The 66,613-nt window shown below is 40.0% G+C and overlaps 1 long non-coding RNA gene and 3 pseudogenes across 3 annotated transcripts; 2 read left to right on the forward strand and 2 right to left on the reverse strand.

The window, feature by feature from the left end:
• The first annotated feature begins 1,793 nt into the window (after positions 1-1,793).
• LOC145524695 (T-cell receptor gamma chain C region DFL12-like) lies at positions 1,794-19,569 on the forward strand (annotated as a pseudogene). The gene is made up of 7 exons (XR_014067765.1): positions 1,794-2,210; positions 2,348-2,653; positions 7,932-7,994; positions 11,442-11,770; positions 14,570-14,626; positions 15,434-15,481; positions 19,428-19,569. The product of XR_014067765.1 is annotated as a T-cell receptor gamma chain C region DFL12-like (transcript).
• Positions 19,570-37,105: 17,536 nt separating this feature from the next.
• On the reverse strand, positions 37,106-42,727 carry LOC145522482 (protein CFDP2 pseudogene; annotated as a pseudogene). Its single transcript, XR_014066005.1, has 2 exons — positions 42,434-42,727; positions 37,106-38,711 (listed from the first exon to the last, which is right to left on the reverse strand). The product of XR_014066005.1 is annotated as a protein CFDP2 pseudogene (transcript).
• Positions 42,728-44,104: 1,377 nt separating this feature from the next.
• On the forward strand, positions 44,105-44,281 carry LOC145524699 (T-cell receptor gamma alternate reading frame protein-like; annotated as a pseudogene).
• A 461-nt stretch (positions 44,282-44,742) lies between these two features.
• Positions 44,743-58,026, reverse strand: LOC145524705 (uncharacterized). The gene is made up of 3 exons (XR_014067773.1): positions 57,874-58,026; positions 56,758-56,832; positions 44,743-45,471 (listed from the first exon to the last, which is right to left on the reverse strand). It is a non-coding gene; the product is annotated as an uncharacterized LOC145524705 (long non-coding RNA).
• Positions 58,027-66,613: the final 8,587 nt, after the last annotated feature.

A 66,613-nucleotide genomic window follows, 5' to 3' on the forward strand; every position in this document is an offset into this window, starting at 1 on the left:
TGTCCCTGTCAGCTGTGGGACCCTGGACCCGTCACTCACCCTGTCTCACCTGTCTCCATGTAAGTGGAGACAAGGACGGTACCATCCTCCCAGGATTGCTGTCCTCACTGCCTGCAGAAGTTTGGGTTTGTAGTTAATGTCTGGCACAGAGATATTCTGGTTCAGTCAACAACATGAATTAAGTCATCATTATTTAGGTTATTGGGACTCTGAGGTATTTTTCAATATTCACAAATTTATACCTCTAAGGAAAACGTTTATAAAAATCTACATTATGAAAGGTATGGTTATAGACTAATCACAACCATATTCTATAGATTTTACTTTGAAACTACTCTCGGTGGTACAGACAATGCAGTGTGAATAGCACTGCAAAGTCCTCAAAAACTGCAGTATTTGGACCTGCCCTTCAAGAGCATGTAGGAACTTACATTCCATAACTAGGTCAATTCTTGGCTAACAGAAAAACTCAGCACTTGCCATAGTATTTAAAAATACTACCTAGAGTCCATAACCTAATATTCAAAATGTGCAGGATACAATCCCCAATTACTCAACTTTCAGGGGACTCAGAAAACCTCAGCATCTTAATATGGAAAGGTAAATCAACAGATGCCAATCCTGAGATATTGCAAAGTTGGATTAACAGAGAAATTAAAGTTGTTACGGTGACCATGGGAGGAAATGGAAAGAGAGGTAGAGACAGAGAAGTAAAATCCCTAAGAGTTATAAATGGAGAAATAGAAAAGGAAAGATAGGTGTTAGAGACAGACAAGTAGAGAGAGAGAAAGTGACAGAAATAGAGATGAGGTAGGAAATTGTAAAACAGAGGCGAGATAAAGAGAAAGAGGGAAAGGGAAGAAGTCAGATCTGGAAAAAAACAGACAGAGAAGGAGCCATGGTGGAGTTGCAATAGGAAAGGGAAAAGCCCTGTGGACAAAGAGGTGGACCGACAGAGGGGTGTGAAGAGCGGTGCAATGGGAGAGAAGAGAAACAGAACAGTAGAGAGAAAAAGAGCAAGTCAAGAGATAGAGCTGGAAAGCAGTCAGGAAATTAGGGGCCACATACTGGTAATTATATATATATACATACCACAGCAACTTTATTCATCCATTGATAGGTACCTAACTTGTTTCTAAGTCTTGGCTGTTATAAACAACGAACATAGGTATTTAGATATATTTTAGTGTTTTTGTTTTCTAAGGATAAACACTCAGAAGTAGAATTGCAGGATCATGTGGTAGTTCCACTTTTAACTTATGGAGGAAGCTCCATACTGGTTTCCATAGTGACTACACTGGTTTACATTCCCACCAACAGTGCACAAGGGTTCTCTTTTCTCCACATGTTCAACACTTGTTATTTCCAGCCTTGTTAATAATAGCCATTCTGACAGGGATGAGGTGATACCTCATTGATTCTTTGAGTTGCATTTCCCTGAATTTAAAATAAATGAAAACTGGTTTTTTTTAGTTTCAGTTTGTTCAAAATACTGCGAAGCTCCTTTTTTTAAAAAATGAAATCTGGAAACTCTATATGAGGCAGCCTTTTACTTGAGAAGGAACATAAATCCTCCATCAAATTGATTTATAAGACATGCACACAAGCACACATCCATTTACTTTTAAGGAGAGTCAAATGTAGACCAACATAACTGATCTTAATTTCTTATAACAAGGCAGATTCAATCCTTATTAGGTTTGCTAGTTGTTGCATCAGAGTTTGCTTACAGGTGTAAAAGGAATGATAGTTCAGGGAAAGAATATAAAGACATTGAATCACCGGATAAGACCGTGGCATCTACATTAACACTGAAACACTGAACTGATGGGAACTTAGCCCAGTTCAGCTCTGCTCACTCCACTAGGCCACAGGCAAGCTTTGTCCGCGTTTCTCTGCCTGCCCCTCCATCTGATCCCTCTGCTTGCAGTTTTGAGCTCTCAGAGCTCAGGCTTCCCTTCTCCTGCGGGGGAGGTAGCTGCTCTCAGCCTGCCACAGGGGGCTCTCCAGAGGGCATTGATTCAGAGAGGCGGGGCTCCTCCCCAAGTCTCAACCAGCCCCCACCCCCTCTGGGCTCAGCCTGGTTGGTGGTCTTTAAGAGAGATATTCGCTGACTGACCTGCCTGTCACTTATCCTGGGAACCCAGTCTAGCTCACTGTCCCAGGCATGATGCGGGGCCCAGCTCTGCTTCTGGTTTTCCTGGCTCCTGGTAAGTGTGTTGCCTGAATGTTGGGGGGATTGTTCTGTGTTTTGTGCCAATGGTGTACGTGTGTTGCGGGCGGGTGGTCATACTAAGAAATGATCTTTCCTCCTCCTCATTATTTTTTGTTGCTTTTCCAATTTCAGTCACGCAGGTATCTTCCAACACAGAAGGGGAGAAGATGTCAATCACTAAGGCGACTGGGTCTGGGTCATCTGTTGAAATCATTTGTAATCTTATTACCCAAACCCTCAAATATATCCACTGGTACAAGTACCAGGAGGGCACAGCTCCCCAACGCCTTCTTTACTACGACATCTCCTACTCAAAGGTCGTGTTGGAGTCAGGAGTCAGTGAAGGGAAGTACCACGTTTATAAAGAGAAGAGCTATACTTTTGCAATCTCAAACCTGCAAGAAAGTGATTCTGGAATGTACTACTGTGCTGCCTGGGAGAAGCACGTTGGTTGAGGCTTCCTTTACACTGCACTGGAAATTTTGCTTGTCACGGCCAAGCACAGCCATGGTATACAGTATAGACCAGCCCTTGCCTCACTTACTACCCCCAATTCTCTTTACTCTGAAGGAAGAGAAATCCTGAGTTCAATGCCCATTCCGCAACATTTATATTCAATTGCTACTCACCTCTCCTCCCAGAAAACACATTTTTTTCTAAAAATAGGTCCCCACTTTTAGGCCTCAGGCAAGCAGCTGCCAGGCAACATATTCTTTTAGCTCCCCTAGGAGCTAGGGAAGTCTATTTCACCTTCTCTTTAGGACAGACAGGGCACCTAGGATTGATCTGTTCCCGGAGATATTTAGGAGAATAGAATGAAATGATTAGCTATACTGAATCATTTATCCAGTCATTATCCAGAGCAGATGGCAGGGAATGAAGCACCTTCATTATTCAGGATTATGAAGAATGAGAAAAGATGGAATGAAAACTTGGACTTTCTGAACCTCAAGCTGGTATCTGATTTATATTTTGAACAAACTGATATTTTCCTTACATCACCAACCAGGGAAAGTGTAGGAAAAATGTGATTTCTGTAGTTGGGCTAACTGTTGTATTCTACTTACAACTTCTGTTCAACCCACAGCCAGAACCGTTCTGTTTTAAACAAGCAAAGCCAGAGATTCTTTCTACCCCTCCTCCTTCTTTGATATGACCAAATCCCAAACTGGAATGAGACTTACCAGATTATATTTTTCTCAATAATTCATCTGAAAAAAAAATTTGGGTCAACAACCAGACAATGAGTGGTATCTATTTCAACTGAAAGGTCAATTAAGAAAGGGGTGAGGCTTTCTTATTGGGTTAGGTTTAAGAACATAAATTAATACTGAAGTACAGAAATGCCAGATTCGTATGTATATGTTTCTTTTGCACTGGATCCTTCAAATTTCTATCAGAACAGTGTTTCTTAAACTGTGGTCCATGGACCACCTGCATCAGAAATATCTGGATTTGAGTAAAAGTGCACGTTCTGGGTGGCATTCAACACCATGAACACAAATCTTGGACTGACAGCTGGAAATGCAGCTTCAATAAGCTCCATGTGAAAGTGAAAGTTGCTCAGTCGTGTCTGACTCTTTGAGACCCCATGGACTATACAGTCCATGGAATTCTCCAGGTCAGAATATTGGAGTGGGTAGCCTTTCCCTTCTCCAAGGGATCTTCTCAACCCAGGGATCCAATCCAGGTCTCCCGCATTGTAGGTGGATTCTTAAACTCCATAGCTGATTCTTATTCAAGTTGATGTATAAGAACTGCTGTGCTAGCAGTAACAGATAAAGTGACATGTCTCCCTCTGAAATGGGCTGATTCCCAGCCTGACACAGGAAAGCATTCTAGAATATTGCTCATGGGCTTGTCCCCAACCCCAAATCCCTCCTGTTCTGTTGCACCTTGGATGCTCTCCCTGGTCACCACACTTCTCTGTGAGAATCCCACAACCACAAGTCAAGGTTTCAGGTCCTTCTCACTTCTGTGACTGCAGAGAAGAAGGGATTGGATAATAAAGGGACCAATTTGAACTTGCTTCTCTGGACCAGGGACCATGTATTTTAACTATTTTACAACTTCAGAAAACCTGAAGCAAAAATTTACTGTCATGTATATTTTTCCAGTGTTGTTTAGGTTCTGTTCTGCATATTTATTTCTTTGATTTGCTTTGAATTCAAATTTTGGGTATGGGAGTAATGTAGATAAGCAGAGAATATTTTATACAAAATTTTTTTCTGACATCTGAGTTCGAAGAATTTTTTATGAGAAAAAAATAGGCATAACAACTCTATCTAGTCAAAGAAGAGTATCAGGATGAAACACAAAGACATGCCCCTTAGTTATCACTTTTGGTGCTGCACCACTCCATTTCACCATGCTGGGAAGGACAGAAATATTCTCCATAGGTGGCAGGAAAAGAGAGTAGAGGACTTCCAGCTCAGTCATGGGCACTGAATTGATAGGTTGGTTTGACCACTTTCTTTGCTGGAATTCTTCGCTGAAATTCTTTTGGACACACTCCCGATCTCACTGGTAACAGCCTGAGAGCAGCTCAGAGATGGAAAATCCTTTGCGATAAAAACTTGAGTATTAGGGTGTATGATGTGACTAAGAGGTCATTGTGCCTGAGCTGGGAGAGGACAAGTTCATGGAGGAAGTGGCCACAACGTTGGAAAAATTCAAAAGTGAATTAAGGATTTTTGGAAGCAGCTGTACAGAGTGTTAATTGACTTTCTGTGTGCAGTTCAAAAACTGTGTTGAAGCATGTCCCTTTCCACCTATGACCCCCCCTTTTTTCTAATATGTGTAGGTACCCACATAAGACATACAGCAACCTTGTTCAATGTTATCAGCTTCAGTCTCTCCATTAATTAAAAGGATGTAATAAGTGTTCCCATGTTGTAGGATTGCTGGAAGATTTATTGGATCAATACATATAGAGAACTTAGACCTGTGCCTGTCACACACTAATAACCATTAGTGCTTGTTGTTGTTATATGTGGCCTCAGCCCTGAGTAAAGAGGGTATTAGTGAGACAGACAGGAGTCCTCCACGATGAGCTTCCTTCCCAGGAGCCACTTGGAGCCCAGACAGTTGAAAGACAAAACCACAGCCTTGGCTGAGATAGGCCCATTACTCTCTGCTTCCTCTCTGCTGCCAAAAGCATTCAGCAAGGGCTGAGCCCCAAGGAGGTGCCAGAAGTCTTAGTGGAGCTAGAAGATTTAAATTAATATGTAGCTGAATAAGAAAGGGCTTCCCTGGTAGATCAGCTGGTAAAGAATCTACTTGCAATGTGGGAGACTTGGGTTAGATCCTTGGGTTGGGAAGATCCCCCAAAGAAGGAAAAGGCTACCCACTGCAGTATTCTGGTCTGGAGAAGCCCATGGACTACAGTCCATGGGGGTCACAAAAAGTCGGACACAACTGAACGACTTTCACTTCACTAAATAAGAAAATGAGAGGGTCTACTTTTGTCACACTTGGCATGGTTGAACCAGTAAGAGGGGTCAGTAAAACAGCTTCTGTAATCATTTTCTATACTGAAAGAATAGGTCTTTGGAGAAGAGCATCCCAAAATTTCAAACTTCCTGTACCTCCTTGGCTCCCTCTTTACCCTGGTTTGCTGTGAGGTGATTGAAATCTTCCTGAAGGACTTGGATAGGATGGTTCCCTACAACCTTGACCGTGAAGCTCCACCACACAGAGTGTGTATTGGGATGTTAAAACATCTTTTTCTTCACTTTCAGCATTGTTAACAATTTGAATTTTCCCATGTGAATACCTTAGAAATTCTGACAAACATGTTAATATTTATTGTACCAGCCCTTCTGTCCATCCTCACTGTCACTACAGTAACCTGGGTCCTCAGATGCCTCTCAGTGGTTTATGACGACCATCTCTGAAACATGTCTGCGTCCCTGGGATTGCTCCCCTGACCAACTTACCTTCCTGCACTTTATCTTCCTAGTAACCAATAGTTCAAGTCTAGTTTTAAAATAAACCATCATTTCTCCAAAATTTAAACATGCTTTTGTAGTAGTTTTATTTCAGTATATACTTGGAGTATTGGCTGGAAGATCTTTGTTTCATTTATGTCTCAATATTCTTATACCATTATCAAATTATTTGCAATAGCAGATGAGGTCTGCTATGCCAAATGCCTATTCATTATTATTCTAAAGAAATAATTTTTTAATTATTTCATATTTATATAACTTAACTAGCTTATTCTCCAACACTTATACCATAGAACAAAAACAAAATATTTTCTTAATTCTGATTGGAATTATAGTCACTTCATATACGTGAATTTAGGAAAGATTAGCATCTTTATGATTTTGAGTTTTTCTTTCACAACTGTGATATGTCTTTCATTTATTCAGGTTTAATTTTAGTGCCCTTTACTAAAATCTGATACTCTTTCTTCTTATAGTTCTTGTATTTCCTTAAAAGTTAATAAATAAATGATTACATAAACGATTTTATAACTCCGTACTTATATTTTGCATTTTATTATTCAAAACTTTTATAAATTTTGAAACATATACAACCCCTAAAGCGCCTGACAATTCAGCTCATGATCTTAGAATAAGGAAAAACAGATCACAAAGTATCAGAGAGGTACCGAGTAGGTATCATTCAAATCTGCATAGGTGCAAAGAGTATTTGACAACTGAAAGCACTAACAACTTAATTTTTAATTGCAAAAAAAATGTTTTACACAAAATATTCACCCAGGTCTCTCTTCTTCTTCTGTTATGTCGAGGGATGTGAGCTGCTGTGAATGAGCAGTTGCCCATCATGTCCTCTTCTTTCTTTCACCCTCAGGGCAGAAGCGATGACTGCTCCCCGGACTAAAGATGGGGCCAGGTGGATCTAGCGAGGACATGGGAGTAGTCCGCGCCTATCCTCTCTCGGGCCTGGCAGATGGTCAGCTCATCTGTGCTCAAAGGAGCTCTCAGCTGCTTCTGGCAACTTCTTTTTCCCATGATCTAGGATGAATGGTTTAAGGTTACACAACAGCCTCCAAGAGACTACTTTCAACATATCAGAGAAATGGATATTACTTTCAAGTTTTAGTTTCAATATAGAATTTATTTTTCAAAGGAGAAAGAATTCTGCAAATTTCTTTCTTTATCCTAGGAAAAACAAGTTATCACAGGACTTATTTTCTTACCTTGTGTTGGCATGATAAAGAATCTTGTTGCACAATAAATGGAGAACTTTGCTCACATTTCACAATACACTTGTGATGGTATTTGCATTTTCAATTACTGAAGAGATTCCTCCTCTCAGAAATACATTCCCAAATTGCTAACAGACTGGCCCTGGTCATTGTAAGGACAGAAGAGACTTTATCTGATGCATTTTCTGAGCAGTTTCAACAGAGTTGAACATCTGGAAATTTAAAAAAAAGTTTTAATTCTTTGAATCCTTTTCCTGGAAATGTAGAAAAGTAGGTGACTAACCAGTTGGTGCCAAACTTGTCTTTTTCTCTTTTTATTTCTTTCATCTATTATCAGCATTTTCAATGATTTCTCCTCCAAGGAAAACAAACATTTGGGTCCATTTAGGTGAGGAAAACTTGTAAAACAACAAATGCTGTAAAACCTATGTTCAAGGACTTCCAAAACAATCCAGAAGACGAAATTGCCAGGACAAACTGCTGTCACTGCCTGAAGCTTAGGAGAAGGCTGAGATTTTTGTAGGAGCTTTAATCAGTGTGACAGTTCAGGAAAGAAGAAAATATTTGGAAAAGTGATTGAGCTCATAGTAGTTCCCCCTTGTAAGTAACTTTTTTTCTAGTTTTACCTTGGTTATAAAAGACTGACAGATTTTTTTTTAAAAATTAATATTCCTTTTATCTGACTGTCACATTCTTGGCCTCAACATAAGAATAGCAATTCTGTAGCTACTGGTCATTGTGTAGGGAAACTAAATTACTTTGCAACTAATTTATTCTCTGCTTAGATGTAGACTGAAATTGTCCTTTTAAAATACACACACACACACACACACACACACACACTAGACTAAAATTAGGTAGAAAAACATTTTTCTTTATTGTTTCATCTATGTTTCAATATTCTTACACCTTTAATATACTATATAATTATGTTGGTAAAAGTTATTGGTTCAAGTTTCTTTTCTTATAGACAGTATATTAACTGACAAATACTTTTCTTAATTATTTGTCTTCTAGAGTTTGAATAAAGCACAGTGCTCCTATCTCACAATAATCTTTAAAACCTATATTATTGGTTTTCATCTCATCCCTAAAATCAGTGCATAAAAATTCCTACAGCAAATGACTAAAGATATTGATAAATTCCACTTAACTTCTTGGAGAGAGCCTGAGATCAGTTGAAATTCCTGCAGTCACATATCTGGTTACATTGCCTGGATATGGACCAGTTTCATGGAATTTGTGAGCTCAATGAGCCATCTCATCTCCAAAGTCCATGAAAAGGGTCTGCATGGTTGGGCATCCTCATTTGCTTATTCTCTCAGCATATATTTATTGAGGACATTTTCTGTGCTGGATGTTGAGATAAAAGGGTAAACAAGACACAGATAGAACAAGTCCTAATGCTCAAACAGCTTCTATTCCAGGAAAGCATTCTAGATTCTGGCTTGGTTGGGACCCATGTTCTATGGTGTGTAGCTCAGAGGCAGGAGTTCTTGAACTGACTAGCTTGTTTCTCTTCCTAATTGGAGTAATAATTATTATGTTTGATGGAAGCATTTGATGAAACCTTCCTAAACCATCCTGTTAAGCATTTTAATATTAGCTACTATTTTCTGAGGTCCAGACACCATGATAAGTAGTTTCAGTGCCTTATCTCTTTCTTCAACAGGAATCTTCTTATTCCCACTTTGTTGGTAAGGAAATAGATTTAGAGAAGTTCTGGTACTTGCTTAAAATTATATGACAGGTTACATTGCAAAGTTTATGATCCAATAGAGACTTGTCTATTCTAAAGTGCATGGTCTGGACAATTAAGTCATGTGAGAAATATTTAAGTCATATTTTTAAATTCTGAGTATTAACTGTTCCTAACAGTAGGAACCACTGTTTTCCAATTAGCTCATAAGTTGTTTTACTACTCATGTGTGAAAACAATGCGTCTACTTCTAATCATGGCACTAAAATGACTTCTCTTCCCCCTAAAAAGTTTACAGAAGTCATATTGAATATAGACTTAATAAATATGCAAAATAGGATTCTTAGCGTATCTCAACAGAATGACACCGTTGCATTGAATTTTCTTTCTGTTTTGGCATCATATTTGTCAGAAATATTGAAGAAATGGAGCATTTGTACTAAACTTCATTGTACTGAATTTCATATCCCACGGCTGCTTTCAATCATGATGGAAGTGGAAAACACCCAGCCAAATACTGCAGAAAATACCAAACTCAATAAAAACCTCTTTTGAGTAAGATATGATATTCATTCAATGCCCTAGAAAATATCAGTCAATTTTCAAGTCAAAAGGAGCAGTCTTTCAGCAATGAATAGCTTACAAGCTCATCATTCAGAATTCAAAGTCTGTTACCTATGGTCTGTCATATCGAGTGAAATAAGTCAAAAAGAGAAAAACAAGTATTGTATATTAATGCATATATATGAAATCCAGAAAAGCGGTACAGATGAACCTATTTGTAGGGCGGGAATAGAGACACAGATGTAGAGGACCAACTTGTGGACCCATGGGGATGGGGAGGGTTGGACATATATCCACTACCCATGGGGATTGAAAGAGTACCATGGACATATATTCACTACCATGTGTAAAATAGATGGCTAGTGGAAAGCTGCTGTATAACACAGGTTGCTCAGCTTGGAGCTTTGTGATGACATAGGTGTGTGGGATGAGGGATGGGAAGGAGGTTCAAGAGGAAGAGGATATATTTATACATGGGGCTTCCTGGGTGGTCCTAGTGGTAAAGAACACACCTGCCAATGCAGGAAGGTGGTTTTGATCCCTGGGTTGGGAAGATCCCCTGGATGAGGTCATGGCAACTCACTCCAGTATTCTTGCCTGGAGAAACCCATGAATAGAGGAGCCTGGCAGGCTACTGTTCATGGATTCCCAGAGTCAGACATGACTGAAGCGACTTAGCATGCAGGCACATAGCTACTATGTTGCACAGCAAAAATGAACACAATATTGTAAAACAATTATACTGCAAAAAAAAGTCCATAACAACTCATGTGGTATCCTAAATGAGGATTGGATTCCGCAATGAAGCTACTTTGGAATCATTTTAGATGCTTACACCTCAACACACACAAATCACAAAAATACGTGGAAAACATATTGAACATACATTTATTAAATGCTCAAGTATATTATTCCTATAAATATTCCTCATTGATAAGTAGAGACACATTAACTCTGCATCACACTCTCAGCAAAGAACTGACTTTATACATGAAAGCTTTCGAAAAGAGATTTAAAACATTCAGGCAAAATGGTGAGAAAAGGTGAAACCCTACTCCCAATTGATGTGAGACAGAAACAGATGTAAGCCAAGCAGCCCAGGCCGAGAAGGGACAGTTCTTCAATTCTTGACATATTCATACTGTATGTCGTTTGCTGGGAGTCACCTCTCCCTACCGTGATGTGTCATGGTAGCAGGGCCAATTTCTCTCTACATTTCTGTAAGTATTGAAACTGTGTGGACACAATTTTAAAACAGGCACAATTCTTTTTTAATTCTGTATATTTTGTATCTTTATTGAAGAATTAGGATTTGCAAACATATTATCTGATTCCTCCTGCCATATTGGAGTTAGAACTTACTAAATTATCAACCCCCAGGGCAGAAAAGGAAACAAGCTATTAATGCACAAACTATTATTTTATTTAAACTGCTAGTTTCTGAAATCTATTTAAGAAGACCTAAGATAAAAAACTTATGGCACCCCACTCCAGTCCTCTTGCCTGGAGAATCCCATGGACGGAGGAGCCTGGTGGGCTACAGTCCATGGGGTCGCCAAGAGTCGGACACAACTGAGCGACTTCACTTTCCCTTTTCCCTTTCATGCATTAGAGAAGGAAATGGCAACCTACTCCAGTATTCTTGCCTGGAGAATCCCAGGGACGGCGGAGCCTGGTGGGCTGCCATCTATGGGGTCGCACAGAGTCGGACACGACTGAAGCGACTTAGCAGCAGCAGCAGCAGCAGCAACTCTTTTTAATGACTACTTTATTTTCCCCTACAGATAGAGACCTTGATGTAGACATGTCCTTCAAGCCCACTCTGTTTCTTCCTTCAACTACTGAAATCAACCGCAATAATGCTGGAACATACCTTTGTCTTCTGGAGAATTTTCCCCTCATGTTATTAAGGTTTATTGGAGAGAAAAGAATGGCAACAGAGTTCTGCCATCCCAACAGGGAAATACCAGGAAGACCACTGACACATACTTGAAGTTCAGCTGGTTGACCCTGACTGAAAAATGCATGGAGAACGCACACATACGAATCGTTAAACACGAGAAAAATAAAACAGGAAAAGATCAGGAGATCTTTTTTCCTTCAGTTAATCAAGGTATGTGTATGTACCGAATGTAGTCTCCCAGCACATTTTTTTCAAAGGGAATACCCTTTATCTTCTGTCCGTTAGTGAAAAACAAATATAAATCTTTTTTTTAAATGTTGAGCTATTTCCTTACAGAATGGAAAAAGTAGAGTTTGAAGCTTAAGAGATAAATGTGCTTAACTATTACCCATCTTGATTTCATCAGCCAAAATATTAAGTTTATAATGATACCTTTTAGGATTGCTATATGGTTTAAACAAAACAATGTATATGGAAGCACCTATAGTGTTCATATTATACTTGTTCAGTCTGTCAGTCATGTCTGACTCTTTGCAACACCATGGACTGCAGCTTGCCAGCATAGCATACAAAGAGAAATTCCACTGTTGTTGATCTTACGTGATCGGGAAGTAAGAATAATTATGTCTTATATGCTGCTGCTGCTGCTAAGGCGCTTCAGTCATGTCCGACTCTGTGACCCCATAGACGGCAGCCCACCAGGCTCCGCCGTCCCTGGGATTCTCTGACAAGAACACTGTAGTGGGTTGCCATTTCCTTCTCCAATGCATGAAAGTGAAAAGTAAAAGTGAAGTCGCTCAGTCGTGTCCAACTCCTAGTGACCCCATAGACTGCAGCCTACCAGGCTCCTCAGTCCATGGGGTTTTCCAGGCAAGAATCCTGGAGTGGGTTGCCATTGCCTTCTCTGATGTCTTATATGAATATTCTGCTTATCAAGCAAAGTCACCTCATTTCAATCTTGCTTACTCAAACTATAATCCAGAAATGAATATTATTGACAAAATGGTGTTTGTATGAGAGAGTCAGATTGCAGCTCAATAGGAAGTGGAATAATTCGACTACTGTCCTTTTATTATGGTCCACGGTCTTACGTTTTCAAGATTTGTGTTTCATATACCACCATAAGGTAAAATTTTGTAAACAAAAATGGGGTGAGGCTAAAGTGTAGAGACTTACATTCTATATAATGAATGTATTTCTTGCTAATGGAAAATTCCTCCCACAACTCTCACTGCAGCCCTAGCACACACCAGGCCTAAAGGGATGTGTGGATGAACACACCGGGGTGGATTACTCTTTTAGGAGAATGCCCTACAGCAATGAGTATCTGGCCTTTCTGTAATCACTCAAAAGTTCTGAATCACTTTAAATCCTTCATATGAACACAACTGCTCAAAGGTCCCAGAGGGCCCATAAGAAGGAATCAGTTTGGACTTTTCCCTCTGGCTAAAAACCCTTTTTAAACAGTGGGAAACATGCCCAAAATAGAATAAAATGTACAGAGACTTTTGCACTGAGCCATCCATACTTCTGAAGTAAGTTTCTCTGACCCTTAGTTTGTCCAGTGATCAAATTAGGTTCAAACACTTGCTTTGAACATTTTGTCCTGGGACTGCAATGAAGAGTAAATGAAGTAATGACAGTGGAAATGCTTGCTTTCAAAAATGTAACACAGGTGTATTTATTCATATATTCATTGTGGGTTTTTTGTATCTTTTATAAGACTCTTTAAGATTATAAAGTAGCCCTGAATCTTTTCTTCTGTGGCTAAGAAATAAAGGGGAAGCAAACAGACAAAGTGCTGGTTTAATATAACTACGGACTTAATCGTCCTTAGATTTTAAGTTTTCTAGTGATCAGAAAAAAATAAGAATTCAAGTAACTTTCATGGTGATGATTATCATAAAGGAGAGAAGTTTTGGGTTATAATGTGTTACACTTGGCACTTAATTGATCAGACAAATGTTTCCCACAGGCTACTCATGGCAACCAAGTTAATGAGGGCATTTCAGTTAACTTCATTCTGCAGCAAATTTCTAAGGAGGAACCCAGTTGACTATTGTGACTCTGTTTTCCTCTATCCAACGAACCATTACCTATACAAAAACTGTTTTACTTATATGTATGCCTTTTTAAAATTGCAAATAAATACAATTCTTGCCTCAGGTTTTCAATTGTCAGGGGGTTATAAATGTGATTCGACCTATTTTCCTGTCCTTTAAAAAGTTCCACTGAAATGCAGAGCCCCCAGATAAAATTGTCATTGTTAAGAATACTTGAGATATATAGAAGAGAAAGTTTTTGTGTCCACAGTGGTGGAATACTGTTTTCTTTCTATAGATTAATTTTTTGCATTTCTATGTTATTTTTACAAAGTACCTTCCATATGTTTTGTCTCATTTAATCCCCCACCATGATCCTTGGAATGCTGGCTCTGCCATCACTGGTATGACTCTCAGCAAGTAACCCTCTAATTCTTATTCCTGTTTTGTATCATGAAATCTTCCAAACTACAGTTCACTCCAGTGTCACTGGGACAAGATATTGCATGTGAAGTATTTAAATTAGTGCCAGGCACAGTAATAATCACTCAATGACTATTAGACTCTCAATATTGTTTTCTTTATTCCCACCCACACCACATCTGTAGAATCTTGTGCAAGAGTAGCTGATAATGGGAATATGAGTGATATAGAAAAGTGTGGGCTGGTTGTTTATTTTTCCCAGGTTGGAAATTTGCTTGAGCCATACTCCTTCAAACATGAGGTTCTATGTTAGTTTCTGGGATCAGATGAGCTCATTTTGATGCTGAATTGATCTACTGAATTGCATAGAATCAGACCAACTATTCCTGGATTATGGGGCTCCTATTTTTAATGAATGTTTCTTTGTCAGCAGAGTAAATACTTATATGTGTGTGTGTTACAATAACACATGTATAAACACATATGCACACTATCAAATAACAGGCATGAAAAGTTGATTAATAACTGTTCTCATTTCTTGTAGTTGTCACTTCAATTGTCATTACTGCTGAACTTCCAAATGATGGTTTGATGGATGAAAGTGGTAAGTTTTTGTATATGTTTGCCTGTAAGTCAGGCTTCTGTCATTTTTCCCTTCTGATTATTTTCCCTTTTGAAGTTTTCCTGGCTTAAAAGGCAACCCACCCCAGTATTCTTGCCTGAAAAATTCCATGGACAGAGGAGCCTGGCGGGCTACAGTCCATGGGGCCTCAAAGAGTCGGACAGGACTGAGCAACTGAACAAAGTAAAAAAGACCAATTACTTGAAATTGTGGGGTTCATCGTTGTCAAACTTTTAATGATTCCTTTTTAGTCAGGAGAATATATATATGTGTGTGTGTGTGTGTGTGTGTGTGTGTACAAATATATGCACACAGACACACATATATATGTACAGACATATGGATAGACTAAAATAATAGGCAAGGTTGACTGATAATATTTGATTTCATTTCTTCTAGAAGGCACTGATATTTATTCTACAAAAGCTGTTCAACACAGGAAAATGGTAAGTTTTTGAATATATCTGCATTCATTTCATCCTCTAGCTTTTCCCCCTCCTAATCAAATTATCTTTTTAACTTCCCTGGTCTATAGTGGGAAAGACCAATTATTTGTGGATTTGTGGGGCTGATATTTTTAATCAGTATCTCTCCTGACTCTTTATTGGCGAAGTGTATATATATATATATACATACATACACATATATATAATTTTTTAAATACATAGATTATACATGATAAAATATGTAGATTATGAGTGTGTATATAGACACACACACATTCATATCACAGTGTCAAAAACTAGATATAAACAATAAACTAATACTTACTCTCCTTTCTTCTAGAAGTCACTGATGTTCATTCTACAAAAGCATGTCTGAATGATGAAAACAGTAAGTTTTGTCTATGTTTGCCTTTATGTCAGGCTACAGCACATTTTTTTTTTCCTCTGGATAAACTTGAGTTTTAAACTTTCTTGGTTTAAGGTAGAAAAATCAGACTGTTTGGATTTGCAGAAATAGACTGAGTGAAATTTTAATTCAATATACTATCATTTCCTAGGACCCATCTTAATACAGTAAATTCTGGTTTTGGTGTGAGTGGACTGTAAATTAGAGGGTATAGTGATAGGCCCTGAATTATCTAAACAATGGGCTTCATTCATTAGTGTGGCTTTGTTTCTTTTTTAAAATTATTTTTAAATTTTTCTCTTTCTTTTTAATTTTTTAAATTATGAAAGTACAATAACACATTAACAGGAGACTTGGAAAATACAGAACAAAGTTACATATAGTTCCACTATATATTACAGTTATTTTTTAAGTAGATAAATTAAGATTTTAGTTGGAATTTCGATATCAAACTCTGAAAAATTAATAGAATGAATATACAGAAAAGTAGGAGGCTATAGTAGATATGAAAATCACTGTGAACCAACTCAACATAATTAAGATTTATATAATTTTCAAACAGCAGCAGGATACAAATTCTATTTAAGTTCCCCTAGACTATAAACCAGGAGATAAAAAACTGCAACATATCTGAGGACATAAAGCAAGGTGCAAAAATTTCATAGTTTTGTACTAAAATCATACAGAGTCTGTTCTCTTATCACTGTGGAATTATGTTATAAATCAATATCAAAAGATATTTGAAAATAGCCCACATATTTTCTAGTGCATACTAAGTTGTGTTCAACTCTTTGTGACCCTGTGGACTCACCAGGTTCTTTTGTCCATGGGCTTTTCCAGGCAAGAACACTGGAGTGGGTTGCCATGCCCTTTGCCAGGGTATTTTCCTGACCCAGTGATTGAATCGCATCTCTTTTGTCTTCTGCATTGGCAGGTGGATTCTTTACCACTAGCACCACTTGGGAAGCCTCATTTTCAAGGGCAACATGAAGTTTACCAAGAGAGATCTTTGGTTAAGCCATTGAATGCCTTAATAAAGTTGAAAGACTAAGAAAACATAGAAAGTGATTGTAGAGAAAGTGAAAGAAAGAAAGTGAAATCACTCAGTCACGTCCGACTCTTTGTGACCCATGGACCGTAGCCCACCAGGCTCCTCCATCCATGGAATTTTCTAGACAAGAATATTGGAGTGGGTTGCCATTTCCTTCTCCAGGGGATCTTCCTGATCCAGGGATTGAACCGGGGTCTCCCGCATTGTGGGCAGACATTTTTACCACCTGAGCCACCAGAGAAGAAAGCATTTAAATGAGAAATTAATATCAAAATGAGAGATTAATATCCAAGATACTTTTAAAACCTCATGGGTTTGGAAATTAAATGTTTACTTTTAAATTATGAATGTATCTAAGAAAAGTGTGACTCTGCTTCTAATGACAGGGGAGACCTGATTTCTCTTTGCTTCTAGATATTTTTTTATCTGTATTCAATGCTAGTAGCTAATACATGAAATCTGACACTAATTGAAAGCTTCTTATACACCAGGAGTTGTGCTGTCTCTTGCTTGAGTGTATTTTCTGCTTATTCCTTATTAAGCTCCCAGGAGGTGGTATAATATTTCCCCTGTCCCCACTTTACTGATGGGAGCAAGATGTTAAAATTAAGCCCCTTGAACGAAGCCATACAGCTAGATCTAGGGACTCATCCCAGGCCATCTGAATCAATGGTTTACACACTTACTCAATTCTCTGTTCCTCCTCTAGGATATAGATATAGAGCAAGTATCCCAAAGCCCAGGCCCTGAGACAGGATGGCCCGTGGGCAAGGGTGTAAGCGCACAGGCTTCTGGGTATCACAGCCTGAAATTTAAACACCAGTTCTTTTCTTTATTAGCTATATGAAAAATGGGTAAATCCCTTACGTTTTCTGAGCAATATGTTCCTTTTTGCTAATAGGGAACAGATTCCTTGGGGATTCTCAATCCCTTTGCCAGATCCCCAGGTTGGGAAGTCTGATGTGGGGCCTAGAACCTTTGCAACAGTGTGAGAACTTCTTTGATATTATTGTTCTCCAGTTTGTGGGTCACCTACCCAGTGGGTATGGGATTTGATTTTAACGTGATTGCACCCCTCCTACCATCTCATTGCAGCATCTCCTTTGTCCTTGGACCTGGAGTATGTTTTTTTGTGCATTCCAACATCCTTCTCTCTGTGGTTGTTCAGCAGTTAGTTGTGATTTTTGTGTTATTTCAGGAGAAGACAAATGCATGTCCTTCTTCTCTGTCATTTTGGGATAGTCAGTTCATTGGAAAAGTCCCTGACGCTGGGAAAGATTGAGGGCAGGAGGAGAAGGGGGTGACAGAGGAAGAGATGGTTGGATAGCATCACCAACTCAACGACATGAGTTTGAGCAAACTCCAAGAAACAGTGAAGGACAGGGCATGAGTTTGAGCAAACTCCAAGAAACAGTGAAGGACAGGGAAGCCTGGCATGCTGCGGTCCATGGGGTTGCAAAGAGTCGGTCATGACTTAGCACCTGAACAACAGTAGGGAACAATCACACCAAGTTATTAGAGAGATAAAATCACATATGTGGAAAGTCTTCCATAAGGTATCTATTTAGCTAGCACAGAATCAGAACTTGTTGGTGGCCCTTTCTCCCTACATGAAGGTTCTTAGTGAATTTAGATGCTCAGGCTCTGGTCCTGCTGACCCCTCCTCCATTCCCAGTATCAGGGGGCCTGGAACTCAGCTAACACCTGACCTGACCAAGGGCAGTGAGTTACGAGCGCTTCACCTCCTGAGATCCTTTCCATACCAAATGCTAGTGATTCTGGAGTTCTGACTCTATTGAAATAAAGTATGGAAAAGGAGGATTTCCACAGGAAGAAACTCAGCCTTATAGTTAATTGAGTAGACAAGTCAGGTCCATCATCATTGCGGTTAATTAGTTTTTGACATTATATATTTCTTGCAAAACTTCAAAGAAGAGTAAGTGCAATTTTCCTATAACATGACAGCTGTGATGTTATACACTGAAGAAAAACAGGTGAGTGAGGCTTGAGCCCCTAAAGTTTCAGGGACCTGGGACCAAGACTGATCCAATATTTACAGTATCCTCTTTACTAAAAGCCCCTGCCCACATGACTATGAACTCCACCTGATTTCCATGGTTTGTATTCTTCTTAGGAATCTCATTGATGCACAATATGTAATGGCTCAGATGCCAAATCATCAATTTAACTTCATATTTATACTTAACTCTGATGTCAGGGGTATTTATTGCACATGGAGATGCAGGATTACAGAGCAGCCAAGACTGTGTTTTTCAACGTCATGTTGCTGCAATTGAAATGTGGTTTCTGGTACTTTTTAAATGCAAGGCATCTGGCAAATTATTTCTCTATGTGTTCAGTTTACTGGTAAAACGGGATTGAAACTAATAACCTCATTGGTTATTTTAATTTATTAAATAAGCTACTTTAATAAGTAAATTTATTTACTTAAATAAGAGTAGGATTTTGCATATGAAGCTCACAGAATAGGTGTTTGACATTGAATTAGTGGTTAATGAATATGACCTATTATTATCACTCAGAGATGTTGTGGGGTCAAAAACAGGCTAAATGCTATTTATCAAAAATACTTTTTTCTATTGAACTCATTCATTAAAAACACAACCTTGCTTTTTAATATTTTGGGAGGATCTAGTGAATTTAGCTGAGGTTGTTGATTGACTTGAATTGTCAAGTGGGTTCTGCGTTGTCCTGGTGCTGACAGTGCTCATGGTGGTTGTACTTGTTTTCCTTAGGGTTTGATGGTGCAGGGGGGTCACTTCATTGTAGGTCACTAGAAATAAATAGTTGTGACCACTGCTTCCATTAATATATCCTAGTCTCTCAAAAGAACACTTGAAACTGAACTTCTCCTAGATACACAGCAGCTACATCTCGTGAACACCTCTGCCTATTACACCTACCTCCTCCTCCTCCTCACGAGTGTGATCTACTTTGTCATTATCACCTTCTCTGTGTGTTTAGAACAGGCATCTGCTGTGATGGGAAAAGCTCGTGATGGAGGGGACCTCAAAAGGGTCAACTTTCCTTCATCATCTATCCCTAAAATTCTCTACTTTCTTGCTGGCTTTGGGTTGTCTCAGTTCATAGGTGTATTTATCTATTATGTCATTTTTAGGTAACAATTTTTCAAGCCATTGGGCAAACAGAGAGTTTGACTCTGTAACAAGGAATTCTGCCGTTGCTCGGGGCAGGGCCCAGGGCTGGCCCTGGGAGTCTCTCCCACTACGGCCTCCACAACCTCATCAGCTCCTCTCACCCCCAAATCCACAGGCCTCCTGAGCACAGACAGCAGGCAGCTCCCTGTCTCCACCCTCAGCGCATCCACCCAGATCATGACCCTGACCCTCCCTGCCCCACACCCTGGAGCCTCCAGCTTTGCTGCTTGAACTCTGAACTTTAATTTTCATAATAGGCATAAAATTTAAATATATAGCAAACGTCCATTTTTGTCTGTGTGTACTTTAATTTCATGACATCTAATCAAGATAAGAAATAGCATGACAACTGAGCTATCAAATTCAGCGTGGTTGTAATAATGGTGAATACCATGTTTCTATGTTTAAATGATTATGATCTTTCTTTGGGGCACTGGTTCCAAGAGGAGCCACAGCTAAAGGAAGGTGCCCATCTGGTGACTTCTCTTTCAAAGTCACCAGATGCAGACTCATTGGTTTTGGACATTCGTATGGTGATACTGTGACACCCAGCATACTTTGCACTGTATGCGCTCAGATTGTACTAGAGTCTCACAAACACTGCCTCCTGATCCTCACATTAACCCCATGAGCACTCCTCCAGCAGCAGAGGAGCATCAGGTGGAGGGTAAAGCATGCAGACTATGACCTTCAAAGGCCTGCTTTTGAACCCTGGGCCTGTATTAGGATCCGTGTGATCTCAGCAGCAATTTGAACTCTCTGTGCCATCATTTCCTCATCTGTGTAATGTACTGTAGAATCAGTAGGTTCCACACAAACACGGAACCACTAAGAATCATCTGTAATTTCAATTCCTTCACACACAGGTTAGATGTGGATAAAACAGGGATTCAGTTACTATCTTTCACCAGGTAATTTCATTAATCCTCTAAGAGCCCTTGAAGGAAGGTACAGTTATAGTCCACAGTTTAAAGATGGAAGAGGTGGAGTTATCTGCTCACTACAACCATTTTGTAAGTAATAATTATTTAGAGCCGGGTTTCTCTGATCTCTGTGCCTGTATTTTGTTACCTCATATCTCTAATTAATTCATAAGAAGGAGGTCCCAGACAGGCTAGGAAATACCCAAGGTTAAACACAGAGCAGTGGCAGAGTCCACATGGGCCAGGTCTGCCTGACTTAAATCCTGAAGCTTTTTTCAGTGCATCAGTGGCACTCTTATTATAACTGTAAATAAATGATTACATTGATAAATAAATAAATAATACATGCCTACATGCTCAGTTGCTAAGTCATGTTCAACTCTTTGCAACCACATGGCCTGTAACCTGCCAGGCTCCTCTGTCCATGAGATTCTCCAGGCAAGAATACTGGAGTGGGTTGCCATTTCCTTCTCCAAGGGGTCTTCCTGACCCAGGGATCAAACCCACGTCTCCTGCATTGGCAGGCGGACTCTTAACCACTGAACCACCAGGGAGGCTGAAGTAATACATAGATAATAATAGTAAATAGATAAATAAATAAAAAGTAATCAATCATATAAGGAAAAAAAGTTACCAGGGTCAGAGTTCATCACAGCCCAGATATCAGACTTTTAAAATCTCTTTCAATATTAAATAACTCTAATGTACATCCAGGTTGAGGTATCAAGTGACTGAAACAGTTCCATCATTGCCAGCTTAGATCTCAGGCAGCGAGGAGCCATCACAAAACTCATTACCCAAGTGTACAATGTGCTTTACTCTGAAAGTGACTTACTATCCACTTATCAATTTCACAAGGAAACAAAATGTACGTACTAAATTTATGTGCCTGGATGTTCATTCATTGTAGTACCATTTACTGCAGCCCCTAGTGAACCATAATCCACAGTAAGAAACTGAAAATAAATGATGTCATGTGACAGACTACTTTGCATCTTTTAAAAATGTAGGTTATTTTTAGAAATGGAACATCAATCAGGAAGTGTCATTGAAAAAATAATCTGCATTATGAAAGTGAAAGTCACTCAGTCGTGTCTGACTCTTTGTGACCCCATTGATTATACAGTCCATGGAATTCTCCAGGCCAGAATACCGGAGTGGGTAGCCTTTCCCTTCTCCAGTGGATCATCCCAATCGAGGAATTGAACTGGGCTCTCCTGCGTTGTAGGCGGATTCTTTACCAACTGAGCTGTCAGGGAAGCCAATCTTCATTATAGTATCCTTCAAAAATTTTGGATAATATCTTTGCATGGATCTAAAATCAATCAAAACGCTAAAAATACCACAAGCAACCTTGCTTGAACCATTGTATTTACCTTTCTTCCTCTTTAATGTTATGCTTTTGTTTTCTCTGCATCTTTTATAGCAAATATGAGTGTACATATAAATATATATGCATGTACATATATTCTAACTTCCCTCTTTATACTCAGAGGTAGTATACAGCATATATTGTTTTGAACTTCTCTGTACTTACACAACCTAGAGATCTTTTTCTGCAAATGTACAGAGATGCTTGAATAGCTAGGTTAATGTACAATAATTTATAAAATAATTTCCCCTCATAATACACTATTATCTTACACATTTTTCTATTATTTTTAAAATGCTGAAATCATAATAGTGTTTTATACCATTAAGACTGTGTGTATTTGTCATTTTGATGGGAAAAAAGTGAAAGTGAAAGTTCAGTGGTAAAGAATCCACCTGCCAATGCAGGAGACTCAAGTTCAATCCCTGGATAGGGAGGAGAAGGATGTGGCAGCCCACTCCAGTATTCTTGCCTGGGAAATCCCATGGTCAGAGGAGTCTGGTGGACTACAGTCCATGGGGTCGCAAAGAGTCAGCCATGACTTAGTGAGCAACTTTCACTTCACCTTTTTTTTTTCCCAGTCACATAGTAGGTGAATGTCAGGAGATTGTTGTGAAATGTAGGATTTTGCCAATTGGACAAGTGAAAATAGATAAATAGATAAAATAGAAAATAGATAAAACCTACTCAACTCCTTGTTGTTTAGTCGCTGAGTTGGGTCTGACACTTTTGGGACCCCACAGACTGTAGCCCGCCAGGCTCCTCTGTCCATGGAATTATCCTGGCAAAAATATTGGAGCGGGTTGCTATTTCCTTCTCCGGGGGATCTTTCCAACCCAAGGATCGAACCTGGGGTCTCCTGCATTGGCAGATGGATTCTTTATGGCTAAGCCACTTGGGAAGTCCAGATCAACTCCTTGGTTCTAACGAATTTGATCAGACCTCTTTAGACAAAATATGTGTGGCCCTGGTCTTAGAGATTTGGAGCTATTTCTTCACTGTGAAAAAACAGTGTATTTAAGTGTAGAAGGCAAGAAAGGGAAACGTGCAAATCACTGAAAGTTTTATGCAGCTGATGTCACAGTCAGGGCCCTGCTGGGCATGTCTCCTATGGTTTCCAACTTCTCAGCAACCTCCTGCCCCAACTTGCCCTGGACTGCCCTGGCCTGGGAGGGGCAGAGAGGGGAGGGCAGTGGGGCTAGGGGCGACAGTCTGCGTGGCAGCAGGAGGCGGTTGATGTGCTGATGTGTCGGGTTTCATTTTCTCAGGCTTCTTTGTTCACCTGCTCTGTTGAATGTGGTTGATTCATGGAAAATGCTCAAACTGGCCTCTACTGGTTGGGACTGTGCAAGGGATAGGTGGGGTGTCACAAGGAAATGAGAACAGTTAAACCATAGCCAACTTTGCTCACTTTTAAAGGGTCACAGCTAATGGAAGAAAAGATCCTTCTGCAAGCACATGTGATTGTTTTCAAACATAGACTGTGTGACCTGAATTCCTGATTATATCTTTGTATAGTTCCTCTGACGAGCTCCTATGTGAGTTGGAAATTTTATACTCAGAATGTTCATATCTGCATCTTTGTCTATGTTCATGACCCTGAAGAAAGGAGCAGACAGGACTCCTTGTAGCACTTAAATCATTCCTGACTTTCCACCAGCCACCTAGGATCTTCCATAATCTGTGACTTTCTGAGGCTGCTACTTCTTGGTTTCATTTTTCTCTGTGTAGACCAGGTGACACAAGACCCGATCTTTGAACCAAGCTTCATGGACGTCTGTGACATGATTTGTTCCTCACAAGAACAGAGATTTGGAGGCATGATCTCACCTGTGCAATTGAGTCTGTCATATACTAAGTCATATAAGTTCTCTAAAAGGGAAAAAATGATTTCATAGTCAATCTGAGCAAGGCCTACTAGGGGCACTAACATCAGATGACAATGTGACAGGTGAATAGCAGAGGGCTGCTCAGACCCATGAGCATGAAGAGCAGGTGTCCCACCTCCTCCCCACCCAGCAGGCTCAGGATGGGGGTCAATGTCCTGGATTCCATCTGTCCAGTCCCGGAGGGAAGCAGGACTCCACTGCTGAGGTCAGGGTTGCAGCTCTCACATTCTGACCTCAGGACACATTCAAGTCACATCCTTCATTCCTCTTGGTCTCTGCTCTGAGAGTCAACATCTAGGGGGCCTTGCCCTCCTAGGAGGACTGGCTGCATCTAACTGGTGCAGCCAGTGTGTTGGGGTGGAGTCCCTTCTCAGGTTAAAGCCACACCCTGCTGTCCAGCTCAGGCCCCATCTGTGGTCATGCTGTAGACACGAGTCCACTCCTGACACAGGATAAATCATTGTGATGACACTACTGAATTCTCGAGGTTTTAGTCCAAGGCCAGACCCAGGTGCTCCCTGCTACCACGTTCTCCATGTAAGGAGCTCTCCCTGCTTAGGCCCCAGCCTCCCAGGGAGCCTCCATCTACGCTTCTGTCCTGTGGTCCATTCTTAGACCAAGCGTGGATGGAGTTGATTAGATCCACATAAATGACCAGTTTCTGCCCAAGCCAGACCATTTCCTTCATGCCGTTGGATTTTACTTGAATGACGGTACATAATGAAAGAAAACTGACAGACACGCCGCCTTCCCATGAAGCATTGCATTGAATATTTCTGTTTTACAAAAGAAACTCACAACATAATTGAGTTTATTTGAATTCAAACTAGCTAAACTCAAGGGAAGTGATTTCATAGAGTGGGTTCAAAATAAGAGTACTCAGGCTATTTTAGGGGCTATATCTGTAAGAAAGCTATTATTTCATGATACATAATACAAAATGTCTGGTACTTTTTATATGTATTCACAATCCATCGTGTCTTCTTGTTGTGATTCCAGTACTTCAGGCCAAATACATAATGCAAAATAAGAAAGCAAAACTAATCATTTTGATATGTTCAGTATTATTACTTTTTACAATAGTACAAATAGTGCATGTGCATGAGCTAAAAACCAGAAAAGAAATGTAAGGTGTTGAAAAACAAGAAGAAATCTGAGACATGAAATAAGAGTTACCTTCTGCAAATCAAAACAGAAAGAGATTTTGCTTACAAAGGAATGCTACTCCAATTCATTAAGAGTTTTTTTGATCAGGAACATAACACAAGACTTTTCTCCAACTTTTCATTAAGAGATCACTTAGTCTCATTGTGTTAGACTTGACATTATCTTACCAGCCACAGTCAGGTGTATATATGTGTGGATATGATACCAAGTCTATGAATCAATAAATTCTTTACTAGCCATTCACTAACATCAGCAATGGGTGTCCTCATTTCAGCTTTCAAAAAGGAGACACCATCTTCAGTTTTTTCCCTTCTGGTGACTTTCAATTATGTTTTTTTTTAATTAATTTATTTTTTATTGAAGGATAATTGCTTTACAGAATTTTGCTATTTTCTGTCAAACCTCAACATGAATCAGCCATAGATATACATATATCCCCTCCCTTTTGTAACTCCCTCAATTATGGTTTTTTTCAGGCTGAAAAAGAACACAAAAAAAGTTTGAGATGCAACCTAAAAAGCAAAAAGCTACATTTTATTCTGTATTTTTATAGCAGTGTATGTATCAAACATGAGCCATGAGATAGACACTGAAAAGACCAGGGATGAGGTCACCCAAGAATTTACTTTAAAGAATTTTACAAAAGGATCATACTCTTCACATGCCTACATTTTTGCCTTATGTCTGAACACTGTTGTGGAAAAGAGAGGCCGAAGTGTGTTGGGGACCATGCATTCAGGGCAAGGCTTCTGTTTGCTGCAACCAGCTGCTTCTGCTGGCTCGCTTGCCCCTATGCCTGCTGCCCAGATACTCCATTCAGTCCACTACTTTTCTCTCTTTTTAAAAAAATATTTTAAAAATAAAATTGACATAAATTATCACATTGTTCTCAGTTATACAGCATAGAAATTTGATATTTGTATATATTGAAATGGTCTCCACACTAAGTCAGTATCCCTCACTATATATAGTTATAGATTTTTTTTTCTTATAAGATGAAATTGTAAGATCTACTTTTTCCCTTTTTGGCTAAATATTTAAGCAGAGTTACTGCTTTTATAATTGACTGTATGTTTATATGCTCATATTTGTGACATTGAAATATTTCCTTTGATGTTTGGAAGGGACTGAACAATATTATCTGATCTGGACACACATGGATTCTGTCTTCTGTAGCTGGAACACATCTGTCATTTCAGAAGCTCCAGAACACTCCAGTAGAGCTCTCTAAATCCACCACATAATTAGGACACAAAATGGTAATTCTCTCTCTCTCTATATATATATATATATACACACCACATATATATATACATATATACCATGCCTAGTTTATCTGTCCATCTGGTTTTGGGCATTTAGGTTGTTTTGTGTCTTGGTTGTTATAAACAATGAACATAGAGGTGCTGGTATCTCTTAGTGTTTTTGTCTTCTATGGGTAAACACTCAGAAGTGAAACTGCTGGATAATTGGTAGTTCCATTTCTAACTTATGGAGGAAGCTCCATACTGTTTTCCATAGTGACTACACCAGTTTACATTTCCACCAACAGTACACAAGCCTTCTCTTTTCTCCACATCTTTAACACTTGTTATTTCCAGCCTTGTTGATATTAGCCATACTGACAGGAGTGAGGTGAAATCTCATTGTTGTTTAGATTTGCATTTCCCTGAATTTCAGATAAACAAAATATTATTTTTAGTTTAAGTTTGTTCCAAATACTGCAAAGTTCCTTGCTTTATTTATTTTTGTGTTTTGAGAAATCTGGACACCCAGTGTGAGGTGGCTTTTTACTTGGGGATGAACATACACTCTCTATCAAAATGATTCGTAACGCAGACACACACACACACATCCCTTTACTATTAAGGAGACTCAAATGCAGGCCAACATTATAATCTTAATTTTAATAAAGCAGGTTCAGTTCTTATTGGATTCGCTGTTTGCTGTCTCAAAGTTTGCTTACAGGTATAGAAGGAAAGGTAGATCGGGGGAAGAATATAGACGTTTCATCACCGGACAAGACCATGGCAGCAGCATTAACACTGAAAGACTGAACTGCAGGGAACTTAGCGGGATTCAGGTCTGCTCACTCCACTAGGCCACAGGCAAGCTTTGTCCATGTTTCTCTGTCCACCCTCCATCTGATCCCTCTGCTTGCAGTTCTGAGCTCTTGGAGCTCAGGCTTCTCTTCTCCTGTGGGGGAGGTGGCTGCTCCCAGCCTGCCACAGGGGGCCCTCAAGAAAGGGGTTGGTGTAGAGAGGCGGGGCTCCTCCGCAGGCCTCCCCCAGCACCCCGCCTTCTGGGCTCAGCCTGGTGGTCTTTAAGAGAGATCCTCACTAACTCCCCTGCCTGTCACATCTGCTGGGAACCCCAGTCTAGCTATTGTCCCAGCCATGCTGCGGGCCCCAGTACTGCTTCTGGTGTTCCTGGCTCTTGGTGAGTGTGTTGCCTGGATGCTCCTGGGATTTTTCTGTATTTTTTGGCAATGGTGTGTATGCGTGTTGTGTGCATGGAGGGGGTCATACTAAGAAATTCTGTTTCCTCTTCCTTATGATTTTTTGGTTGCTTTTCCCATTGCAGTCACTTGCGTATCTTCCAACATGGAAGAAGACAGGATGTCAATCACCAGGGCTACTGGGTCCTCTGCTGTAATCCCTTGTGATCTTCCTACACAAAACATCCAGTATATCCACTGGTACACATTCCAGGAGGGAACTATACCCCGACGCCTTCTCTACTATGATGTCTCCTCTTCAAAGGTCGTGTTGGAACCAGGAATCAGTCCAGGGAAATACCATGGCTATGAAGGCACAGACAAGATGTATAAATTTGTAATCTCAAATCTTCAAGAAAGTGATTCTGGCGTGTACCGCTGCGCTGTCTGGGAGAAGCACATTGGTTCAGCCTTCCTTTACACAGCACTGAAATTTTGCTTGTCACTGCCAAAAAACAGCCCAGATGCACAGGATAGACCAACCCCTGCCTCACTTCCTGCTATCAATGCTAATTCTGTTTACTCTGAACAAAGTGAAATCCTGAGCTAATCGCCCATCCCCCAACATTTATATTCAATTTTTACTCACCCCTCCCTACCAAAGCCACAGTTTTTTCTAAAAGCAGGCTTCCATCTTCACACCTCAGGCAAGCAGCTGTCGAGCCTCATCTTCTTTTAACTCCCCTAGGAGCTGGTGGAGTCTATTCAACCTCCTCTTTAGGAGACAGGGCACCTAGGATTGATCTGTTAAAGGAAATATTTAGGAGAGCATGGAAAGGTTGGGAACCTCACTGTGGTTCAGTGTTTAAGAATCTGCCTTGGAATGCAGGGTACTTGTGTTCTGCAGCAACTACACCTGCGTGTTTTGAAGACCCTGTTCCACAACTAGAAGCTCCGGTGCCACAAGGGAAGACACCACACGATGCAACAGAGATCCTGCATGTTGGAACTAAGACCTGATGCAGAAAGTAAATAAATTTTTAAAAAATAATAAAATAAAAATCACAAACATAAAAAAGAATGAAAAGGTTAGCTGTACTGAACCATTTATCTGATTATTATCCAGAGAAAATGGCTGGGAATGAAGCATCTTCAATATTCAGGAGTATGAAGAGTAAGAAAAGATGAAAATGAAAACTTGGACTTCCTGAACCTCAAGCTGGTATCATATTTCTCTTGGACAAACTGATATTTTCCTCGCATGGCTGAAGTAGTTGAAGTGTAGGAAAACAGTGATTTCTGTAACAATGTCAACCATTGTATTCTTCTTCCACTTTCTTTTGAACTCAGCCCACAGCCAGAGCTGTTCTGTATTAAACAAGTCAAGCCAGGGGTTCTTTCCACCCCTACCCTCTACACTGATGTGGCCAAGTCCCAAACTGGAATGAGATTTATCAGATTATTTTTTTCTCAGTAATTCATCTTAAAGAACGCCTTGGGTGAACAATTAGACAATGAATAGTATCTCTTTCAGCTGAAAAGTCATATGTGAAAGGAGTATGGCTTTCTTATTGGGCTAGATTTAAGGATGTGAAATTCCTGGTGGCTCACCTATGAAGAATCCACCTGTAATTCAGGAGCTGCAGGAGACCCGGGTTCAATCCCTGGGTCAGGAGGATCCCCTGGAGGAGGGCATGGCAACCCACTCCAGTATTCTTGCCTGGAGAATTCCACGGACAGAGAAGCTTGGCAGGTTTCAGTCTGTAGGGTCGCAAAGAGTTGGACATGACTGAAGCAACTTAGCATGAACAGAAATGCTAGATTCACATGTATGTGATCTCCTGTGTACTGGATTCTCCAACTTTCTATCAGAGCAGTGTTTCTTAAACTGTGGTCCACTGACTACTTGCATCAGAAGCACCTGAGTTGGAATAAAATTGCTAATTCTAGGTGGCACCCAATACCATGAATACAAACATTGGAATGAAGGCTGCAAATGTGTATTTTTCAATAAACCCCATAACTGATTCTTATTCAAGTTGATTTTTAAGAACTGCTGCCCTGGTGGTAACAGATAAAGTGACACATTGCTCTCTGAAATTTCCAGCCTGACACAGAAATGCATTCCAGAATGGTACTCATGGGCTTGTTCCTAACCCAAAACCCTTCCTGCCTTGTTGCACCCTGGATACTCCTGCTTTCCCAGGTTGTCATATTTTTGCATGAGAATCCCACAACCGAAGGTCAAGTTTCAGATTCCTCTTATTTCTGTAATTGCAGGCAAGAAGGAATTGATAGTAAACAAACCAACTTTAACTTGGTCCCCTGTACCAGGGACCATGTGTTTTAACTATTTTACAACTTTAAAAAAGACTGAAGCATAAACTTATTGGCATTTATATTTTTCTAATATTGTTTAGGTTTTGTTCTGCATATTTATTTCCCTGATCTGCTTTACATTGAAATTTTGTGTATTGGGAAAATGTTGAGAATTCTCTGCAGAGAGATTTTTTTTATGCAATGAATTTTTCCTGACTTCTGTGTTATACGAATTTTTTTTCAAGGCAAAAAGACATGACAAATCTCTTGAGCAACATAAAATCATCAAGATGAAACACTAAGATGCCCTTTGATTACTGCATTTGGTGTTGCAATACCCCATCTACCCTGCTGGGAAAGACAGAAATATTCTTCACAGTTCATGGAAAAGAGTAAACGATTTTCTGCTCAATCATGGGGACTGAATTGAGAGGTTGGTTTGACTGGAGTTCTTCACTGGAACTCTTTTGGACACATTCCAGATCTCACTGCTAGCAGCCAGAGAGCTGCTCAGAAATGAAAAACGTTTAGTTATGAGAACCTGAAGTTTAGGGTGTATGGTGGCAAGGAGGTCATTGTACAGAGCTGGGAGAGGACAGGTTCATGGAGGAGGTGGCTGCCATATGGAAAAAAAAATCAAAAGTGAATCAAGGATTTTGGGAGGCATCTGTACAAAGTCTTATGGACTTATTGTGTACAGTTCAAAAATTGTGATGAAGCATGTCCCTTTCCATCTCAAATACCCATTTTTTTTCTAATATGCATAGGTGCCCCCACACAGGACACACAAATACCCTGTTCAACATTCTCAGATTCAATCTCTCCCTCAGTTAAAGGGTTGTAATAAGTGTTCCCACCTTGGAGGGTTTCTGGACAATTCACTGGGTCAATCCATGTAAAGAACTTAGACCCATGCTTGTCACACAGTACGAGTTCAATAACTGTTAGTGCTTGTAACTGTTATCTGTGTCCTGGCCTCTATGAAAAGAATATGCAGATGAAACAGACAGGAGTCTGACTCCCAAGAGCCACTTGCAGCCCAGACAGTTGAAGACAAAACTGCAGCCTTGGCTGAGATGGCCCCGTTACCCCGTGCTTCCTCTGTGGCTGCTGGGAACAATTGGCAATGGCTGAGCACCAAGTAGTTTCTAGACCTGAAATTGACATCATATTTCTGACTTAGGTACTATCATATCCTCCCCCACCCCTAATGCATGATGAACTTGGGATTCAGAGAAACTCTGTAGCATCCAAGATCACAAAGGCATTGATATCAGAAGAGATGCAGTTTGAAGCCAAGTATAAACGTCGTTTCAACTTATGCTTTTCCCTGCACTCTACCCAGAACCAACAAGAAGTAACGAAAGGATAAAGAAGAGAAGCGGGGGAGTCAGGGTGATCTGTATATTCACAGAGATGCTGCATATGTTCTTGCAAATGTATCCTCTGATGAAAATGGTTGGAACAGAAAGAATTCCTATCTTTTGGATAAAACGTGATTAAGCAATATAACAGCTCACATATTTAGAAAATAATGATAGGAGTTGCACTGTGCTATTTATTATGTACCTCAAAGGAAATATCAAATTAAACTAATGATTTGTTCATTTCCTATAGTCAGAAATTAATGGACCATTGAGAATGCTTTGTGGAGCCAGAAGATCCCAGTCAATATGTAGCCGAAAAATGAGAGGGTCTACATGTGTCACACTTGGCATGGTCGAACCAATAAGAAGGATCATAAATAGCTTCTGTAATTAAGTTTTCTATACTAAAGTGACAAATATTTGGAAAATAGCAACCTGAATTTTTGATCATCTTATATCTGGTTGGCACAGGAAAAATAGAATATTTACACCCAGCTCCTTCCTTGCCCCTGATTGCTGTGAGATGGGTAGGAATTTCCCTGAAGGACAAGGATGTGTGTGGCTGCCCCACAACCTTGACTATGAAGCTTCACCACACAGAATGTGTCCCAGGATGTTAAAATATTTTTTTCTTTACTTTCAACCTTGCTAATTGTCATTTTATTCATCTCTTGTTAATTCCTTAGAAACTGACAAACCTGTTAATATTTATTGCACCAGCCCTTCTATGCATCCCCACTGTCATTACAGTACCCTGTGTCCTCAGAGACCTCTCAGTAGCTCATGGCGATCATCTTTGAAATATGTCTGCTTCCCCAGGATTGCTCCCCTGACAACCAACCTTCCTGCTCTTTTTCTTCCTAAAGTACAGATCTGATCATATCACTTTCCTCCCTACCACTTTCAGTATCTCCTCATCATTCATTCTTTTCTAAAAATATATATTTGAAAATACTGTAAAAATTGCTCACATTCCTACTTCTTAAAAAATAACTATTAAGTAAGAATGTCTCCTGTTCTCTTTCTATTTGAAGTTTCTCTACCCAAGGAGTCAATTAGTTTCCTACTTGTTCCTTTTGACTCACATCTCTCAGTTCAGTTCAGTTGTTCAGTGACCCCATAGACTGCAGCATACCAGGCTTTCCTGTCCATCACCAACTTCTGGAGCTTTCTCAAACTCGTGTCCATAGAGTTGGTGATGCCATCCAACTATCTTATCCTCTGTCATCCCCTTCTCCTCCTGCCTTCAATCTTTCCCAGCATCAGGATCTTTTCCAGTGAGTCAGTTCTTCACAGCTAGTGGCCAAAGTATTGGAGCTTCATATCTCTAGACGTTTTTTAATATGAACTTCACTTATATTGTGTTTGGTAGAAAACAATTTCTGTTTTCCCAACAGATAATCAATTGTCCTAATCTACTCCAGAAAGCAGGAATAGAAGGAACATACCTCACCATAATAAAAGCTATATATGACAAACCCACAGCAAACATTATCCTCAATGGTGAAAAATTGAAAACATTTCCCCTAAAGTCAGGAACAAGACAAGGGTGCCCACCCTCACCACTACTATTCAACACAGTTTTGGAAGGTTTAGCCACAGCAATCAGAGAAGAAAAAGAAATAAAAGGAATCCAGATTGGAAAAGAAGAAGTAAAACTCTCACTGTTTGCAGATGACATGATCCTCTACATAGAAAACCCTGAAGACTCCACCAGGAAATTACTAGAGCTGATCAATGAATACAGTAAAGTTGCAGGATATAAAATTAACACACAGAAATCCCTTGCATTCCTATACACTAACAATGAGAAAACAGAAAGAGAAATTAAGGAAGCAATTCCATTCACCATTCAACAACAAAAATAATAAAATACTTAGGAATAAATCTACCTAAAGAAACAAAATACCTATATATAGAAAACTATAAAACACTGATGAAAGAAATCAAAGATGACACAAATAGATGGAGAAATATACCATGTTCATGGATTGGAAGAATTAATATAGTGAAAATCAGTATACTACCCAAAGCAATCTATAGATTCAATGCAATCCCTATCAAGCTACCAATGGTATTTTTCACAGAACTAGAACAAATAATTTCACAATTTGTATGGAAATACAAAAAACCTTGAATAGCCAAAACAATCTTGAGAAAGAAGAATGGAACTGGAGGAATCAACCTGCCTGACTTCAGGCTCTACTACAAAGCTACAGTCATCAAGAGAGCATGGTACTGGCACAAAGACAGAAATATAGATCAATGGAACAAAATAGAAAGCCCAGAGATAAGTCCACGCACCTATGGACACCTTATCTTTGACAAAGGAGGCAAGAATATACAATGGAGAAAAGATAATCTCTCTAACAAGTGGTGCTGGGAAAACTGGTCAACCACTTGTAAAAGAATGAAACTAGAACACTTTCTAATACCATACACAAAAATAAACTTAAAATGGATTAAAGATCTAAATATAAGACCAGAAACTATAAAACTCCTAGAGGAGCACATAGGCAAAACACTCTCTGACATAAATCACAGCAGGATCCTCTATGACCCACCTCCCAGAGTAATAGTTTTAAGATAATCTCTACGTTTCCCTACAATTTAAAAATGACTTACTATATATTTATATCAATATGTACTTGGAGTATTTGCTAGAAGATTTCTGTTTCATTTATATCTCAGTATTCATACACAATTATCATTTTATGTCAGTAACTTTACAATAAGAGTTTAGATCTGTTAGGCCAAATGTCTATTCAATATTATTCTTAAAAATAATTTTTAATAATTTCATATTTAATGTTATTTAACTAGCTAACCCTGAACCCTTCTACCATAGAACAAAAAATGAAATGTTTTCTTAATTCTCATAAGAATTATAGTAACTTCATAAATGTGACTTTAGGAAACATCAGTATCTTTATGATATTTAGTTTTTCTTACACAAATATGATATGTCTCTTTATTTTTTCAGGTTTAATTTTATGCCCTTTATAAAACCTTATACTCTTTCTTCTTATAGCTCTGGAATTTTCTTATAAATTTGACAAACGATTTTATAACTCTTTACTTACTCTTTTGCATTTTAATGGTAAAGCTTTCATGGATTTTGAAAAATAGGCAACTCCTAAAGTGAAGTGAAGTCGCTTAGTCGTGTCCAACTTTTTGTGACCCCATGGACTGTAGCCCAACAGGCTCCTCAGTCCATGGGATTTTCCAGGCAAGAGTACTGGAGTGGGTTGCCATTTCCTTCTCCAGAGGATCTTCCCGACCCAGGGAACGAACCTGGGGCTCCTGCATTGTAGGCAGATGCTTTACCGTCTGAGCCATCAGGGAAGTCAACTCCTAAAGCTCCTGATAATTTGATTCATGGTCTAGAATGAGGAAAAACAGAGTACAAGGTACCAGAGAGGTACTGACTAGTACCTCAAATACCACTGAGATCTCAACAGGTCCAAATGGTATTTGACAACTCAAAGTATTAATATTAATAATTTTCAATGAAAAAAAAGCTTTCCAAACAAAATATTCATCCAGATCTCTCGTCTTCTCCTGTGTATTAGGGGCTCAGCTACTATGAACAGACAGTTGTCACTGTGACCTTCTATTTTCATTCTCAGGGCAAAGGCACTGCTTGGTGATAGGACTTAGGCTAGGACCAACCAGGTGGATCTGGCATGGACAGAGGGATACTTGACCTGTCTTGTGTGGGTCCTGGAGGATGGACAGCTCATCTGTGCTCAGAGGAGCACCCAGATGCCTCTGACAATCTTTTTTTACCCTGATCCAAGACGAGTATCTTCAGATTACACAACAGTCTCCAAGAGTCTTCTTACAACATGTCAGAGAAATGGATATTGTTTTCAAGTTTTAGTTACAATAAGGAATCTATTATTTCAAAGGAGAGAAAATTCCACAAATTTCTTCTTTTATCCCAGGAAAAAAATTAACTTATCACAGAACTTATTTCCTCATCTTGTGTTGCCATGGTAAAGAATGTTACCCAGTGAATGGAGAACTTTGTTCACATTTTACAAATACACTTGTGATGGAATATTTGCATTTTTAGTGACTGAAGAGTTTCCTCCTTTCAACAGTTCAGTTTAGTTCAGTTCAGTCGCTCAGTCATGTCCGACTCTTTGTGACCCCATGAATTGCAGCACGCCAGGCCTCTCTGTCCATCACCAACTCCCAGAGTCTACCCAAACCCATGTCCATCGAGTCGGTGATGCCATCCAACCATCTCATCCTCTGTCGTCCCCTTCTCCTCCCGCCCCCAATCCTGCTCAGCATTAGGGTCTTTTCCAATGAGTCAACACTTTGCATGAGGTAGCCAAAGTATTGGAGTTTCAGCTTCAACATCAGACCTTCCAATGAACACCCAGGATTGATCTCCTTTAGGATGGATTGACTGGATCTCCTTGCAGTCCAAAAGATTCTCAAGAGTCTTCTCCAACACCACAGTTCAAAAGCATCAATTCTTCGGTGCTCAGCTTTCTTCACCGTCCAACTCTCACATCCATACACGACCACTGGAAAAACCATAGCCTTGACTAGACGGACCTTTGTTGGCAAAGTAATGTCTCTGCTTTTAAATATGCTATCTAGGTTGGTCATAACCTTCCTTCCAAGGAGTAAGCGTCTTTTAAATTCATGGCTGCAGTCACCATCTGCAGTGATTCTGGAGCCCAAAAAAGTAAAGTCTGACATTGTTTCCACTGTTTCCCCATCTATTTCCCATGGAGTGATGGGACCAGATGCCATGATCTTAGTTTTCTGAATGTTGAGCTTTAAGCCAACTTTTTCACTCTCCTCTTTCACCTTCATTAAGAGGCTCTTTAGTTCTTCTTCACTTTCTGCCATAAGGGTGGTGTCATCCGCATATCTGAGGTTATTGATATTTCTCCCGGCAATCTTGATTCCAGCTTGTGTTTCTTCCAGCCCAGCGTTTCTCATGATGTACTCTGCATATAAGTTAAATAAGCAGGGTGACAATATACAGCCTTGACATACTCCTTTTCCTATTTGGAACCAGTCTGTTGTTCCATGTCCAGTTCTAACTGCGGCTTCCTGACCTGTATACAGGTTTCTCAAGAGACAGGTCAGATGGTCTGGTATTCCCATCTCTTTCAGAATTTGCCACAGTTTATTGTGATCCACACAGTCAAAGGCTTTGGCATAGTCAATAAAGCAGAAATAGATGTTTTTCTGGAACTCTCTTGCTTTTTCAATGATCCAGCGGATGTTGGCAATTTGATCTCTGGTTCCTCTGCCTTTTCTAAAACCAGCTTGAACACCTGGAAGTTCGCGGTTCACGTATTGCTGAAGCCTGACTTGGAGAATTTTGAGCATTACTTTACTAGCATGTAAGATGAGTGCAATTGTGTGATAGTTTAAGCATTCTTTGGCATTGCCTTTCTTTGGGGTTGGAAGGAAAACTGACCTTTTCCAGTCCTTTGGCCACTGCTGAGTTTTCCAAATTTGCTGGCATATCGAGTGCAGAACTTTCACAGCTCACCTTTGAGGATTTGAAATAGTTCAACTGGAATTCCATCACCTCCACTAGCTTTGTTCATAGTGATGCTTTCTAAGGCCCACTTGACTTCACATTCCAGGATGTCTGGCTCTAGGTGAGTGATCACACCATCGTGATTATCTGGGTCGTGAAGATCCTTTTTGTACAGTTCTTCTGTGTATTCTTGCCACCTCTTCTTAATATCTTCTACTTCTGTTAGGTCCATACCATTTCTGTCCTTTATCGAGCCTATCTTTGCATGAAATGTTCCTTTGATATCTTTAATTTTCTTGAAGAGATCTCTAGTCTTTCCCAATCTGTTGTTTTCCTCTATTTCTTTGCACTGATCACTGAGGAAGGCGTTCTTATCTCTCCTTGCTATTCTTTGGAACTCGCATTCAGATGGGAATATCTTTCCTTTTCTCCTTTGCTTTTAGCTTCTCTTCTTTTCCCAGCTATCTGTAAGGCCTCCTCAGACAGCCATTTTGCTTTTTTGCATTTCTTTTCCATGGGGATTTTCTTGATCCCTGTCTCCTGTATAATGTCACAAACCTCTGTCCATAGTTCATCAGGCACTCTGTCTATCAGGTCTAGTCCCTTAAATCTATTTGTCACTTCCACTGTATACTCATAAGGGATTTGATCTAGGTCATACCTGAATGGACTAGTGGTTTTCCCTACTTTCTTCAATTTAAGTCTGAATTTGGCAATAAGCAGTTTATGATCTGAGCCACAGTCTGCTCTTGGTCTTGTTTTTGCTGACTGTATAGAGCTTCTCCATCTTTGGCTGCAAAGAATATAATTAATCTGATTTTGGTGTTGACCATCTGGTGATGTCCACGTGTAGAGTCTTCTCTTGTGTTGTTGGAATAGGGTGTTTGCTATTACCAGTGCGTTCTCGTCGCAAAACTCTATTAGCCTTTGTCTTGCTTCATTCTGTACTCCAAGGCCAAACTTGCCTGTTAGGCCAGGTGTTTCTTGACTTCCTACTTTTGCATTCCAGTCCCCTATAATGAAAAGGACATCTTTTTTGGGTGTTAGTTCTAGAAGGTCTTGTAGGTCTTCATAGAACCGTTCAACTTCAGCTTCTTCGGCGTTACTGGTTGGGGCATTGACTTGGATTACCATGATACTGAATGGTTTGCCTTGGAAACGAACAGAGATCATCCTATCGTTTTTGAGATTGCATCCAAGTACTGCATTTTGGACTCTTTTGTTGACCATGATGGCTACTCCATTTCTTCTAAGGGATTCTTGCCCACAGTAGTAGGTATAACGGTCATCTGAGTTAAATTCAGCCATTCCAGTCCATCTTAGTTCACTGATTCCTAGAATGTCGACGTTCACTCTTGCCATCTCTTGTTTGACCACTTCCAATTTGCCTTGATTCATGGACCTAACATTCCAGGTTCCTATGCAATATTGCTCTTTACAGCATTGGATCTTGCGTCTATCACCAGTCACATCCACAACTGCGTGTTGTTTTTGCTTTGGCTCCATCCCTTCATTCTTTCTGGAGTTATTTCTCCACTGATCTCCAGTAGCATAGTGGGCACCTACTGACCTGGGGAGTTCATTTTTCAGTGTCCAATCTTTTTGCCTTTTCATATTGTTCATGGGGTTCTCAAGGCAAGAATACTGAAGTGGTTTGCCATTCCCTTCTCCAGTGGACCACATTCTGTCAATATTATCATTTCAATTATATAGCTCCAAATCCCTAAGGGAGAAGTTCTGGTGTTTGTGAGAAGAGAAGGGTCTTTCTTTGATGCAAACTCTGAGCAGTTTCAACAGAGTTAAACACCTGGAAATTAAAAAAAAAAAAAAAAGGCTTAATTCTTTGAATACTATTACTGGAAATTTAGGAAGGCAGGTGGTTTACCCGTTGGTGGTGAACTCTTCTTTTCCTGTTTTTATTCCTTTCATCTTTCATCAGCGTCTTCAATGATTTCTCCTCCATGGAGAGCAGATATTTGGGTCCATTTGTCTGAGGAAAATTAGTAAAACATCAGATACCATGAAACCCATGTTTAAGGACTTTCAAAAGAATCCAGATCAAATTTCCAGCACAAAATTTATAACTGCCAGTCATGATATGAAGTTAGGAGAAGGCTAAGATTATTGTAGGAGCTTCAACCAGTGTGACAGTGGAGGCTGGAAGAAGATATTTGGAAAAGCAACTGAGCTCATAGTAGCTTCCCCTGGTAAGTAATGTTTTTCTCTTTTTTGCCTTAGTTATGGGAAAGTGACAGGTGTTTTTTTAGAGAAAACAATCTGTGTTGTGTGTTAAGTCACTTCAGTCATGTCCGCCTCTTTGCGACCCTATGGACTGTAGCCTGCCAGGCTCCTCTGTCCATGGGGTTCCGCAGGCAAAAATTCTGAAGTGGGTTGACGTTTCCCTCTCCAGGGTATCTTCTTGATCCAAAGATCTAAAGTATTCACTTTATCTAACTGCCACATGCTTGGTCTTAGCAAATGAACAACAATTCTTCAGGTACTGGTCACTGCGTATGGAAACTCAACTACTTTGTAAATGGTTTATTCTCTCCTTCAAAAAAGAATGGAATTTTTCTTTTAAAATACACACACACAAACACAGACTATTAAAATAGACTCAAACTAGATAGTAAAATATTTGAGGCCCATGTCTTTTTTATTGTTTCGTTTATGTGTCAATATTCTTACACCATTAACATGTTATGTCATTACATTGGTATAAGCTATTGATTCAATTTCCTTTTCTTCTAGACAATCTATTAAGAGAGAATCACTTTTCTTAATTATTTCTTCTCTACAGTTTGAAATAAAACACAGTGTCCTTGTCTCCCAATACTTTACAAAACTACATTATCAATTTTCATCTCATCCCTAAAATCGGTACATAAAAATTCTTATGGTAAATGACTATAGAACATCAATAAATCCCATTTCTTATTACTGTAGCTTCTTAGAGGGAGGCTGAGATCAGTTGAGATTTATGCAGTCACATTTCTTGTTACATTGGCTGGATATGGATCAGTTTCATGGAATTTGTGAGCTCAATGAGCCCTGTCTTCCCTGGTGGCTCAGATGGTAAAGAATCTGCCCGCAATGCTGGAGACCCGGGTTTGATCCCTGGGTAAAGAAGATCCCTTGGAGAAGGGAATGGCTACCCACTCCAGCATTCTTGTCTGGAGAATTTCATGGACAGAGTAACCTGGTGGGCTACAGTCCATGGGGTTGCAAACAGTCAGATATGACCAAGAGACTTTACTCCCTCACTTATGAGCCATGTCAGCTCCAAAGTCCATGGAAACAGTTTACATGGTTGAACATACTCATCTGCCCATTCTCTCAGCATTTATTTATTGAGGACAGTTTCTGTGTTGGATGCTGGAGAAAAAAGGAGGCTAGACAAAGACAGAGCAAGATCCCAACACTCAAACAGTTTCTATTCTACCAGATGAGGTTTATAGATTCTAGCTTGACTGGGACCCATGTTCTATGATCTGTGGCTGCTAGACAGACAGCAGATCTTGGATTGATGGGCTTGTTTCTTTCTCAATTGATGTAATAGTTATAGCTTATAAAATGCATATATTTTATCTGGTGGAGGAATTTAATGAAATGTCCTTAAGTCATCCCACTAAAGAGGATTTTAGTATCAGCTGCTATTTACTGAGAATCAGACAGCGTAAGAAGTTTCAGTGCTGTATCTCATTCCTCAACAGGAATCATCTTATTCCCAGTTCATATATAAGGACACTGAGTTTTTGAGAAGCTCAGTTACTAGCCTAAAGTCACCTGACAAGATACATTGCAAAGTTTAGGATTCAATAGGGATTTGTCTGTTCCAAAGTGCGTGGTCTGGACTGTTATTGGTTAGAAACATTTAAGTCATGTTTTTATATCCTGAGTATTTACCATTCCGTAGCCTGACCTTTTCCAGTATTCTCACCTGAAAAATCTCATGGTCAGAGGAGCCTGACAGGCTGCAGTCCAAAGGGTCTCAAAGAGTCAGACACAACTGAGTGAATGAGCACTCAGTCTGACCTTTTAAATGAGTACTTTAATCGACTACTTAGTAGCTTATAATTTGCTTTACTTTCATGTGTGAAAACAATGCTTCGGTTCCTCTTTGGTAATTAAAGACATATTTACTCTGAGTGACACTCTTGACCAGGAACTGACTTTATACCGAAAACCTTTTTTGAAAGGAGATTTAAAAAGATTCAGGCAAAATAGTGAGAAAAGATGGAACTCTACTCCCAATGGATGTGAGATGGAAACAGAGGTAATCCAAGCAGCCCAGAGAGAGAAGGGACAGTTCTTCAGTTCTTGACACGTTCAGACCTTATGTGATTGGCTGAAAGTCACTTCTGTGTCACGGGAGCAGGATCAATTTGTCCATATATTTATGTAAATATTGAAAAAAGTTGGACACAAATTCAAAACAGACGCAATTCTGTATGTCTTACATCTATCTCACAGAACTAGGGTTTGCAAACACGTTATCTGATTCTTCATGCTCTGTTGGAGTTAGAACTGACTAAATTATCAAAACCCAGGCCAGAAAAAGAAACACACTATTTGTATTTTATATAAATTGCTTGTTTCCAAACTCTATTTGAGAAGACCTAAGATAAAAACACACATACAGGTACTTCCCTGCTGGACCAGTGACTGGGTCTCTGAGTTCCCAGTGTGGGAGTCTAGATTCATTCCCCGATCTGGGAACTAGATCCTGTGTGCCACAACTAGAGACCTGGTGCAGCCAAATAAATAAATATTTAAACACACACAGATTCAGGCAGGGCAAAAATAGGAATAGAAAATCAAAAGCACTCAGGGAAGTAGAAGGAAAAGGCCTGTGAAGACCTGGCAGGAAGCACAGGGTAAGATTTCATTCTCAGAGATAGGAGAGATATGTGTACGTTCTATCTCTATAAACAAGTGATTAAAAATTTTAAAAGTTGAAAAAATGTAGTGGAATAATATTTTTAATTAAGTGATAAAGAAGTGCACCAAAATTTCCAATAAGGTATGTTAAAATAATATTAGAAAGAGATCTCAATGCAGAAGTCTTTAGGAGGAAAATGAAGTAAAAGGGGGACGTTGGCTTCAACATCTGTTATACAAAATGGAGGAAATGGTCTTTAAACAAATCCAGTTCTTGCTTCCAGGGCATCAGTGTTTCTAACATTTGCCATTTCTCTAGTCATCCTGTCTTGAAGGCCTGCTGCAAGGGCTCACAAGTTGAACTCTGTTCATGAGCTGGATAGAAGTCAATTCAAGGCTAAAATTTCTAGTCAAAGCTTGGAGCCAAAATCAATTGTGGTCTTGATTGGGGGGAATGCCATTTGTTTTGTACAAAACAAGTGGGGCTTTAGCCAATGTTCCTTTTGATTTTTTAACCCTGGAAATACAGTGGCTAAGACAAGACTAATAATTGCCTATCAATTTGGTTTGTGAAAGGCATGTTTCCTGTGATGATGGAGTTGAGGATTTCAGACAGTTTAGAGCACAGTGGAATTGCAATCAAGGGAACCAGTGTCCAAGGTTAATTGGCAGGGATTCAGTTGCAACCAAAATACTGAATTCTCATCAGTAAGGATGAACTCTGGTACCATGATATAAAAATGTCATGTTGGAGCATACAATCAACACAAACAAATCACTGATAATAATTACTATTATCTCTTATTTTCATAGCATTTTTAATCAACTTACTTTTCAGATCTTGTTTCATTTTGGTCTCACTGCAGCACTGGTTTTTTGTTGTTGTTTAGATGCTAAGTTGTGTCCGACTCTTTTGCAACCCCATGGACTGTAGCCTGTCAGGCTCCTCTGTCCAAGGGATTTCCTGGGCAAAAACACTAATGATTTACATGAACATCTTCATTTTCAAATAGATAAAGCATCAAAGGCTTTAATTGACTCAATTGGCTCAGTCACAGAACTTATGAGGAAAACGAAGCAGGACCAGAAGCCTGGTCTCTTGAACTGAAGGCCACCATAGTTTCCCTAGGATTTGAAGAAGTCGGAGAGGCTAAATTAGTCTAACGATTTCTATATGGGTTGAATAATTTTGAAATTATTATAGAAAAATGTTTGGTAATGGAATAAAATTTTTGTCATAGGTAGATAGCAGGAGAAAGCAATCTTTTTCAAGGGAATTGGGGAAGGCAAGAAACAATTCAAGAAAAAATATATGGTTAAGGATGTTTAGGAAAAAATGGGAATGTAAGAGGGGATTAGATGTGGAAATCTTAGGAAGAATTTTAAAACAAATCCTTGTTTGTAAAGGACAGCATGGAAAAATATTGTGCAAGTAACTTAATAGGATTTGTCTTGTGTACATGTGGACTACTACTAAGGATTCATGTATAAAGTGTGCAGTTATCTTGAAAGTGTTTGGCCCAAGGTTTAAATTTGTTATTACAAGTAAGTTTTGTGAGTTGACACATTTCCTTTTCTGATGTGGAAGGGGTGTTTTCAAAGAACCTGGGCTTTGGAATCAGGTTGACTTGGAACTTCAGGTGCACCACTTACTGCTTATGTGAATTTGGGCAATTATTTCCTGGCCTCAGTCTCCTAATCCATAAAGTGGGATAACAATGTATAGCCAGTAGGGGTTGTATGAGAATTGAATGAATTGAATTGTAGCTATCATATTTGGTACATTGTCTTGGCAGATGATAGGGGATGTATATATGTACCTACACTCAATTCAAATGTTAAGGGAGAATTGTATGCAGTAGGGAGTTGTTTGCAGGCAAGAATGCTGATTGAACAAAAATTCTCCAGAGAATACAGCTGTACTTTTAACTCCTCAAATGGAAAGTTATCTTACTGTCCACTCACACACACAAAAATTGAATTTGGAGATATTTGTTTCTCTTTAGCACACTTTTTCCCACTTGACAAGAAAAATGAGTTATAAATGTATTTTTTTAATATGTCCTGTACAGACATTTTCATAGTTACCTGGTCTTCTCCCTCAACCCATTCTCACCACACACTCCCATTCACCCTAAAACAGTCTCCATTATAATAGAATAAAATAGATTTTTAAACAATAAATGTGTTTATGAAGTCTGGAAGCCTTGACATGGGGCAGTTAAAAGTCATACTCCATGGTAACATGTGGAGAAAGAATAAATGTCAAGGTTGATCCAGCCTCTGTTACATATTAGCTGGGACTTTAAAAATCTTATTGAAAATAAGAATAATAAAGCACATCTCACCACCTACTGTGGATGAACAACCAGGCTATAATTCAATGACAAATTTCCTTCCTCTTACCGCTTGCTAGGCTGTTCCAAATCACACTAACATTTGTGTTTGTGTAATAACTCTTTTTAATTACTATTTCATTCTCTCCTACAGATAGAGACCTTGATGTAGACATGTCCCCCAAGCCCACTATGTTTCTTCCTTCGATTACTGAAATCAAGCGTGATAATGCTGGAACATACCTTTGTCTTCTGGAGAATTTTTTCCCTCATGTTATTAAGGTTTACTGGAGAGAGAAAAATGGCAACAGAGTTCTGCCATCCCAGCAGGGAAACACCATGAAGACTGCTGACACATACATGAAGTTCAGCTGGCTGACCGTTTCTAGAAACTCCACAGATAAAGAACACACGTGTATCGTCAAACATGAGAAAAATAAAAAAGGAAATAATCAAGAGATTCTTTTTCCATCAGTGAATGAAGGTATGTGAATAGAAATATAAGTCTAACCTCCTAGAACCATTTTTCAAAGGGATACTCCACCTCTTCTGTCAAGCATTAATGAAAAACAAATGTAAATCTTTCTTAAATTTCAAGCTATTTCCTTCCAGAATTAAAAAAAAAAAGTGTAGGGTTTGAAGTGTAAAAAAGAAAGAGAAAAGTTTACCTAAACTTTATCAGCCTTGGTTTCATCATCCAAAATATTAAGGTCATAATAAAGTATTTTGGGGTTATTATACGGTTTAAATCAAATAACATATATGGAAGCACCTAACAATTTAGCACACTATAAACATACAAAAAGAGATTCCACTGTTGAAGATCTTAGTTTATTAGGAAGTAAGGATAATTTTATGTCTTTTATGAATGTTCTAGTCATCAAACAAAGTCATCTAACTTCAATCTTGCCTTACTCAAATTGTAGTCCAGAAACGAGTCTTAACATCAAATTGATGTTCTTATGAGTGAGCCAGATTGCAGATCAACAGAAAGCAGAGTAACTTGGCTACTGTACATTTATTACGGCCCATGGTGTTAGGTTTTTAAGATTTGAATTTTTTTATATATCGCTTGGAGTAAAACTTTGTGATTAAAGATGGGGTGAGGCTAGAGTATACAGACTTACTTCCATTCTACTTAATGAATGTATTTCTTGGAAATTGGAAAATGCCTCTCACCAACTTTCATTGCAGCCTAGCACGTGCCAGGCCTGGAGGGAGTGTGGATGAACACACTCAGGTGAATTACTGTCCTTTCTATAATTACTCAAAAGTCCTAGGTCATTTAGAGTCCTGAATGTAAACACACTGACTAAAGGTCCCGGAGAGCTCATATGAAGGAATCAGAAGCCCTTTTAAACAGTGGGAAACAAGCCCATAACAGCATGTGCCGCCAGTTTTGCTGTGTGTCTGTCTGAGTTTCTTTTTTTTTTTTCGGTCTGAATTTCTGAAGTTAGTCTTTATCTTCTCTGACCCTTAGTTTGTGCCATGATCAAATTAGGTCCAAACATTTGCTTTGGTCTTTTCTTGGAGCTGTGAAGAGAAAATGAAACAATGTCAGTGAAAATACTTACTTTAGATAACATGACATAGATGTATTTATTCATATATTCATGGTATTTTTATATCCTTTCCTAAAACTCTTTAAAAGTAAGATTACAAAATAGCCCTAAATTTTTGTTTTACCATAAGATAAAGAAGGGAAGCAAATATGCAAAATGCTAGTTTAATATAATGATGGGCTTAATTATCCTTATATTTTAATTTTTCTGATGATCAGGGAAAAATAAGAATTAAAATAAGTTTCATGGTGATGATTATCATAAAGGACACAAATTTCAGTTTATAATGTGTTTCACTTGGCACTTAATTGACTAGGCAAATGTTTCCCATGGACTACTCATGGCAACAAAGCTAATGAGGGCATTTCTGTTAATGCCATTTCACAGCGAATTTCTAAGGAGGAACCAAAATTACTTGTGACTGTTTTCTTCCATCCAACAAACTATTATGTATACAAATAAATATTTCACTTACATGTATGCCTTTTTAACTAGAGAAGGGGATGGCAACCCACTCTAGTATTCTTGCCTGGAGAGTCCCATGGACAGAGCAGCTTGGTGGGCTACAAGTCCATGGGGTCACAAAGAGTCAGACATGACAGAGTGGCTAACACTTTGATGCCTTTCTAAAAATTGTAAATAAACCCAACTCTCACCTCAGGTTTTTTTTTTTTTAAGAAATTTTCTTTCCTTTTTTGATAATTTTATTTATTTCTTTATGGCAGTGCTGGGTCTTTGTCGTTGTGCATGGCTTTTCTCTAATTGTAGTGATTGGGGATCACTCTTCCTTGCAGCGCGCGGGCTTTTCATTGTGGTATCTTCTCTTGTGGAGTGTGGGCTCTAGGGAGCGCAGGCTCAGTAGGTGTGGTGCTCCGGCTCGGTTGCTCCACAGTGTGTGGAATCTTCCTAGACCAGGGATCGAACCCACGCCCCTCGCATTGGCAGGCAGATTCCTATCCACTGCGCCACCAGGGCAGTCCTGCCCTTAGGTTTTCTATAGTTAGGGGACTATAAATGTGATTTGGCCTATTTTTCAGTCCTCAAAAGAATTGCACTGAAATGCTGACCTCCTGTAATAAAATCATCATTGCTAAAAATATTTAAGAAAGGAAGCTGTTTTTGGTGTGGAATTCTGTTTTCTGTCTATAGATTAATTTTTCTGCATTTTATGGATTATTTCTACAAAGGACTTTTCGCAGCTTTGTCTCATTTAATCTCCCTCAACGATCCTAAGAGTTCTGGCTCTGCCATCACTGATATGACTCTAAGCAAGTTACTTACCATCTAATTCTTACTTCCTCCTTTGTAACATGGAATCCTCCAAAATACACCTCACTCCAGTGTCAGTGGGAGGTTAAATGACATATTGCATGTGCAGTATGTAGATGAGTGCCCGGCACAGTAATAATCACTCAATGGCTATTAGCTTTATTAGTATTGTTTTCTTTATTCCCACACATACCACAACTGCAAGTGTATTGGATGCTGGAGATATGAGTGATATAGGAAGGTGTGGTTGGTTTTTTACTTTTCCTCGATGGGAAATTTGCCAGAGCCAGACTCCTTCAAATAAGACATTCTGTTTTATTTTCTGGGATTGGATGAATTTATTTTGATGCTGGACTGATCTACTGAATTACATAGAATGAGACCAACTCTTCCTGGATTGTAGGGCTCATATTTTTTAATGAATGTTTCTTTCTCAGCAGATTATCTATTTATATATGTGTGTTTCAATAACACATATATAAACACAAACACACATTGCCAAATAACAGGCTTGAAAAATTGACTAATAATTGTTTTTATTTCTTGTAGTTGTCTCTTCAGTTGTCACTACTACTAAACCTCCAAATGATGGTTTGAAGGATAAAAGTGGTAAGTTTTTGTACATGTTTGCCTTTATGTCATGCTTCAGGCTTTTTTTCCTTCTTATCCCACATCTCCCGCATCTCCTGCATTGCTTTCTGATGAATTTCCATTTTGAAGTCTACCTGGCTTAAAGTAAAAAGGCCAATTACCTGCAATTGAGGGGCTCATCATTGTTATACTTTTAATGACTCCTCTTCTGTCAGGAGAATATATTCTATCAGGAGAATACATATATGTGTACAGACCTAGGCACAGACACACACATATATGTACAGACATATAGACAGACTAAAATAATAGGCAGGGACAATTGATCATACATATATATATGACTTCCCAATATAAAGATGGAGAAGGCAATGGCAACCTACTCCAGTACTCCTGCCTGGAAAATCCCATGGACAGAGGAGCCTGGTAGGCTGCAGTCCATGAGGTCGCTAGGAGTCGGACACGACTGAGCGACTTTCCTTTCACTTTTCACTTTCATGCATTGGAGAAGGAAATGGCAACCCACTCCAGTGTTCTTGCCTGGAGAATCCCAGGGACGGGGGAGCCTGGTGGGCTGCTGTCTATGGGGTCACACAGAATCGGACACGACTGAAGCGACTTAGCAGCAGCAGCAGCAGCAGCAATAAAAAGAATCTGTTTGTAATGTGAGAGACCCGAGTTTGATCCCCGGGTCAACAAGATCCCCTGGAGAAGGAAATAGCAATCCACTCCAGTATTCTTGCCTGGAAAATCCCATGAACAGAGGAGCCTGTTGGGCTATAGTTAATGGGATCACTAGAGTTGGGCATGACTTGGTGACTAAAACACAACCATGGCTTCCCAGGTGGCCCGGTGGTAGGGAATCCACCTGCCAGTGCAGCAAATGCAGGAGATCTGGGAGATATGGGTTCAATCCCAGGGTGGGGAAGATCTCCTGGAGGAGAAAATAGCAACCCACTCTAGTATTCTTTCCAGAAGAATCCCATGGACAAGGAATCTGACAGGCTACAGTCCATGGGGTTGCAAAGAATTGGACAGGACTCAGCAATGGATCATGCATATAGATGTCTATATGCACATACATATCACACTGTCAAAAATAGATATACACAATCAATTAATACTTGCTCTCCTTTCTTCTAGAAAAACAAGTCCCTGTTGCAAATTCTACAAAAACATGTCTGAAAGATGAAAACAGTAAGTTTTTGTTTAGTTTTGCTGTTATGTCAGCTACAGCACTTTTTTCCACCATATAAAATTAACTTTTGAACTTCCTTGGTTTAAAGTAAAAACGCTATACTGTTGGGATTTGCAGAAATAGACTGAGTGGTATTTAAGTAAATCTATTATCATTTCTTGGGCTTCCCAGGTGGCTCAGTGGTAAAGAATCTGCCTGCCAATGCAGGAGACACAGGTTCAATCCCTGGGTTGGGAAGATCCCCTGGAAAAGGAAGTGGCCACCCACTCCAATATTCTTGCCTGGGAAATCCCACAGACAGAGGAGCCTGGTAGGCTACAGTCCATGGCATCTCAAAAGAGTCGGACACGACTTACCCACTAAACGTTATCATTTCCTAGGGGTCATCTTAGCACAATAAATGCTGGTTTTGGTGTGAGATGACTCTAAATTAGAAACTGTCGTGATAGACTCTGAACTATTTACACAGTGGGTTTCATTTGTTAGTGTGGCTTTTGTTTCTAATGACCAGGGAAACATGATATGTCTTTGCTTCTAGTATTTTGGTTGTGCTAGTAGTTAATACGTGAAAAGACACTTACTGAAATCTTATATGGAAGGTGTTGTGCTGTATCTTGCATGCATTTTCTGTGCATGCAATGTTCTCTTTACTAAACCCCACTATCCACCCTCTGTGAACACCAGAAAACTTCATGGTTTGTAACTTTTGTAGGAATCTAACTAATGCACAACATATAATGGCTCAGATGCTTCCAAATCAGCAATTCCACTTGATGTTTATGTTAAGACTTTTCCTGTCTGGGGTATTTATCACATGTGAGGATTCAGGACTCCAGAGCAGTTAAGAATGTGTTCTTGACAGTCAGGTTGCTGAGAATGAAATACAGTTTCTGGTATTTTCTAAATGTGTGATATCTGGCAAATTCATTCTCTCCATTCGCAGTTGACTTGTAAAATGGAAATGAAAATAACAATCTTTGAAGTAAGATTAGAGCTTTGTTTCCAGATCTCTCAGAATAAATGCCTGGTATTTGGATCACGGTTAATGAAGATTAGCTGTTTTTATTACTTAGAGACATAGTGAGGGCAAAGAAAATGCTAAAATTTCTCAAAAATTCTTTTTTCCCACTGCACTAATTCATTAATAACACAAACTTACTTCTTAATATTTAGAAAGGTTCTAAGTGAATTTAGCAGAAGTTGTTGATTGACTTGAACTTTAAGTTGGATTCTGAGTCATTCTGGTGGTGGTGTGATGGTAGTAATGGTCCTTGTTGACTGTGGAGATTGGTGATGCTGGGGTGTCACTTTATAGTTGGTCGTCAGAAATAAATAATTGTGACCTCCTCCTCCTGACCTTTCAAAAGAACAGGCAACTAATCAAAGAACTTCTCCTAGATACCCTGCAGCTGCAGCTCATGAACACCTCTGCCTATTACACATACCTCCTCCTCCTCTTGAAGAGCACGGTCTACTTTGTCATCACCACCTCCTGTGTGTTCAGGAGAACAGGCGTCTGCGGCAATCAGAAGAGCTCGTGACAGAGGGGCCCCATAAGAGGATCAATGTTCCTTCATCATCTATGGTCTCTAAAAGCTCTGCTGAGAATCTAGCCTGGTTTTTATTCTGGATTTGGGTTATTTCAATTCATGTGTTATTTTTATATAATGTCTTTATTTTGTAATAGTTTTTCAAACCATTGGGCAAACAGACAGTTTGACTCTGTAACAAGAAATGCTGCTATTACTCAGGGGCAGGACACAGGGTGGGTCCAGAGAGCCTCTCCCCTCCCTGTCCCCACAACCTCATCAGCTCCTTGGGCTCCTGAGTCTTCACGCCTCCTCAGTGCACACAGCAGGCAGCTCCCTGTCTCTTCCTTTGGCGACTCCCCCCAATATCATGACCCTGACCCTCTCTGCCACACACCCTGGGGCTGCCAGCTTTGCTACTTGAATTCTGTACTTTCTGTTTCATAATAGACACGATTAATAAAAAGAAAAACTCAAAAGTCCATTTTTGTCTGTGTGTACTTTAATTTTATGAAATCTAACCAAGGTAAAATACAGCATGACAACTGATCAAATTCAGCCCTGGTTGTAATAATGATGAACAACACATTTCTAAGTCTTTCCCTGGGATGGTGGTTATGGTACTTTCTTTGGGGCACTGGCCCCAAGGGGATCCATAGCAAAGCAAGGTGCCTGGGTTCTTTCTCTTTTAAAGTCAGCGGACTCAGACTTATTGGTTCGGGACATTCCTGTGGTGACGGTTTGACAACTAGTATGACTTTCACAGTGTGTGCTCAGATCTGTGCTTGTGTCTCACAAGCACTGCCTCCTGATCCTCATATTAACCTCATGAGAAATGCACCAACACCAGAGGGGCATTGGGTGGGGGGTGAAGCACGCAGACTCTAATCCCTGAGGGCCTGCGTTTGAACCCTGGGTCTGTGTTAGCATCTGTGTGACCCCAGGCAGTGATTTGAACTCTGTGTGAAGAAGTTACAGTGCCCTGTCTCCTGGAGCAGGTAAAGTAGATAAGTTCATGATGCAAGCCCTAAGCAACATTAGCACCTACTGTTGGTAGCTCTACTGTAGAATCCCTAGATTTCACAATTACACAAATGCACTGAGAATTATATCTAATCTCACTCCCCACTGACAGTTTAGATATAGATGGAACAGGGATTCAGTTGCTACAGTTCACCCAGATAATCCCATTAATCCTCTAAGAACCCTTGGAGGAAGGTACAGTTCGAGGCCACAGTTTTCAGATGGAAGAGGTTATCTGCTCATCACATCTACTTTTAAAGTAATAGTTACTTAGAACTGGGTTTCTCTGACCTCCGAGCCTGTATTTTGTTACCTACTATCTCCAATTCACTGATAAGAAGATGAGATCCCAGAGAGGTTATGAAATATGCCCAAAGTTAACCATGGAGCAGTGCCAGAGTCTGCTTGGGCCAGGTCTGCCTGACTTAAAAACCTGCTCACTTTTTCAGTATACAAGTGGCTCTCTTACTATAGCTACAAATAAATGATTAGAAAAATAGATTGATAAACGTATAAGAAAAAAATGACTGATGTCCAGACTATATCATAGGCCAGGTATCAGACTTTAAAAGTCCTCCTTCGTTAATCCTAATGCACAGCCGAGTTGAGGCATCAAGTGAATGAAACAGTTCCAGCATTGCCAGCTCAGATCTCAGGCAGCGAGAGGCCATCACAGAGCTCATTATACAAGTGTAGAATACGCTTTACTTGGAAAGTGACCTTAAAGTCCACCCATCAATTTCCTAAGGGAACAAAATGTACTAAGATTTATGTTCATTTACTGCAGCCCACAATGAACCCTAGTCCCCAATAAGAAGCTAAAAAATAAACTAAAAGACCATTATGTGTCTTGCAAAAAATATACATCATGCGTATTTATTGACTACTCCAAAGCCTTTGACTGTTTGGATCACAGCAAACTGTGGAAAATTCTTCAGGAGATGGGAATACTAGACCACTTAACCTGCCTCCTGAGAAATCTCTATGCAGGTCAAGAAGCAACAGTTAGAACCAGCAATGGAACAACAGACAGGTTCCAAATAGGGAAAGGAGTATGTCAAGGCTGTATATTGTCACCCTGCTTATTTAACTTATATGCAGAGTACATCATGCAAAATGCTGGGCTGGATGAAACACAAGCTGGAGTCAAGATTACCGGGAGAAACATCAATAACCTCAGATATGCAGATGATACTACCCTTAGGCAGAAAGCAAAGATCTACAGAGCCTCTTGATGAAAGTGAAAGAGGAGAGGGAAAAAGTTGGTTTAAAACTCAGCATTCAGAAAACTAAGATCATGGCATCCGGTCCCATCACTTCATGGCAGGTAGATGAAAAAACAATGGGAACAGTGACAGACTTTATTCTCTTGGGCTCCAAAATCACTGCAGATGGTGACTGCAGTCATGAAATTAAAAGACACTTCTTCCTTGGAAGAAAAGCGAAGACCAACCTAGATAGCATACTAAAAAGCAGAGACATTACTTTGCCAACAAAGGTCCATCTGGTTAAAGTTATGGTTTTTCCAGTAGTCATATATGGATGTGAGTAGTCATGTATGGATGTGATAGTTGGACTATAAAGAAAGCTGAGCACCGAAGAATTGATGCTCTTGAACTGTGGTGTTGGATAAGACTCTTAAGAGTCCCTTAGACTGAAAGGAGATCCAACCAGTCCATCCTAAAGGAAATGAGTCCTGAATATTCATTGGAAGGACTGATGCTGAAGCTGAAACCCTAATACTTTAGCCACCTGATGCCAAGAACTGACTCATTTGAAAAGACCCTGATGCTGGGAAAGACTGAAGGTGGGAGAAGGGGACGACAGAGGATGAGATGGTTGGATGGCATCACTGACTCAATGGACATGAGTTTGAGTGAACTCTGGGAGTTGGTGATGGACAGGGAGGCCTGGCATGCTGCAGTCCATGGGGTCACAAAGAGTCTGACATGACTGAGCAACAGAACTTAACTGATCTGAACTGGTCTTAGAAATTTGGAACTATTTCTTCATTGTGAAGAATCAGTGTATTAAATGTAGGAGGCAAGAAGGGAAATTTGCAAATCACTGAAAGTTTTGTGCAGCTGATTCCACAGCTAGGGCCCTGCTGGGCAGTGTCTCTTGTGGTTTCCAACTTGTCAGCAACCTCCTGCCCCAACTCGCCCTGGGCTGCCCTGGCCTGGGAGGTGCAGAGAGGGGAGGGCCGTGGGGACGGAGGTGACAGCCTGAGTGGCAGCACGATGGCACTGGTGTGGCTGATGGGGTTTCATTTTCTCAGGGTTTTTATGTTTATGTGCTCTGTCAAATGTGGTTGATTCGTGGAAAATGCTCAAAGTCAAACGCCTCTACTGGTTGAGGCTGTGCAAGGGGTAGCTGGGGTGTCACAAGGAAATGAGAACAGTTAAACCACAGCCGACTTCCTGCAAGCAGCTCCTGTGTGAGCTTGGGACCTTATGTCCAGGATGTTCAGTGGCTGAGCTTCTGTCCATGCTCAGGTCCCTGTTCTGGAAGAAAGAGCAGACAGGACTCCTTGTAGCACTAAGATCATCCCTGACTTTCCACCAGCCACCTGGGTTCTTCCATGATCTTGACTTATTGAGGCTGCTACTTCTTGGTTCCAGTTTCTCAGTATAGATGGGTGACACAAAACCCGATCCCCTGAACCCGGTGACATGGACAGACCGCAGATGTATGCAACAGTGACAACTGTGTACTTTACTGAGATATGGAGGCCCTGGGTTCACCTGTGCAATTGAACATCATATACTGAGTCATATTAAGTTCTAAAAGGACAAAATGACCCCAGAATTAACCTGAGCAAGGCTTACTAGGGGCACTGATATCAGATGACAATGTGACAGGTGAATAGCTGAGGGCTGCTCAGACGCATGAACATGAAGAGCAGGTGTCCCACCCCCGCCCCATCCAGCAGGTCCAGGATGGAGGTCCATGCCCTGGGCTCCATCTTTCCAGTCCCAGAGGGAAGCAGGGCTCCACTGCTGAGGTCACAGCTTCAGCTCTGACAGTCTGACCTCAGGGCAAATTCAAGTCACATCCTTCATTCCTCTTGGTCTCTGCTCTGAGATCCAACACATGGGGGGCCTTGTCCTCCTAGGAGGACTGGCCACATCTAACTGGTGCAGCCAGTATGTGGGGAGAGAGCTCCTTTTCAGGTTAAAGTCGAACTCTGACGTCCGGCTCAGGCCCCATCCATGGTCGTGCTGTAGATGCAAGTCCACTGCTGACACAGGACGTACTCATTGTGATGACACCACTGAATTCCTGAGGTTTTAGTCCAAGGCCAGACTCTAGTGCTCCCCTCCCCCAAGTTCTCCATGTAAGGAGCTGTCCCTGCTTAGGACCCAGACTCCCAGGGAGCCTCCAGCTGCACTTCTGTCCTGTCGCTCATTCTTAAACCAAGCGTGGGTGAAGTTGATTAGATCCACACAAATGGCCAGTTTGCACCCAAACCAACACCATATTCATCACACAGAGTTGAATTTTTCTTGAATGACACAAGTGAATAATGAAAAGAAACTGACAGACATGCTGCCTTCCCACGAAGCATTGCATTGAAAATTCCTTCTTAACAAAATCAGCTCACAGTATGAGTTAATTTTAGGTCAAACTAGCTAAACATAAGGACAAAGGATGGCAATGGTTTCATAGAATGGATTCAAAGTAAGAGTACTCGGAGTAGTTAGACATAGATGTCTAAGAGAGAAATAGTTCATGCTACGTAATACAAAATTCTTGGTACTTTTATATATAGTCACAATCCATCTTGCCTTCCTGTTATAATTCAACACTGTAGGTCAAATACATAATGAAAATCAGGAATGAAACTAATCATTTTGATAGGTTCAGGGTTTTTTATTTTGTTTTATATTTTGGCTGCAGTGAAAGTGCTGAGTCCTAACCACAGGACCATCAGGGAATTCCCAATATATTCTGTTTTCTTACTTTTTACAATTGTACAAATAGTGCATGTGCATGAGTTTAAAAACACAACAGAAAGGTAGAGTGTTAAAAAAGATATTAAAAAGAAGTCCAAGACACAAAAGGAAAAAAAAAACCCCTCCATTCTGCAAATCAAAATAAAATAAAAAATAAAAAGAGATTTTGCTTACAAAGAAATGCTACTCCAATATATTAAGAGGTCTTTTGATTAGGAACACAGCATAGGACTTTTTCCCAACTTTCCATTAAGAGATCAGACTCAGTCTCATGGAATACAGGGTGGATCATGACATAATCTTATCAGCCACAGGCAGGCAACTAAATCTATGGTGTCATGTGTGTGAGGTACTACAATCAGTAAAATCTTTATTAATCTCTGAATAACATCAGCAGTGGATGTCACCATTTCAGTTTTCAAAAAGAATAACCAATCTCCAGTCTTTTTTTCCCCTCTAGTGACTTTCAATGAAGGTTTTTCATGCAGAAAAAGAAAGAACACAAAAATTATTTGAGATGTAGGATGAAAAGGCTAAATATTGCATATTACTTTGTGGTTTGTTTTTTTTTTTTTTTTATAACAAAGTCTTTGTATTTCATGGGCTGTGAAATAGACACTGAAGTGTCTACATGATTTAGGCCACCCAAGAATTTATTTTAAAGCATTTTAGAAAAGGATCTACTCTTCACATGCCCACATTTTTACTTTATGTCTGAACACTGTTGTGGAAACAAGAGGCCCAAGTTCGTTGAGAACCACAGATGCAGGGCAGGGTCTCTGTTTTCTGTGACTGTGGCTGCCTCTGCTGGCCTGCCTGTCCCTATATCAGCTGCCCAGCTACTCCATCCAGCCCTTTACTTCCCCCTTCTTTTAGAAAAGATTTTATTAGCTTTCTGTGGGGCTATAATTGACACGAAACATTACATTAGTCTCAGTTATACAGCATAATGATTACATATTTGTATATATTTATAGATGGTCACCGGGCTTCCCTGATGGCTCAGTGACATGAAGTTTTAAGATCTACTTTCTTTTCCCTTCTATGATTAAATAATTATGCAGAGTCACTGCTATTACAACTGATCATATATTTAGTTGCTTGTATTTCTGAGGTTTAAATGTTTCCTTGGTGACTTGAGGGGCTGAACAATGAATGTGCCTCAACTTGGAGGCACATGGAGCTGCACTGCTGGCACTGGATCGTGTCTGTCATCTCAGAAGCTCCAGTACGCTCCAGAGACATCCACTGGTGCAGGATCAACGCGGATCCTGGTACCAGACAGGGTGCCTGAGTCCTGCCTCTGCCTCTGTCAGTTGCGGGACCCTGGACCAGTCACTCACCCTCGGTCTCACCTATCTCCATGTAAGTGAAGACAAGGACAGTACCATCCTCCCAGGACTGCTGCCCTCTCTGCCTGCAGAAGTTAGGGTTGGTAGTTAAACCACATCTGACACAGAGACATTCTGGCTACATAAATGAGAGTGAACTAAGTCATCCTTATACGGAAGTTTGGGACTCTGGAGTGATTTTCATGCTTCACAAATTTATACCTAAAAGGAAAAGTTTTTTAAAAAAAATCTCACCTTATAAAATCACAATCATATTCATGAAATTTTAATTTGAATCTACTCAAAGAAAGGCTCCATATTTAACTACTTTGTCACATAGTTTCAGTTTCAAAGACTTACTTTCACAAAAGAGTTCTCATTGTCCTCAAAGTGGTTTTTCACTATCCTGCTTTTCTTCTGCTTCTCCTGAAGATCCTAGATGGTAGGAAAGGGGAAGGAGAAAAAGTATTGCATTTGATTGCAGTAACAAATGATTTCTTTTACATTATAGTACATATGGTTAGAATACTAAATGAGACGTGCATAGGTTTAATCCTTGAGAGATTTAGGTTAACACAATGCCAAGCGTGAACTAAAGTTTTGTTTTATTTCTTGTCAGAGGAAAACTTTTATAACAGGAGTTACCTGTTGCACTAATTTGTCAAAAGGGATTTCACGTATGTCCATCTAAAGATATTCATCTAGACCAAGGACTATTATCCACTGTTGCTCCTCCTGCATCTCTTTACTGACAAGCTTATGCAGGTTTTTCAAGTGCAGTTAGTTTGGACTTTGGTACAAATAATTTACCCTTCATATTTTGACAAATGGGTGCATTCAGTTAGTGAGAGAGTTTCTAGCACAGAGATAAACCGACAATCATGCTCTCATGTTATTGCCAGCAACCATTGTGTTACAATCTTCCTTGGTTAGTGTCTCCTGAACCGTATATTGTTGTTGAATTTTACCCAGATATCCACTCAGGAATTATCTCCAAACTACACTGTTGGGCCGGCGGCCGAGACGAGCTACCCCACGTCCAAGGAGCGGCGGCTGTGCGGGCACAGGAGGACCGAGAGGAGCTACTCCACGTTCAAGGTCACGAGGGGTGACCATGAGGAGATACCCCTAGTCCAAGATAAGGAGCAGCGTCTGCGCTTTGCTGGAGCAGCCGTGAAGAGATACCCCATGTCCAAGGTAAGAGAAACCCAAGTAAGATGGCAGGTGTTGAGAGAGGGCATCAGAGGGCAAACACACTGAAACCATAATCACAGAAAACTAACCAATCTGATCACATGGACCACAGCCTTGTCTAACTCAATGAAACTAAGCCATGCCGTGTAGGGCCACCAGGACAGGTCATGGTGGAGAGGTCTGACAGAATGTGGTCCACTGGAGAAGGGAATGGCAAACCACTTCAGTATTTTTGCCTTGAGAACCCCATGAACAGTATGAAAATGTAAAATGAGAGGATACCGAAAGAGGAACTCCCAAGGTCGGTAGGTGCCCAATGTGCTACTGGAGATCAGTGGAGAAATAACTCCAGAAAGAATGAAGGGATGGAGCCAAAGCAAAAACAATACCCAGTTGTGGATGTGACTGGTGATAGAAGCAAGGTCCGATGCTGTAAAGAACAATAATGCATAGGAATCTAGAATGTTAGGTCCACGAATCAAGGCAAGTTGGAAGTGGTCAAACAGGAGATGGCAAGAGTGAACGTCGACATTCTAGGAATCAGCAAACTAAAATGGACTAGAATGGGTGAATTTAACTCAGATGACCATTATATCTACTACTGTGGGCAGGAATCCCTTAGAAGAAATGGAGTAGCCATCAGGTCAACAAAAGAGTCTGAAATGCAGTACTTGGATGCAATCTCAAAAACGACAGAATGATCTCTATTCGTTTCCAAGACAAACCATTCAATAACGCAGTAATCCAAGCCTATGCCCCAACCAGTAATGCTGAAGAAGCTGAAGTTGAACAATTCTATGAAAACGTACAAGACCTTTTAGAACTCACACTCAAAAAAGATGCCCTTTTCTTTATAGGGGATTGGAATGCAGAAGTAGGAAGTCAAGAAACACCTGTAATAACAAGCAAATTTGGACTTGGACTACAGAATGAAGCAGGGAAAAGGCTAATAGAGTTTTGCCAAGAGAACGCACTGGTCATAGCTAACACCCTCTTCCAATAACACAAGAGAAGACTCTACACATGGACATCACCAGATGGTCAACACTGAAATCAGATTGATTATATTCTTTGCAGCCAAAGATGGAGAAGCCGTATACAGTCAACAGAAACAAGACGGGGAGCGGACTGTGGCTCAAATCATGAATTCCTTATTGCAAAATTCAGACTTAAATTGAAGAAAGCAGGGAAAACCACTAGATCATTCAGGTATGACCTAAATCAAATCCCTTATGATTATACACTGGAAGTGAGAAATAGATTTAAGGGACCAGATCTGATAGACAGAGGGCCTGATGAACTATGGATGGAGGTTCGTGACATTGTACAGGAGGCAGTGATCAAGACCATCTCCAAGAAAAAGAAATGCAAAAGAACAAAATGGCTGTCTGAGGAGGACTTACAAATAGCTGTGAAGAGAAGAAAAGTGAAAAGCAAAGGAGAAAAGGGAAGATATTCCCATTTGAATGCAGAGTTCCAAAGAATAGCAAGGACAGATAAGAAAGCCTTCCTCAGCGATCAATGCGAAGAAATAGAGGAAAACAACAGATTGGGAAAGAATAGAGATCTTTTCAAGAAAATTAGAGATACCAAAGGAACATTTCATGCAAAGATGGGCTCGGTAAAGGGCAGAAATGGTATGGACCTAACAGAAGCAGAAGATATTAAGAAGAGGTGGCAAGAATACACAGAAGAACTGTACAAAAAAGATCTTCATGACCCAGATAATTATGATGGTGTGATCACTCATCTAGAGCCAGACATCCTGGAATGTGAAGTCAAGTGGGCCTTAGAAAGCATCACTACAAACAAAGCTAGTGGAGGTGATGGAATTCCAGTTGAGCTATTTCAAATCCTCAAAGGTGATGCTGTGAAAGTGATGCACTCAGTATGCCAGCAAATTTGGGAAACTCAGCAGTGGCCACAGGACTGGAAAAGGTCAGTTTTCTTTCCAATCCCACAGAAAGGCAATGCCAAAGAATGCTCAAACTACTGCACAATTGCACTCATCTCACATGCTAGTAAAGTAATGCTTAAAATTCTCCAAGCCAGGCTTCAGCTATACGTGAACCGTGAACTTCCAGATGGTCAAGCTGATTTTAGAAAAGGCAGAGGAACTAGAGATCAAATTGCCAACATCCAGTGGATCATCAAAAAAGCAAGAGAGTTCCAGAAAAACATCTATTTCTGCTTTATTGACTATGCCAAAGCCTTTGACTGTGAGGATCACAATAAACTGTGGAAAATTCTGAAAGAGATGGAAATACCAGGCCACCTGACCTGCCTCTTGGGAAACCTGAATGCAGGTCAGGAAGCAACAGTTAGAAATGGACATGGAACAATAGACTGGTTCCAAATAGGAAAAGGAGTACATCAAGGCTGTATATTGTCACCCTGCTTATTTAATTTATATGCAGAGTACATCATGAGAAACGCTGGGCTGGAAGAAACACAAGCTGGAATCAAGATTGCCAGGAGAAATATCAATAACCTCAGATATGCAGATGACACCACCCTTATGGCAGAAAGTGAAGAGGAACTAAAAAGTCTCTTGATGAAAGTGAAAGAGGAGAGTGAAAAAGTTGGCTTAAAGCTCAACATTCAAAAAACTAAGATCACAGCATCTGGTCCCATCACTTCATGGGAAATAGATGGGGAAACAGTGGAAACAGTGGCAGACTTTATATTTTGGGGCTCCAAAATCACTGCTGATGGTGATTGCAGCCATGAAATTAAAAGCCGCTTACTCCTTGGAAGGAAAGTTATGACCAACCTAGACAGCATATTAAAAAGCAGAGGCATTTCTTTGTCAACAAAGTTCCATCTAATCAAGGCTATGGTTTTTCCAGTAGTCATGTATGGATGTGAGAGTTGGACTACAAAGAAAGCTGAGCACTGAAGAATTGATGCTTTTGAAGTGTGGTATTGGAGAAGACTCTTGAGAGTCCCTTGGACTGCAAGGAGATCCAACCAGTCCATCCTAAAGGAGATCAGTCCTCGGTGTTCATTGGAAGGACTGATGTTGAGCTGAAACTCCAATTCTTTGGCCCCCACATGTGAAGAGCTGACTCATTTGAAAAGACCCTGATGCTTGGAAAGATTGGGGGCAGGAGGAAAAGGGGAAGACAGAGGATGAGATGGCTGAGTGGCATCACCGACTCGATGTACATGAGTTTGGGTAAACTCCAGAAGTTGGTGATGGACAGGGAGGCCTGGCATGCTGCGATTCATGGGGTCTCAAAGAGTTGGCCACGACTGAGCGACTGAACTGAACTGACTGAATATAAGAATATGCTTGATACTGGTTTTTCGAGAAGATAAACAAAATTGACAAGCCATTAGCCAGACTCATCAAGAAACAAAGGGAGAAGTATCAGATCAACAAAATTAGAAATGTAAATGGAGAGATCACAACAGACTCCACAGAAATACAAAGGATCATAAGAGACTACTACCAACAGCTATATGCCAATAAAATGGACAACTTGGAAGAAATGGACAAATTCTTAGAAAAGTATAACTTTCCAAAACTGAACCAGGAAGAAATAGAAGATCTTAACAGACCCATCACAAGCACGGAAATCGAAAGTGTAATCAGAAATCTTCCAGCAAACAAAAGCCCTGGACCAGACGGCTTCACAGCGGAATTCTACCAAAAATTTAGAGAAGAGCTAACACCTAGCCTACTCAAACTCTTCCAGAAAATTGCAGAAGATGGTAAACTTCCAACCTCATTCTATGAGGCCACCATCACCCTAATTCCAAAACCAGACAAAGATGTCACAAAAAAGGAAAACTACAGGCCAATATCACTGATGAACATAGATGCAAAAATCCTTAATAAAATTCTAGCAAAAAGAATCCAACATCATATTAAAAAGATCATACATCATGACCAAGTGGGCTTTATCCCAGGAATGCAAGGTTTTTTTAACATCCGCAAATCAATCAATGTAATACACCACATTAACAAATTGAAAGAAAAAAACCATATGGTTATCTCAATAGATGCAGAAAAAGCCTTTGACAAAATTCAGCATCCATTTATGATAAAAACCCTCCAGAAAGCAGGAATAGAAGGAACATATCTCAACATAATAAAAGCTATATATGACAAACCCACAGCAAACATTATCCTCAATGGTGAAAAATTGAAAGCATTTCCCCTAAAGTCAGGAACAAGGCAAGGATGCCCACTTTCACCACTACTATTCAACACAGTTTTGGAAGTTTTGGCCACAGCAATCAGAGCTGAAAAAGAAATAAAAGGAATATAGATAGGAAAAGAAGAAGTAAAACTCTCACTGTTTGCAGATGACATGATCCTCTACATAGAAAACCCTAAAGACTCTACTAGAAAATTACTAGAATTAATCAATGAATATAGTAAAGTTGCAGGATATAAAATTAACACACAGAAATCCCTTGCATTCCTATACTCCAATAATGAGAAAACAGAAAGAGAAATTAAGGAAACAATACCATTCACCATTGCAACAAAAAGAATAAAATACTTAGGAATAAATCTACCTAAAGAAACAAAAGACTTATATATAGAAAACTATAAAACACTGATGAAAGAAATCAAAGAGGACACAAACAGATGGAGAAATATACCGTGTTCATGGATTGGAAGAATTAATATAGTGAAAATGAGTATACTACCCAAAGCAATCTATAGATTCAATGCAATCCCTATCAAGCTACCAATGGTATTTTTCACAGAACTAGAACAAATCATCTCACAATTTGTATGGAAATATAAGAAACCTCGAATAGCCAAAGCAATCTTGAGAAAGAAGAATGGAACTGGAGGAATCAACCTGCCTGACTTCAGGCTCTACTACAAAGCCACAGTCATCAAGAAAGTATGGTACTGGCACAAAGATAGAAATATAGATCAATGGAACAAAATAGAAAGCCCAGAGATAAACCCACGCACATATGGACACCTTATCTTCGACAAAGGAGGCAAGAATATACAATGGAGAAAAGACAATCTCTTTAACAAGTGGTGCTGGGAAAACTGGTCAACCACTTGTAAAAGAATGAAACTAGAACACTTCCTAACACCGTACACAAAAATAAACTCAAAATGGATTAAAGATCTAAACGTAAGACCAGAAACTATAAAACTCCTAGAGGAAAACATAGGCAAAACACTCTCTGACATAAATCACAGCAGGATCCTCCATGACCCACCTCCCAGAATATTGGAAATAAAAGCAAAAATAAACAAATGGGACCTAATTAAAATTAAAAGCTTTTGCACAACAAAGGAAACTATAAGCAAGGTGAAAAGACAGCCTTCAGAATGGGAGAAAATAATAGCAAACGAAGCAACAGACAAACAATTAATCTCAAAAATATACAAGCAACTTCTGCAGCTGAATTCCAGAAAAATAAACGACCCAATCAAAAAATGGGCCAAAGAACTAAACAGACATTTCTCCAAAGAAGACATACAGATGGCTAACAAACACATGAAAAGATGCTCAACATCACTCATTATTAGAGAAATGCAAATCAAAACCACAATGAGGTATCATTTCACACCAGTCAGAATGGCTGCTATCCAAAAGTCTACAAGCAATAAATGCTGGAGAGGGTGTGGAGAAAAGGGAACCCTCTTACACTGTTGGTGGGAATGCAAACTAGTACAGCCACTATGGAGAACAGTGTGGAGATTCCTTAAAAAACTGGGAATAGAACTGCCATATGACCCAGCAATCCCACTGCTGGGCATACACACCGAGGAAACTAGAATTGAAAGAGACGCGTGTACCCCAATGTTCATCGCAGCACTGTTTACAATAGCCAGGACATGGAAGCAACCTAGATGTCCATCAGCAGACGAATGGATAAGGAAGCTGTGGTACATATACACAATGGAATATTACTCAGCCATTAAAAAAATACATTTGAATCGGTTCTACTGAGATGGATGAAACTGGAGCCCATTATACAGAGTGAAGTAAGCCAGAAAGAAAAACAACAATACAGTATACTAATGCATATATATGGAATTTGAAAGATGGTAACGATAACCCTATATGCGAGACAGAATAAGAGACACAGATGCATGGAACAATTTTATGGACTCTGAGGGAGAAGGTGAGGGTGGGACGTTCTGGGAGAATAACATTGAAACATGTATATTATCATATGTGAAACAGAACATCATTCCATGTTCGATGCATGAGACAAGGGCTCAGGGCCGGGGCAATGGGATGACCCAGAGGGATGGGATGGGGAGGGAGGTGGGTGGGGGGTCCAGGAAGGGGAACGCATGTGGACCCATGGCTGATTCATGTCAATGTATGACAAAAACTATTACAGTATTGTGGAGTAATTAGCCCCCAACTAAAGTGAATAAATTTATTAAAAAAAAAAGAATATGCCTGATATAATAAATAACATGTCTTTCTTTCTCTCTTTATATATATATTAACTTTCTGCATATTTTCCCTATCTATCTCTCCCTCTCTCTCTCTTTCTCTTACTATTGCACAATAACACTGTATAACAAACATCCCAAAGCATAGTGGTTTAAAACAGCAATCATTTATTAATATTCATTAACTCTCTGGTCAGCTGGGCTGTTCTCCTGATCTGAGTCAGACTCAGCTGATGACCACCCAGGCTCCAGCCAACCCATCAGCAGAACACCAGGTGACTAGGTCAAGTTAGCCTGGGCTAGGATAAATCAGCTCTATACGAGGTGGGTTTTCATCCTCCAGGACTTGTTGTCATGAAAATGGTGGGGATCCAAGAGACCTGCCAGAATTTCATTAGGCCTTTTAAGGTCAAGACTCAGACCTGGAACCCCTTTCTAATGGGGGAAGAAATGGCGGCTTTTGATTGAGGGACTATGAATTCACATTACAAGGAGTGAGTTCCAATCTGGAAAATTTGCCGAGAAGCACATTTGGCCTTTGAATGTCTCTTACTAAATGCAACTAACACCCATGATTTTGGGAGCTCCAAAAAGTAAATGACAGCAAGTATTTTAAAAAAGGAAATCATAAAGTTAGCACTACTGAACTGATGATGACTTTCTCTCATTTTTCTGTTGGTCTTCCCTAGCTGGCACTCAAAGAAGCCTGAAGCCTGAATGTGCATCAGGTGCAGAGAGAGGGATCGGGTGCTCAGTGGGCCAGGAGCACTGCTTTTCTGTTTTTGCTTGTGCTTCTTTTGTCCTTTCCCATTCTCTCCCACTCTCACCATTCCACACTCACACCCCCAACCCAGGCCATCCCAGTGTCTATGACAGCAGCAGTGACTACATGGAGGCTAAGCTCTGGGGGAAGGGAACGTCTCTCTTACACAGGAAACTGTGTTCCCAAGAGCACATGGAGAATCCCAGTGGCTTTTGTTCTCTCTGTCCTCTTCCTGCTTGGTGTGGAAGGGAGACACATTTGCAGGAATGCACAGCAGAGCAAATATACTAAAGTCCACTTATCTGGTCCAAGAACCAGAAGGATGAGTCCTGTGAGCTGAAAAGTGGTGAAGAGCTTTCAGAGAGAAGAGAGATTAAGAAAGAAATCTCATATAATGGTGTTTGACAGCTAGGATCACCGCCCCCATAGCTGCACATGCATAAATGTGATCCAAAACAGACCTGGCAAACTGATCTAAGTGTAAACAAACACCCAGGGCCACTGGGTGGTGCACACAGTGCAGAGTGAATAATACTGCAAATGCTTTGAAAACTGCACTATCTGGACCTGCCCAGCAAAGACAGGTAGGAATTTATATTCCATAACTGGATTAATTCCCAGCAATCAAAAAACCAACATGTGTGGGATATAATCCAACATTACTCAACTTATAGAAAGCCAGGAAAATCTCACCATATTAATGTAGAAAAGTCAGTTAACAGATGCCAGTCCTTACATAGGGCTTCCCTGATAGCTCAGCTGGTAAACAATCCACCTGCAATGCAGGAGACCCTGCTTTCTGAATATCACACATGTTGGAATGACAGAGAATTTAAAGTAGTTATGAGGACTGTGGGAGGAAATGGAAAGAGGGAGAGATAGAAAGTAAAATACGTAAGAGATAAAAACAGAGAAATAGAAAAGGAGAGACAGGTGGTGGAGATAGGCAAGTAGAGAGACAGAAAGAGTCAGAAATAGAGATGAGGAGAGAAATAGTAAAACAGAGGAGAGATAAAGAGAAAGAGAGAAGGGGAGAAGTCAGAGCTGAAAAGAAAGAGAGACAGAGAGGGGTGGTAGCAATAGGAAACAGAGAAGATCTGTGAACATAGAGATGGACAGACAGAGGGATATAAAGAATGATGTATTTGGGGAGATAGAGAAACAGAATGGTGGCGGGAAAAGAGAGCCAGTCAAAAGACAGAGCTGGAAAGCAGTTCGGAGAATCATCTAAACCCACCACATAGTTACGGGCCACGTAATGGTAATTTCATATATTCATATAACCACAGCTACTTTACCTATTCATCTTTTGATGGACACTTAGCTGTTATAAACAATGAACTTAGGGGTGCAGGTATCTTTTAGTGTTTTTGTTTTCTTTGGATAAACACTCAGAAGTAGAATTGCTGGATCATGTGGTAGTTCCATTTTTAACTCTTTGAGGAACATCCACATTGTTTTCAGTAGTGACTGAAACAATTTACATTCCACCAAAAGTGTACTCAGGCAGTAAAGAATCCCTGGTGGCTCAGATGATAAAGAATTTTCCTGCAATGCTGAAGACCTGAGTTCTATCCCTGGGTTGGGAAGATCCCCTGGAGGAGGGCATGGCAACCCATTCCAGTACTCTTGCCTGGAAAATCCCCATGGACAGAGGAGCCTGGTGGGTTACAGTCTAGGGTGTCACACAGAATCAGACACAATTGAGTGACTAAGCACAGCAAAAGTGTACAAGGGTTCTCTTTTCTCCACATCCTTACCAACATGTGTTGTTTGCGTTCTTTTTGATAATAGCCATTCTGACAGACGTGAGATGATATCTCATTGTTCTTTCAATTTGCATTTCCCTGAATTTCAGATAA

Source organism: Giraffa tippelskirchi, chromosome 10 (genome assembly GCF_054371585.1).
Source record: "Giraffa tippelskirchi isolate mGirTip1 chromosome 10, T2T-mGirTip1v1.2.pri, whole genome shotgun sequence".
In the NCBI taxonomy this organism is placed as follows: domain Eukaryota; kingdom Metazoa; phylum Chordata; class Mammalia; order Artiodactyla; family Giraffidae; genus Giraffa; species Giraffa tippelskirchi.